Source organism: Erythrolamprus reginae, chromosome 1 (genome assembly GCF_031021105.1).
Source record: "Erythrolamprus reginae isolate rEryReg1 chromosome 1, rEryReg1.hap1, whole genome shotgun sequence".
NCBI lineage: Eukaryota > Metazoa > Chordata > Lepidosauria > Squamata > Dipsadidae > Erythrolamprus > Erythrolamprus reginae.
In genome coordinates, this window is record NC_091950.1 from 121,850,081 (window position 1) to 121,911,028 (window position 60,948).

At 39.8% G+C, this 60,948-nt stretch overlaps 1 protein-coding gene across 1 annotated transcript; it reads right to left on the bottom strand.

Moving 5' to 3' along the window:
- Nucleotides 1-10,681: 10,681 nt before the first annotated feature.
- Nucleotides 10,682-60,211, bottom strand: SWAP70 (switching B cell complex subunit SWAP70). The gene is made up of 12 exons (XM_070763331.1): nucleotides 59,848-60,211; nucleotides 40,460-40,600; nucleotides 33,861-34,034; nucleotides 32,286-32,513; nucleotides 24,247-24,393; nucleotides 23,434-23,542; nucleotides 22,420-22,601; nucleotides 19,469-19,576; nucleotides 19,132-19,298; nucleotides 15,938-16,136; nucleotides 14,360-14,456; nucleotides 10,682-12,856 (listed from the first exon to the last, which is right to left on the bottom strand). The coding sequence occupies exons 1-12, from the start codon at nucleotides 59,944-59,946 to the stop codon at nucleotides 12,747-12,749; spliced, it is 1,761 nt and encodes a 586-aa protein (XP_070619432.1). The 5' UTR covers nucleotides 59,947-60,211; the 3' UTR covers nucleotides 10,682-12,746.
- Between the last annotated feature and the right edge of the window lie 737 nt (nucleotides 60,212-60,948).

The window sequence follows — 60,948 nt, forward strand, 5'->3', positions numbered from 1 at the left end:
GCGCGCACAGGAAATGTTGGGAGGCAAACCGGTGGCGAAGGTAAGTAGAACCAGGGGTGGCCTACTGCCCGGATGGGAGGAACACAGTGGGGTAGCGAAAATGGAGCTCCACCCCAGATCACCCAATTAGCACTGAAAGATGTTGAGAAAAAATGCAGGGCGTCCTGCATAAGCCACGCCCACAGTGTGGTAGTAAAAATTTTAGTAGCCCTTCACTGAGTGGAACCTACCCCTGCTTTTATTTATTTATTACAATGTGTATCCCAACTGGCTCTTGACAGCATGGAGAAAGGGGTGAAAAGATTCAGGAAAATGAGTCGCTTCGAGAAGGGCAGCATAGAAGTCTAAGTAATTATAATTAATAATAATAAAGTGTTGAAGGTAAGTGTGGTGCCTAAGCAAAAAGCAAGTAAGCTGAATTAGAGTATTTCTCTCTCCGTTCCAATTGAGACCATGTGCTATAATTGTGTGGTATACTTTTTTTTTTTTTGCAGGCCTGAAGACGGTATACAATCTTTGCAGGGGAGGGAATCCTGTAAGGGATTAGTAAAACAAAAACCAAAAGTGAACTTACTTTTGTTTATTTCATTTAAAGTTAAATGCAATGAATAAGATTACCTACTGAATTGGTTGCCTTTTTTTTCCCCCACACCAAAAATTACAAAGTAGTTTTAACTCTGGAATGGTTTCACGGGCTACACCCAAACTTTACGGAGCCTCAGGTTCTCCGCTCCTATTCTCAAATTCAAAAGCAGAAATGTGCTTCAAAGGCTTCTTTGAAAGGAAAAAAAAATACAGCGTAAACTCAAATCATCACCTTTGCCCTAGTAACCATTCTAGACCCTGCAGCCAGGCAAATGGAACTAGTACAGGCAGATTATAGGTGTTTCCTGCAATTAATGGTCTTGCCATCGCAAAAATTGGCAAGCAGCCCTCATATAATGCAAGCAAAGAATATAAAATATGCTACTTCTTGGCTGAAGTCCTATTACCTTGAAACAGATGGCTAAGATGCTTTGAATAGGAGCTCTATCCAAGCAAGGTACATCAGTTTTAAATGAAATAAACTTCATGTTTGATCTCTGTAATGAACATTCGTGTCCTCACAGGGTTTATGTTAATGAAAGAGGGTTGTTTAAACAGATCTCTCTTACCCTGGGAATCCTCCATATAACAATATGGGGAGGACATACAAAAAAAGCCAAAAATTTTAATGTGTTCTTAGTTACTCCATCATTTTTTCAATGGCAGCAGGAGCTGCTGCTGCCTGCTCTAAGACTGTTTGCTTAGCATATTACAATGGTTATTGTTTACACCATTTACCATATTTTTGGAATATAAGACAAACCTTTTTCCCCCCTGAAAGAGACTGGGAATTTGGGTGTGTCTTATACTCCAAATGTAGCTTTTTCAAAACTTTTGTTTCCAGCCCTAACAAGCTTACAGGATTTTTTCACTGTTATTCCAAAAAGTTTTTTCTAGCCCTAAGTTTTTGCAGGCTTGTTTTCATTGCTATTCCCTCCAAAAATGTTTTTTTTTTCCAGCCCTAACCAGGGAATAAAATAATGTGCTGAAGCTGACCAGACTGAGGACACAAACCAGATGACTACCTGGTAGGTAAATTCCCCCCCACCTATTTTCCTCTCCAAAACTAAGGTGCGTCTTATACTCTGAAAAAAATATGTTAATCTTCACAAGATACACTGAAACACAAACCATCCACAGATAACACTTTAAAATTCAGTAAATGGATTTTCCAAGATGCTTTCAAAATAGGTTTCAAATGCTTTCGGTTTCCAGGAACATATGATAGATACATATTCTGCCAGAGAGAAAATCCCTGAGGATGGGCTCCACCACAAGTCTAAAAGCTCAGAAGACTAAACCTCTGAACCTGGTGTTGACCAACCCAAATTGGATCCTACATATGACAGTTACCTGAGACCTGGCTATTGATCTATCATGTCCTTGGAGGGGGGCGGCATAGAAATCCAATTAATAAATAAATAAAAGCACCTTTCACACCAGTCTTGGGCCATATTGGTAGCTGGGCCCTTAGATATTTTATTTACTTTTATTGATTGATTGATTTTGTCCAATACACAATGAGGGTTTTAGTGGGCAGTAGTAATATAGTAAAATAGTAAAAATACATGATGAAGGTTATAGAGGAGATACTCATAGTAAAATATATCTAAGAAAGAATAGAAGAGAAGTTATAGGAATAGAACATATCAATGAAAGAATAGAAAAAGAGATATAGGAATAGAAGAAAGGTATAGGAGATATAGGAGAGCAATAGGACAGGGGACGGAAGGCACTCTAGTGCACTTGTACTCGCCCCTTACTGACCTCTTAGGAATCTGGATAGGTCAACTGTGGATAATCCAAGGGTAAAGTGTTAGTGCATATGCATGTCTCTGGATTTCTGGCAGTGATGTGGCAACATCAATAAAGTAGGCAGAGATGAAATTTTCAAATAATTTTCCTCCTCAGATTCTGAGGATTGGGTGTCACACATACACAGATACAATCAATATATGATGCCACCAGGTGTGGGCTGCTGCTCGGACGCGGGGAAACGCAGTGGGGTAGTGAAAATGGAGCTCCACCCCAGAGCACCCAATTTGCACTGAAAGATGTTGAAAGAAAATGCAGGGCGTCCTGCACAAGACACGCCCACAGTGTGGTAATAAAAATTTTGATAGCCCTTCAGTGGATGCCACCTACACAAGAGCAATTCTAGCAATTCTGACCCTTCATTCTTGACAAGAAGCTTGCCTGATATTTCCAGGTCTTATTTAAACTAAAGATGATTCACTCTTTAGTCTGGATAATGCCAAAGTTGCAGTCGTGCATGCTACCTTTAACCTTTTGTTCCCTCTTTTTCTCCTTCGAGTCAAACTTGATTCTTAGTGGCTGCTTGGACAAAAGTCCCTGCAACATTTTCAGTCCCTGCAACATTTGGCAACATTTTCAGAAGCATTTTCTTCCCCCTCCATTGTCGCATTGTTAAGAAGTGCCCAAAGTAATCTAGCTGGCTTCATAGCTGAGACCAGCCTAGGTAACTCCCGTTATTTTAATGTAGTGCTTTTAACTGTTATACCAAACTGGTTCTCCTAAATACTTTTAGCTTATTATCCTCAAGTACATGACAGGATGACATTCAGGTGTGACTACTTGTATTACAATTTCCCAGAATTAAACCACTAAAAAACAATTCCATGCAACCCTTACCACATAGCTTGTAATCTTCTTAAAACAAGATTATCTGAAGAATTATGTCAGAACTAGGCTGGCACAAAGTTTCGCCCAGTCCTATGCCAAATTATCACTTGATTGTATATATTTAGTGATGTCATTGTTTAAGTGGACATTCACATAGAACTGTATATTTACTTTTCCCATTTAGAGTTTAACATAAACCTTTAAAATATTTTAGTAAAACTGTCATACATAGATATCCAAACCCTGCTACAGTGCCGCATTGTGGAGCAGGGGATGTTCCTAAGAGGGGTGATGAAAGATGCCAAATGTCTATACTGGTAGTCCTCAATTTACGACCCAGAAATTATTTTGCTGAGAAATTCATTAAGTGAGCTTTGTCCCCTTTACGATTTTTCATACCACATTTGTTAAGTGAATCACTGCAGTCGTTAAATTGGTATCCCAGTTGTTAAGTGAATCTGATTTCCCCATTGACTTTGCTCATCAAGAAGGTTGTAAAAGGTGACCTCATGACCCAGGGACACTGCAAACATCATAAATATGAGTCAGTTGTCATGCATCCGAATGTAAATCACATGACCCTTGGGATGCTGCAATCATCATAAGTCTGAACAATGGAGATAAGTCACTTTTTTCAGTGCCATTCTAACTTCAAGCGGTCACTAAGTAAATGGTTGTAAGTTGAGGACTCCCTGTAATATCTGCAGGGTCATCCATGCACAGAATGCTTTGTGCATGCACAGAGGGTAAAAGAACCAAAATGGTGGCATCCGTGCGGGTGAGCTCAGCCTCGTGCTCCCTTCACAATTGGTTCTTTGATGACTCACAGGCAAGAATGAATTGGGAGCATTTCACCCCTGTCCTCAACTTACAACAATTTACTGTATTTAGTAACTGCTCAAAGTTATAACAGCACTGAAAAAAATGACTTACACTGGTACCTCTATTTAAGAACGTCTCTACTTAAGAACGTTTCTAGATAAGAACCGAGTGCTCAAGATTTTTTTTGCCTGTTCTTAAGAACCATTTTCTACTTAAAAATCCAAGCCTAGAAAAATTTCCCAGAAAATTTGAGAGTGGCATGAAGACCCGGCCAGTTTCCTGCCATTCCCCCTTTAATCCCAGCCATCTTGGGCTTTTCTGAGGAGCCTTTCAGTGGCGCTTAAGGAGGCTTTGGCAACCCAGAGTGAACGGAGCATTTTCCTTTCTCTGGGCGCTTGGAGAGGGAATAAATCACTTCACTGTGGTGACTCCCTCGCGCTGCCTCCCATACACCCGGTGCAAGGTTGCCTCCCGGAGAGTCTGGGTGCGGAAAGGCAAAAGGGGGCACTCACCTCACCTTCTTCCTTCAGCAGTGACTGTCCTCCTCCTCTTCTTCCTCCTCCTCCTCCCACCCAAATTCCAAGCTTTTATTTCTTTCCTAATGGGTTTGCACACATTGTTTGCTTTTACATTGATTCCTATGGGAAAAATTGCTTCTACTTAAGAACCTGGTCACGGAACGAATTAAATTCTTAAGTAGAGGTATCACTGTATGGCCCTTTTTTCACACTTGTAACTATTGCAGCATCCCCATAATCACGCAATCAAAATTCAGATGCTTGACAAGTGACTAATACCTGTGATAGTTGCAACCTTCTGACAAGCAAAGTCAGTGAGGGAAGCCAGATTCACATAACAATATGTTACTAATCTGACAATTGCAGAGATTCACTTAACAATTGTGGCAGGAAATGGGTCAAAATTCAGTTAACAATTCTCTCATTTAGATATCTTAGGCTCAATTGTAGTCATCAGTTGACTACCTATAGTTTTTTCCTCTTACTGATTTTAATTATTTTAACCCAATATTTTTAAAGTTCAACAGACATATGATTTATTTAGAAACTGGTTATGTCTTATGGCACTTCAAGCTTTTAATTGTGTATTATAATTGTACATTTTAAGAGCCAAGGTGGCGCAGTGGTTAGAGTGCAGCACTGCAGGCTACTTCAGCGAACTGATAACTGTAGTTCAGCAGTTCAAATCTCACTACCGGCTCAAAGTTGACTCAGTTTTCCATCCTTACAAGGTGGGTAAAATGTGTCCCCGATTGTTGGGAGCAATATGCCGATTCTGTAAACTGCTTAGAGAGGGCTGCAAAAGCAGTAAATAAGTCTAAATAGTATTGCTAATGCTAATGCTATTGCTATAATATACTGACAGCATATTTTAGATTTGTGGCTTATTTCAGATATTTTGACAATTCATTAAGTCTTTATAGTATCTAAAATTTAAAAGAATAACAAATGGCATAGTACAGTATCTATACCATTTGTTATTCTTTTAATTTTTTTTCTTGTAGTATTCTTATTCCATTTCTTTTAAAAATTGTAATACCGGAAGCAAATGAATAATTATATAAGGATGTCTAGAAATAATCTTTTTTCAACCCCATCTTTTTCACGCTCTGAAAACCGATTCTATGACAAAGATTGATTTCAAGTGATTCCTTCATGTATTCTGAGTAGATTGCATTCCACTGATTTCAATTCTAATAGTTTTGATCAAAGTGTTGGTTATGACCTATAAAGCCCTTCATGGCACCGTGCCAGGTTATTTCCGGGACCGCCTTCTGCTGCACGAATCCCAGCGACCAATTTGGTCCCACAGAGTGGGCCTTTTCCGGGTCCCGTCAACTAAACAATGTCGTTTGGCGGAACCCAGGGGAAGAGCCTTCTCTGTGGCGGCCCCGGCCCTCTGGAACCAACTCCCCCCAGAGATTAGAATAGCCCCCACCCTTCTTGCCTTTCGTAAGCTTCTTAAAACCCACCTCTGTCGTCAGGCATGGGGGAATTAAGATATTCTTTCCCCCTAGGCTTCTACAATTTATGTATGGTACCTTTGTATGTATGATTGGTTTTAAATAAGGGTTTTTAGCTACTTTAGTATTGGATTGTCGCATTTTTGTTTTTACCACTGTTGTTAGCCGCCCCGAGTCTACAGAGAGGGGCGGCATACAAATCCAATAAAATGAAATGAAATTATCTGTGCGGTTCAATTTCGAAAACATCACTAGAGGGCAGTAAAGCCATATATATTTTTTCTACAAAAACCCCAAAACAGAGGACTCAAATTTAGAATGAACTAATTAACATGAACTATGCCTAGCAAGCCATGAGGTCATTTGATGTGACCTTTGTAGAAATGACACACTGAAAGGGCTCACTAAAGAGCCTCGTTCCCTTTATGAGTAAGCCATAATCAAGATGACTCACAATGAGCTCAGCAAGTTTTATCTTATTAAAAAAGTAGGTTAAACTTATTTGTTTTTTATTTGTCTAGTATGTATTTGTAATATACATAGATATAACATTGTTTATATACGTAACATGGCTATTGATAAGAGGGAATAATTGGAGAGGGACTGTAGTCATGCTGGTGTGCTTATGCATTCCTCTTACTGGCCTCTCAGGAATCTGGTGAGGTCAATGGTGGGCAGTCTAAGGGTAAAGTTTTGGGAGGGTTGGTGATAAAACCACAGAATCAGGTAGTGAGTTCCATAAAGTCGTATTTTCTGCAGTGAAGTTTGGGGTGGTTCACTTTGAGTTTGTATCTGTTGTGTGTTCATGTATTGTTGTGGTTGAAGCTGAAGTAGTCATTGACAGGTAGGACGTTGTAGCAGAGAATTTTATGCATTATGCTTAGGTCGTGCCGAAGGCGACGTAGTTCTAAGCTTTCTAAGCTCAGTATAAGGTATTCTGTTGCGAGTAGAGAAGTGGAGGACTCTTCTAGTAAAGTATCTCTAGACATTTTCTAATGTATTTATGTCCGATGTGCCATTTAGGTTCCAGACAGATGAGCTGTATTCAAGGACTGATCTGGCGAATGTTTTGTATGCTCTGGTTAGTAGTGTGATATTACCAGAGAAGAAGCTATGTAAGATTAGGTCAATGTTTCTCAATTATTTTCTGTTATGCCCCCCTCTGGAAGAAATAAACATTTTACACCCACACCCAACTCTCCGCTGGGACGATTGTTTGCAATATTCAGCACATTTTTGCTGAAAAAACTCAAGAGGCTTATTAGAGTAATCGGGGTGTAATGTATTTAAGTGGCTTCATGCTGTCTGCTGCCAACATTTTTAGACACAGTAAACATACCAGTCTTTCCTCGTCTCCCACCATAGTCACAGTGAAGCCAAGCACTACATATGCTCCATCATATTTCCTCGTCTTAGTTTTCGGGAGACTTACATTTGTCTCATTATCTCTGCCTCTCTCCTCCTTTCTTTTCACCCATTTAATATTTTTCCATGGTGTCTCTTAAAGGTTTGTTATATGCACTTCATATCTGCTACTCTGTACTGTGTGCTATTGTTCAATGCAAACCCCCCCTACTTTCTACGGTAAAAAAAAAACCCCGCTCATTCCCCGAAGTCACACTCCCCCCGGCATCGCTCCATGTCCCCACCCAGGGGGCCCCACCTCACTATTTTAAAAACACTGGATTAGGTTGACAACGTTTGAAGCCATTTTGGCAATGTTGTTGCAGTGGGCTTTGGCACTTAGTTCATTTGATATGAGTATTCCAAGATCTTTGACAGAGTGAGGGTCATCTGCAAGGTCTTGTTTATTCAGCTTGTATTTGGTCTTTTTGCCAATGTACAGGACAGAGCATTTGTTGGTTGAGATTTGGAGTTGCTTGATTTTTGACCATTCTGACACAGAGTCAATGTCTTTCTGGAGGGTAGTAGTGTTGTCAGTAGTGTTGAAGAGTTTTACATCATCGGCGATTACATGCAATGTAATGTGTAATGTGATCACAAAGGTCATTTATATAAAGAGTATTGGTCCTAGTATGCTGCCTTGGGGTACACCGCTGTTAATAGGAACAGGATTAGATAGGGTGTTCCCTATTTTGACCACTTGTTGTCTGTTTGACAGGAGTGCAGTTATCCAGTCATATAGGGATCCAGAGATGCCATAGGATTTCAGTTTCAGAAGTAGTTTATCATGAACCACTGAGTCGAAGGCTTTACAGAAATCTATATAAATTTTTTTGTCCTGATCAAGTCTTGAGGTCCATGTTTTTGCATATTGAAGTATAATTTTTTCCTAAAACCAAATTGTTTGTTTGAAAGTAGATTGTTAGTTTCTAGGTGCAGAGTAATGGATTGGTTTATGATTGATTCTATGACTTTGCATGTGACACAGCATAGAGAGATTGGTCTGTTGTTTTCTACTGGACTGGGAACTCCCTTTTTGAAGATGGGGATGACCATGGCTAGTGACCATAGATTTGGTAGGGAACTGGTCCTGTAGAATTATTCAAAGATTACGCTTAGTGGTTCAGCTATGGCTGTGGAGAACGTTTTTAGGGAGTATGCACATAGTCCATCAGGTCCAATTGACAGGTTTTAGGCCACACAATGCTTTCTCAACTTTGTCTTCAGTGAAATCTATTTGAGTTAAATCATTGTATATGTTGTATGTCTAGGGAATTTTGGCACGATCTGTTGTTCTTTACGAAGACTGAGCCAAAGGATGTGTTGAAGATGTTAGCTTTGACTGTTTCGTCATAAATGGAAGAACAAAATTGAAAGCAAGTACAAAATCGAATGGAGCTAAAGGCCCTGTGGAATTTGAAGGGTGAGAGTGTCGAGCCCTATCATAAAATTGGCCTAAAATTAAGTGTGAATTGTACTCTATCCCAGGGTCACCTTCAAACACATGGCATTTTTAACTACAGATCAATTTCCTGAAATCATTTAGCTGACTATCTATCAATTATAAAGAATATGCTCTGTTAATGACCATTTTACTGCTCAGAAGTATTAAGATATTTGACCAAAACTAAGATATTTGCCCATAATAATGGCAAAAATATGTCTCCTCACATAGTTTACATGTGTTCTTCAGCTACCTGATATCATTCTCCACAGAACACCTCTGTGAATTAAGGACTGAGATCATGGGACTCCATATGATGAAGATGGTGGTGCTCAAACTTCTGGCACTGGAGCAGTCGTGTGGAAATTGTGCAACCTGGTGGCCGCTACTGGTGAGCAGTCGCCTACTGCACCGGTGTTGTGATTCCGTCTGAGGCTCCTCAGGGAACGGCTGAACCTCTGCCGGCTCCATGCTCAGAGGGGGAGGAGGAGGAACAGGAGGAGGAGGCCCAGGCAGACGGGGAGGAGGAATATCAGGCCAAGGGAGAGGGAGAACAGCCTGAGTCCCCCGGGGTGGATCTCTCCCCAGCAAGCAGCCTGGAGTCCTTGGATGAAAATGCACAAGCCATCATCGATCTCAGGCAGAGAAGAGCAGCACAACGAAGAGGACAATTAGCCAGGTATTTCCAGCCCTAAATAGGCAACAGCTGGGTTTGGGTGTGGTTCTCCCCAGAAAGGCTGAAAAGGCAGACCCACCCTTCCTGTATTGTGGAGTATTATCTTTGGGAGTCCTGGGACCTGGCTGTGATCTTTGGTGTTTCTGACTCTGGCTTGTGGCCCTGAAGGCTGAAACCTTGGGGGGAAAGACGTGGGTCTTATTCTCTACAGTGGTGTGTGTGCCAGCAAGAAGTCTGCTGTATTGTCTGGCCGTCATGACTATGCTGTGAAGCCTCATAGCCTGTCTGTTGGGAAGAACAGTTTTTTCTCTGTGTTTGTTTTTCCAACTATAAAGTGCCTTTGCTTTTACCAGCGTGTCTGGCTGCTTTTTTCAGTTGGTATTGAAGTCTGGGGGCACCCAGACAGAACAACCGGTAGCAACTCATCCCTGGGTTTAAGCAATAAAGGGAATTGTTAAACTCTATAGTGGCTTAATATGTCATACAACTTACTTTTATCAAAGGCTGTAGAGAAAGGCACCATCAAAAATAAATATTTTCTTACTGAATATTAACATATGCCAGTGATGGTGAACCTTTTTTTCCTCGGTTGCTGAAAGTGCATGTTCTATCGTGCATGCATGAGTGCCCACACCCATAATTCAATGCCTGGGGATGGCAAAAATGACCTCCCCTGCCCCCCTGAAGGCCTGAAACACCCCATTTCCCAACTTCTGGTGGCCCCGGTAGGCCCATTTTTCCCTTCCCCAGTCTCCAGAGACTTCTCTGGAGCCTGGGTAGGGCAAAAATGCCCTCCTCCATCCCCCCAGAGACTCTCCAGAAAGCAAAAATGCCCTCCCAGAACCTCTCGGTGAGCCAAAAATCAACACACACATGCACTTTGGAGCTGAGTTACGGCAATGGCTTGTGTGCCAGCAGATATGGCTCTGCGTGCCATCTGTAGCACCCGTGCCATAGGTTCGCCATCACTGGCCTACGCTGCCAGGCATCCCTATCCTACAAGAATATTAAGTATCATAAAGAAAGAGAAAGTGTGGGTGTAACAGGGAAAGCATCTTTACATTTGCATTTAATCCATTCTATCCAACTCAAAGCCAAACATAAGATGAAATAAATGTGCAAAAACTAAAGTTGTTCTTATTTATTTTAACAAATACTAAAGCAAAAACAAAATGGAACATATAAAAAACTGGCAGTTTCTTAATTTGGTCCAACCATAATTAGCACACATTAACTAATGTAAATTAACAGTAATGATTTAGTAGTTTGATATTATAAATATGTCTCAACTGGTTTCTCAGGATATATCAGAATACAACACTTCCTAGTACAGTATTGTTGGTTCCTATCCAACTAGAATGTTTATATATCAACAGCATAAAAAGTCATGATTACTGTACAGTAACTACACATTTAAGAAAGCTTACAATTAAACTATAACATAAACATGTTGAAGTTATTTTATAAACACTTGTTAGCAAGACACAACAAAATAAAAATGAAGATTTGTGCAAAGCCTCAATTTGATGCTTCACTTTGATGATCTTGAGCGATGCCTCCCTTTGACGTAGCTCCATAAAACAGTCCAAATTCCAGGTGCCAATTCTGATAGGCTACTTTGCATATACAGACATTATTTCCATCAATGTGAGGTGGCCCATTTCCATTCTTTGTGGGTACCCCAAACCTAAGCCCATAGTTTTTCCTTTTGATATGTGGTAATATCATTGCTTCCGTGACTAAAATCAAGGCAGTTCCATGAACGTAGGCCAAAAAAAATTGAAACTACACAAACAAGCTAACACTTTTATAATCCATCAATAGTTGCTCATTTCTTATTTTGAAACTTATTTCATATCTTACTTTTCTAGACACATTTTTTTACAATAAAAACATCAAATCTCATTAAAAAAACCACAACAGTTTTAAAACAAATAATCCAAGATTCCTTCCTTCTGGGGAGATGATAGTTTGAGATAGATTTTGCCTACCGATCTAGCTGCTTCTCTTTAAAAGGCCCAAATTTTGAAGTTTCCAACTCAGTCAACGTTATACATGCTGCACATTTTCCAAATTCATCTCAACTTATAGGAGAGTTCCACAATTTTTAATCAAATGAATGGGCACTTATTTGACAGCATTTGCAGGATTCTCCTAATGACTTCCACAATTGATTTGCTGATCTTTTTCAAAGCATTTTATTTTGGAAATAACTGAACCTAATGATATTATAAACTTCATCATTTTTAAGTCTAATATGTTAATGCTCCATTTACCTGCAAAATAATTTAGCAATTATTAGTTGCATTTGGACTATATTCAAAATCAAGGAAATTTAGTGAACAAGGATAAATTATTAATTTGAATTGGTGGTAATCAATTGGTTGACTCTACGGATAAGCCTATGCATATTTTCACAGAAGAAATATGTTCACATGGCCAAGATTAGACTATAAATTTATGGAACAAGATCCTAACCATCTCTCAACAAAATCAAAAATTATATTCAGCTATCTGTTGTCTTCAGGCTAATAGTGTAATGATTTTAAAAAATCAAAAGGAAGCTGTGAGTTATTCAGTTTTTTGTCTTTTTCTCCCTTTCAAAAAACAGGATTATTAAGATCCCCAAATTACTACTTGAGAATATATTTTTATTATATGGGGAAAGTATTTCAGTAACACAGTAATATATTGTGCTGCTAAATATACTGACGTATTGGTTCAAATTGCTATGTTTCTCCATGTATCTTTGGCCTGGATTTACCAAAGATAACAATCTTCCTACTGTTCAGATAAGCTTTTATTGCCCCAGATATAAAAGTAGGTGGGTATGTTCATAGTTTTCTAATCAACCTAGGTTAACAATATAGGTAAAAAAGCTCACTATATTCCCAATGTATTCTAGTTAATTCAACTTGTCCAATTCCAAATTTTAAAAGAACTCATTTCAATCATTTACATTTTCATAAACTGCACACAGTTATTCAAAGAATTTATGTAAACTTTTATTTAGCTATCTCAGAAATTATATTATAATTTATGTTGTGCGGTAGACCTTGTATTTTGTATTCAAATTCTTTAAGCATCTTGACTTAGCATGCAGTATATGCAATAAATTGGTATAACAATATGTTGTTTAATTAGCAGATTTCTGCTCTGTGAGTCCCCCAATTGTATTTCAGCCACATTTGCTAATCCGAAGTGCTCCTTTTCCCTTTCCAACTCTTCTCTCTTTGCTCAAGTTCAGCTGGAGTGAAGGCTGCTGGTCCCCAGTTAGTGATCAAGTAGGAATTCTTGGAACCTGTAAGACATAATATTTTAGATATAGTAATTTAAACCTAATTTATTACATGTGTCAAAATCTAGTTCTAACTTTGCCTTATTGTCATGTGTGAATATAGCTGGGGAAAATGCACCGAATCAAAAGCATTTAAATATATATTTTCAAAATGCCTTTAATCCTTATGTGTAAAAAGATGGTTTGAAATAAATGAATATATTATAAATAAACCAAATAATATTAATAAAATGGTTCAGTCGAACCTGAATTTTTAAATAAATATATATTGACTTGGTACCAAAAATATCATAATGCCGCTACCAATTGTATTATTATGGAACTTTAAGAATTAAAATTAAAGTACCATCAAAAGAAGTCTCCCTAGCTTGACTCCTCTCTTTCCTTCACTTAATGCAATTTCCTTAATAAAGTTTAACTGAGATGACTTCTTTCTAAAGTTCCTGAGACAGAAGTAGGGACAGGAAAATCTTCATACTTGGAGTTCTATGTCATTTAGGGCTCTGCAAGCAAAACTAACAGCTTCAGTTAGACATTAAATATACCGCATTCTGGCTATACCTTATTTTGCATCAGGATAGAATAATGTATATAGATTTACTTCCTTTTTCTCTTTATGGGAGCTGAACTTCTGAAGAATAGAAGATTTAACTGGCATAGCTAGACATAGATGGATTTAACTGGCATAGCTAGTCTAGCTATGCCAGTTAAATCTCTATTCTTCAAAAGTTCAGTTCCCATAAAGAGAAAAAGAAAGTAAACCTATATACATTACTCTATTCTGTATGCAACATAAATGCATTTCTAATAGAGCACTTATAATTGGACAATAATAAATTACATAATATTATTCATTATTTATTAATAATAAATAATAAATAAACAATTCCCTCCACTGTCAAAGTATTATGTAGGGCTGCATTATTACTTACTATTAGTCTTCCCATCATTCCTATCACCCATCTCCTCCCATTTATGACTGCAGGACTGTAACTTGTTACATGTATCCTTACGATTTATATTAATATTGATTTTTTTCCTGATCGCTTATTTGTACACTATGACAATCATTAAGTGTTGTACCTCATGATTCTTGACAAATGATTTTTTTTTAATGTACACTGAGAACATATGCATCAAAGACAAATTCCTTGTGTGTACAATCACACTTGGGCAATAAAGAAGTCTATTCTATTCTAAAGGCAGAATAATTAAAATAACAAAAGTTGTAAATAAGCCAACAGAGCTTCATGTAATGATGAGACTAATGAGAAATTTAACTTGAAAGCATCTAAAAATCTCAGCTGGCAGTGTTTGCACTGACTTCCTTTGTTATATTTGGAATTTGGTTCAATTATGTTTCTCCAGACAATAGCATACACCAAACAGGAAGTGCAGCCTAGGCTGACTCAGTAATATTCAGACTTCTTGGAAATCATAATGGGTTATTTAAAATAAAAATAACAGCATGAATGCTGATTCACAAAATAAAGGGTTGTTTCCTACCTGGTTCAATTAATCGGATTAATCCCTCATGATGAGCTACTCTATCTTTCCAATTTTTAGTCTTGCTTGCTGCTTCTTCCAATTTCTTCTTTACCTCCTGAAATAGAATTAACACCAACATTATACAGGAACTTCTTTTTTTTTTTTTTTTTGCAACAGAGATTCTCAAAACAGCACAAAAGGAACACCTCTCCACAAGATCACAAAAGGCTGGACTTTAACAGGATGTGAGCAGGGATCAGCCAAGGTCAGCACATGAAGGACTACACAATTGCAAACATTTGTAAAGCATGTACTCACAGTGCTCAAAGCCAATCTTAGCTGCTGCTAAGTTACCCATAGAAACATAGAAACATAGAAGACTGAAAAAGACCCCATGGTCCATCTAGTCTGCCCTTATACTATTTCCTGAATTTTATCTTACAATGGATATATGTTTATCCCAGGCATGTTTAAATTCAGTTACTGTGGATTTACCAACCACATCTGATGGAAGTTTGTTCCAAGGATCTACTACTCTTTCAGTGAAATAATATTTTCTCACGTTGCTTTTGATCTTTCCCCCAACTAACTTCAGATTGTGTACGCATAGGTTACTAGGCATAACTAAACTGTATATTCCAATAGGTATTTCTCAGCTATGATAACTTTTCCAATTTTCATCAACTTCCTAAATCTATCCCTGATGTGGCTTTTAGTCACAATTATCTTTGATCCATCTCTGCTCATTTTATTATTGTACCAAACTGGTACAATACAGTGTTTTATCCTAGTAATAATCAATAGATAATTTTCAGTTCTTGTCTATTATTATGTCTGTGTATACAGTATAAGCATAAATGCCCAATAAGAAATGATTCAACTGTGATGTGATCAGATTTTCCACAATCTAGTGCAGTGATGGCAAACCTTTTTTTTCCTTGGGTGCCAAAAGAGCTTGCGCGTGCACTATCGCATATGCATGAATGCCCACACCCATAATTCAATGCCTGGGGATGGCAAAACCAGCTTTTCCCACCACCCCAAAGGCCCTCTGGAGGCCATAAATGGCCTGTTTCTCAACTTCTGGTGGGCCCAGTAGGTTCGTGTTTTGCCCTCCCCAGGCTCCAAAGGCTTCCCTCGAGCCAGGGGAGGATATAAATGCCTTCCCCCCCTCTTGGAGGCTCTCTCCCAGAGCCTCTGTGTGAGCCAAAAATCAGCTGGCCGGCACACACATGCACACTGGAGCTGAGCTAGGGCAATGGCTTGCATGCCAACAGATACGACTCCGAGTACCACCTGTGGCACCCTTACCATAGATTCATCATCACTGGCCTAGTGTCTTAAAGAAGGTATAAATCAAATGAGTTAGATACATATTACCAACAGTTGGACACATTTAGGTGACTGATAACAAGCTGTTGTGCACACAGCCTTATGGAGATGACTTGGGAAAGCTGTATAGCACCCACACTGAGCTTTCTGAAGAATGCAATTTCCTTCACCCTTCAAGGAAGAACGCTTCAGACATATTAACGTATTTTGCAAAGTGTCCCTTCGTATACATTGTATAATCTTAGAAAGGTTACACTAGCTCACCTCATATTGTTCAAAGGCTTGCTTCCTCTCTAATTCCAATTCTTCCAACTGCTGCATGGCAACCTGTAGAGCATTTTCCTTCATTTTTCTCTGGTTTTCCAACTCTTGTTTTTCTGCCTCAGTCACCTGAATGGCCTGTTGCTGCTCTAAGTGCCACTTTTCCAACTCTGCTCTCTTGGTTGTCTCTTCTTCTAGCAGTCTAGAAAAAAAGGTAAGCAACCAAGGAGGCATATTAATTCAGGACTGACGCAACATGTATGCCTTTCCCATCTGAACTGAATACTTAAGAAAACATAACCTAAAACAATTCCACAGAAATCACTCATTTTCGTGCTTCCAGTCCATCAAGAAATAAAAGCATCGCACACATAAGGTAAGTGATTTTCTTTTACATTATCCCATTTAGCATCTGCAGGTAGTCCTTGACTTATGACCAAAGATGGGACCAGAATTTTGGTTGCTAAACAATGTAGTCATAAACCAAGCCGTTATGCAACTGGACCCAACTTTATGAGGTTGGCCATGGTAATTAAACAAATCATGTGGTTAACTGAATCATATGGCGGTTAACTGAATTCAGCTTCCCCAATTGACTTTGCTTGTCAGAAGTCATCTGGAAAGCTCATAAATCATCATTCTGACCATATGATCCTGTGACTGTCATAAAAGCAAGCCAGATGCCAAGCATCTAAATTATGATCACGTGAACATGCAGGAGGTAATATGGTCATAACTTCGAGGATAGATGGTGTTGAGTTCTGGGACTGAAGAGGTTTGAGACAGGTTTCAAGACAGTAGTTCATTATTGCAACTCAGTACAAGATCCAGCAAAGAGCCAGTCTGACAGACAGCCCTTTTATAGGGAGCTGTCAGGTGGCTCAACCATTCAGCATTCTCCATTTTCCCACCTGAATGGAGGACCTGGTTGTAACCAAGACAGTCTAGAGATCTAACAGGTGGTAAGTCCTTTTCCAAAGCTGTTGTAACTTTGAACCATGGTTAAATGAACAGTCATAAGTCAAGAACTATCAATACTTCAGTTAAATGCTTCATACATTTGTTTCAACTTACTTGTTTGGTCTAAAACAACTCCATGTGATATATTTTATTTACATCTCTGTGGTACTGTAATATACTGAGAAGCAGAAAGAGGGAAACAATCCTTCAGAATGATTGAAGGATAGAGAACTCTTTTTAAATGTAAGGATGATATTTAGGGGTGAAGGTTTGTTCTCCAAGCTTGTGGGTTGGTCTGCAAACATTGCCAAATAAAAGCAACCCACAAGTTGAGAAAACAAAACTTCACCTTCATTCTACACCCGAGCTACAGATATTCACCACTATTGCAATGATATTCAGTCTACAGCTGTGATGGCAAACCTATGGCATGTGTGCCCAAAGTGGCACTCAGAGCCATGTGGCAGCACCCATTCCTCTTCCGGGTTTCTGATGCGCATGTGATGATCAGCTGGACTTTACATGTGTAGCAGTGCCAGAAATCAGAAGAGCTGGTCTTCTGTTTTCTGACATGAGCATATGCGCTGGCCAGCTGATCGGTGCATGCCCATGTGTGGCAATAACCCGAAGACTTTCTGGCTGGTGCGCATGAATATTCTGGAAATCGGAAGTTCATTTTCCAGTATGCGCACGCTCCCATGGGCAGCTCCTCTTCCTGGTCGGTGTTGTGAGGGCTCCTTGTCCACCTCAGGTCATGTCTGATTCTGAAGAGGAAGAGCCAGGCCCCTCTGAGTACCCTGGGCCAGGGGGGCTGCCAGAGGAAGCTGAAAGTGAGAATGAGTCAGAAAGTGAACTAGGGAGAGTCTGAGGGGGCTGATATGACATTGGGAGAATGGTCTCAGTCAGACAATGAGGAAGACATGTTAGTGGAAAACAATTGTATAAATCCTGGCTATAGAAGAATGGCCAGAAGGCAAGAGGAGATCCAGAATAAAAGATATTAATTCACAGCCTTAGCTCTTTGAGGGGTGATGTCATTTCCAGGTAATATAAAGAAATAGAATTGCGGGAAATGGGGTGTGGAATCTCAACGTTGTTTGATGGAAGAGACGAGAAATGGGAATGTTTTTGAAAAAAGTTTTAAAATCATGATTTCTGCCTCAAAAAGGCAATGTGTGCTGGATGCTTTGGCTAAGAAAAGTTTTCGGTGAGCTAAGGCATGTTTTGAGTAAATGAGTGGGTGCTATCTAAGGAATTAGTTTAGTTTGGTTTATTTAGGTTTGTATGCCGCCCCTCTCCGAAGACTCGGGGCGGCTAGCAACAATAAAAAACAATGTAACAAATCTAATATTAAAAAGTAATCTAAAAAACCCCAATTTAAGAGACCAATCATACCAACAAACATACCATGTATAAATTCTATAAGCCTAGGGGGAAGGGAGAAAAAATTTTCAATTCCCCCATGCCTGACGACAGAGATGGGTTTAAGGAGCTTGCGAAAGGCAAGGAGGGTGGGGGCAACTCTGATATCTGGGGGGAGCTGGTTCCAGAGGGTCGGGACCACCACAGAGAAGGCTCTTCTCCTGGGGTCCGCCAAATGACATTGTTTAGTCGACGGGACCCAGAGAAGGCCAACTCTGTGGGACCTAACCGGTCGCTGGGATTCGTGCGGCAGAAGGCGGTCCCGGAGATATTCTGGTCCGGTGCCATGAAGGGCTTTATAGGTCATAACCAACACTTTGAATTGTGACTGGAAACTGATCGGAAACCAATGCAGACTGCGGAGTGTTGGTGTAAGTAACATGGGCATACCTTGGGAAGCCCATGATTGCTCTCGCAGCTGCATTCTGCATGATCTGAAGTTTCCGAACACTTTTCAAAGGTAGCCCCAATTGTAGATATGCAGATAAAAACTGAGTTTGGCACGCTTCCCGGGCCCAAAATCAAAGCTGGCTCTAAATGAGATAGAATCTGCTCCTATGCTACTGTTAACCCTGCGTTTGCATTCGTGTATTTGCTAGAGTTTGAATTAAAGTGAGTTTTATTAATAAAAAAGTGATTTTCCTGAGATTGGAATTTATCGGAAGCCCACAAAACAGAACAGTCACAGCCCAGATGAGTGCACACACTCAGTCTCCATCACTGGTCTACAGTTTCTATAGTCTCTGCTATCCTTCCTTTCGGAACATAAATGACTGCCAGCCTTAGCCTCCAATTCTATCACATTACACGCTGACCTGCCCTGAAGCCTCCTGACAGTTTCCTCATCTTGACGGGCTTGTTTCTCATCCTCCAAAGCTTCCTGCAGCTGATTATACATTTCTTCAAGTTCTTTGACTCTCAGCAAGTACTGCTCGAGCTCAGATGATTTCTGAGCAACCTGTTCTTCCATTTTCTGTCTTACCTAGAAAACAAGAAATGAATGAATGCTTCAGAACAAACAGTGCTGCCTATTTCTGTGAGAGAGAAGAAAAAAGTTTGCAGCTTTTCCTTTTTGTCCAAACATGCTCATGCTGTAAATATATCATTAAAGAAACCACGTCAGAGTTAGCCTATTGTTTTGCTGACATGTACCATTTTTTCTCTCTCCAGTTCAAGACTGAATCGATCTTGTAATTCCATGTGAGTCTGCAGACGTTTTGTCTCTTCTTCTGACGCTCGACTGGCTGCCTCTTCTAGTTGCTGGGACAAAGAAAGAAAACAATTAGCATTTGTTTCCAGATTATGTACACATGAAGGTACAGATCGACTATTCAGTATGTACCCATAAACATACTTCTTACTTTTTTTCATAAAAGCAAAAATTTTATGAAAGTTGTGTGATGCATGTGTGTGTGTGTATTCAAAATTAAAAAGAAAAGAATAATGTGCAGCAAGAAGGGGTAAAGTAAGGAAGGAAGGGCCTCCAAGTCTCCACTGAGGCTTATTATTATTATTATTATTATTATTATTATTATTATTATTATTATTAATTAGATTTGTATGCCGCCCCTCTCCGTAGACTCAGGGCGGCTCACAGCAATGAGAAAAACAACATACAATGACAAATCTAATAGTTAGAATCTAAAATAACAATAATACATTTAAAAAGTCTAAAAAACAAGAAACCCCAATATATAAAAAACATGCATACAGTCATATCATACACACAAAAAACTACATAGGCTTCATGTAAAACATTTTGAAAAGATCAATTGCTATCAGCTCTCAAATGGTGCATAAACAATAAAAAGTTGGTGAAAGATTAAACTCTACATAGCTTTCTGTAAAGCTGGAGATAAGATAAGCATTTCCAAAAATAGCACAGTCAATGCTCAAAACTCATGCAAAACCTGTTCCTTCTAGCTCAAATTTACTCTGTCAAAATAAACAAATTACAGTATTTTGTTGCACAAGAAATATGAGAAATTTGGCAACTGAATTTCTCTAGTAAAGTAACCTCCATGTATTTTGAGGCACGCCTAATTAGAAGTTTCTGAATGGTTTGGTTAAATGAAAACAAGGAAGTAGCATAAAGGAGCACTTGTGCAACATAAAATGCTTATAGTAGCACCACTAGTGGTTCCTAATTTTTTCAATCTGCTGTTAGGAAGGCACATTTCAATGACTCAGGTAATTTGGCTTGGCTGAACTGTCATTTCTTTCTATCAACAGTTAAACTTTAGGTTTGAATTAAGACACTGAGTCAACAAGCTTGAATTAATTCTTGTTTTTGTTAGGTTGCTATGCTGCTTAAAAAATATATAGTAAGTCACCATCAGTATCAAATAGCCAAATTCTGCATCTATGACATAATGTTTTTCTAGAACTTCAGAATGAGATGATACTCCTGCCTCATTTCATAAGTTCTGTGTTCTTGGATTCATTTCTTGACTAAAGCTGGAACTATTCCCTGAGAATCTGTCTGAAATAAATAAAGAATAGCTTTTACGTGCCATGTTCTGCTCTTGAATATTTATTCTTTGCTTGAATGCTTATTTCATTGAAAGTGTTCAGATGTAAAAATATATCTCATTCTACAATCACCATTAAAGATATTTTAGATGTGTCAAATTTTAGTTGCGAAATATCATAACCATTCTGCAATGATCAAAGCTGCCAATGAAGATCCAGCATTTTAGTTATTATTTAAATACAGTTATGCTTGCATAGGCATAAAATACTCTAGTGTATGAAAGCATTAGGAGAAAAAAATGCAGACATTCTTATCATTTCCTTGGTCTGCAAAATTATTTCAAGCTGAACCGAGTGCCTGGCGTCACCCAAGAAATCTCTCCTTGACTGTAAAACAACTAAGATAAACAAAGTGCAAATTACTTGGAAAAACACTTCTGTATTATCCCAAATGAGAACTTTTGTGGTTTCAATACACAGCATTTTTCTTCCAACAAGTCTTTCTTTAAATCCAGTAAAACATCTATATTCACTCCAATCTTTGTGGGGACTAACAAATTCTCCTGCCCTCTCAGTTTTCCATAACGTAACATTTTCAGGAACATTTAAGAAAAATGATGCAAGTTTACCAATTCCCTATGGCAATGCTGTAATCTTAAGAAATCTTAAGAAGGAACTTCACCAACCTGTCCTTCTTTCTGGATGCCCTGAAGACTTAATTTTAGACAATAACATCCAGGGCACTTTCCTAGGACAGTACATTATATTATTTCCATATGTTAATACATACATTGCTATAGTCAGGAACCACAGTGGAGTAGTTAAGCTACTGGACAAGAAATGGGTAGACTGGTTCTAGTTTTCCCTTAGCTATAGAAGCCAGCGATGAGGCATTGGGCCAGTCAATCCCTCAGTCCTAATTAATGTCAGATTCTGCAGTGAGCAACCTGAAGCATAGCCTCCTCACGGCATCATACATTGTCAGTTCTGTCATGTGAATTAAGTAAGCCTGCAATGAAATCAGAAGACCCTACTATTTAGCAGGACAAATTTTAAGAACAATGACTTCTACAATCTCCTCAAATCCGTGGCCTCAGAAATACAGCTTACAACTAAAGTATTAATCCTACATTCTAAAACAGTGATGGAGAACCTTTTTTTTCCCCTTGGGGGTCAAAAGAGCGTGGGCTATCATGTATGCACGAGTGCCCACACCCATAATTCAATGCCTGGGTAGGGCGAAAACCGCTTCCTCTGCCCCCTGGAGGCCCTCTGGAGGCCGGAAATGGCCTGTTTCCCAACTTCTGGTGGGACCAGTGGGCTCGTGTTTTGCCCTTCCCAAGCCCAAAGGCTTCCCTTTGCCCTCTCTAGAATCCAAACGCTTCCCTAGACCCAGGAGAAGGTAAAAATGCCCTTCCCCATCTCCCCCAGAGGTTCTCTGGAAGCCAAAAACGCCCTCCCAAAGCCTCTGTGCGAGCCAAAAATCAGCTGCCTGGCACACACATGCACGTTGGAGCAGAGCTAGGGCAACTGCTCTTGTGCCAGTAGATATGGCTTCGTGTGCCATCTGTGGCACCCATGCCAAAGGTTCACCATCACTGTTCTAAACTGTTTCAAAATCTCAGATTTACCTTTCGGACGGTTTCCAGTTCCTTCTGCTTATTTTCATTTGCTATTTGGAGCTCTTTCATTTGCCTTTCCAGTTCTGCTTGCTCTGCCTGAACCTTTTGGCGCAATTCTTTCCGTTTCTGGCGTGCCTCTTTATGAGGTGGAGGGCTTTTTAATTTCAGCAGATTTACCGTTGTCTGAATGGCTAGAAAATGATAATAGCCACAATAATATTTTTAGTTTAAGCCCATAAATACGCTGGAGGTCCAGCAACTACGAATCTGAGCAAATACTCCTAAGAGCCTTTGTTAGGTCTTATTTAGTGGTGATACAGGTGGCAAAATGTTCACATTTTTCCGCACTTTTTGCTGACTCACGCCCAGCCGCCATTTTTAGGGTGACTTGTGGGATGAATTTGAGCCCGCGACACCTGAGAAAGTGGACAAGGCTATGGGAGCGATGAGTTCCTCCACTTGTATGTTAGACACGTATCCCTCCTGGATGCTGGATCCCGTCAGCTAAACAGTGTCGGCTGACAGGTTCGCGAGGGAGAGCCTTCTTTGTGGTTGCCCTGGCTCTTTGGAATCAGCTACCTCCTGAGATCAATACTACTCCCACCTTATTGGCCTTACGGAAAGCTGTAAAGGCCTGGCTTTTCCAACAGGCATAGGGCCATTGACCTTGGGGGAATGACTAGCCAGGTCGGCCCATGTCTTCCCACTGGGACCATTCCCCCATTGTCGTATCAGCCACCTCTAGTGGTTCCTTGGGTTCACTCAGGTCACTTTCCCCCTCACTCTCACTCTCTGCATCAGCTGACAACCCCCCTGGCCCAGGGTATCCAGTGGGGTCTGGCTCATCCTCCTCAGAATCTGACATGACCTGAGGTGGATAAGGAGCACTCACAACAGTATTTAGATTTACAAGTGACTTCACAACAGGCACACGAACACGAGGGTCCATTAAGCAGTGAATAGAAAAACAGAATTTACAAGCTTCCCAGCTGGCTTCTATCAAGCAAAACAATAAAAGTTTACCTTGGATCCACTCCTGTTTCTTCTTCTTATCAGAGGCACTAATGTCAAAACATTTCTCTAAATTATTTATAAGAAAGAGACATTTTTTGCCATCTTTGTCGGGCAAGGCCTAATAAAAGAAAATGAGATTTAGTTTTCTATGAAGCATAACAAATATGACATTGAACTGATTTTCACAATATTGTTTGTTAGTTCAGAGCCTCCGAACATATGAAATATCCCGAAAATAATATCCCTATGCACAAAAGTTAAACATGAATAAATATTATATAGCCCCCCACCCTTAAAACAAGCTAGCAAAGCATCTTTGGGGCAATTCAGATTTTCTCCCAGGTTATGGAGCAAAATGTACCATAGATTTATAGAAAATATTGGAGCAATCAGCATTTTTAGAACACCCATACTATAAAGAGGAAAATTGTGTTGAAAGTATTTTATTCTGAATCATATTTGCAAGACATGTCCACTTATAATGTAGCCTTTGCAGGAAAAGGAATAAATTAAAATTAAAAAAAAAATCTTAAATTTTTTTAGGCATGTCAGAGAGAGAAAAAAACCCAGCTCTATAGTCTATATAGAATACTACTCCTTTTCACTGATTAACAAAAAAATCCATAGATTAAGAAAGAATCCTAAATGGACGGTTTAAAAAATAAAGATCCTTTCTTCTTTTCATAAATACGATTGTTAGCAGTCTTGTAAAAGTAAAAATTCCAGAATTTATCCAACAAGTTGAATCAAATATAAGTAAGTTATGTTATTTTCATATTCATCATTTAGAAAAGTATTACTTTTCAAATTGTTCATTTTTACCTCTACAGTACAGTTGCCATCCAGTGCAATCGCTCCTCTTTTGTCTTTTAAATCTTCACTAACATAGTACAATATAACATTTGGCTTTAAAACAAACCAACGTTCTGTCCAGTTTTTCCTTTTGTGACCTTTCTTCCACATATAACCCTATACAAACAATGAAGTAATTAGTTTATTACATTATTTTAACTTGGAATAGCAAACAAGTAAATAGTAAACAGGAATGAATGGGGGAAAGACGCAAAAGGTATAATGCTTGTAAAATAATGTAAAGCTATAACTAATATGTGGGAAGACAGATATATAGGAATAAGAGATAGTGGGACAATAAAGATAAATATATTTAAAGAAGATCGGGAGGGGGATGTAAATAATAGAATACTACCAATACGAAATTGCTGTAAAAAGGGAATATAAGTTGCATGTTGGTGTTTATCGTGTTTTGTTGTTTTAAAACTAAAAAATAATTTAAAAAAAACAACAATGAAGTAATTACTTGATGTTGTAGCCTGTCCACGTCCCGCTCAGCTCATCAAGGATTCTGAGGATCGAGAGATGGGTGTGGGTTGGTAACCTAGGCCAGTGTAATTGGCACTTGAGTCTGATAGCAAGGAGGTCAGAGAGGGTGTGGGGTCAGAGGCTGAAAGCCAACCAGGGCCTGTTGCAACTCCAGAGGTGCCCATGGAGAAAAGAAAGAGCCTATTCTCGATGCAAGAGTGCGCAGGAGTGTCAGCAGATAGGAATAGCTGAACAGGAAAAAGTCTATGCGTGAATAGCTCTCTAGAACAATTAGCTACACTTTCTGGCTATATAAGGATGAGTCTCGTGACAAGTGATTGAGGAAGTCAACGTTCAATATGAGAGCTGGACGATCGGATCATGCTCGTGGTCTATTTCTGTGATTTACAAATTAAGAAACTGAAAACTGTCTTCAGACTGCCTGCTAAATCAGCATGAGACATGTTAATTAGAGAATGAATCAAAGAAAACTATTTGGGGAGTTCTTGGCTTTCTGCCTGAGACTTTAATTAACAGCCGCTACATCAACGGACTGATTCTTGCTTTTGCTGAGATATTTTATACAAATACTTTTTGCTAGTAAACTATTAGAAATTATATGCTTAAAACTTGTCAACTCTGTGTGTGCGGGACAGAACTCTTGATTACATTATTTTAACTTGGAATGTTTAAATTCTTCAAGAGATAGTAATCAAATTTTTCAATCCAATCACTGTAGGCATTTAAACATAATTTTTAGCAAGCACAAGTATGAAAAACCATCAGAGTAACTCAACTTTTTATGTTCAGTGAGAAAAAAATGTGAATCTTTAGAGGGGGGGGGAATCACCACCCTGATGCTTATTGGATGGAGAAGAAGTCCCCTCTGCCAGTAAGCACAGCCTCTACTCCCGACCCCTGGTCCATGGACTGACACTTGTCCACAGCATGCCAGAAACCAGGCTGTGCAAACAAGCAAAGCCACATTCACGGGATGCAGGCAGCTTGAGAAACCATGCCTACTTCCGTGCATGGAAAACCCTCTCTCATGGGACCAGTCCCTGGTACCCAAAGGGCTGGATTACATGATGTAAACAAAATTGGTCTTTGAAAGGCACAAATTATCATTGTCTATCATTCAGTATCAAATACTTTCAAAAGATAGGAGTACATACCTGTTAGAAATTATCCACTTTGTAAACTATTTAAATGGTGTGAGATAGAAAGAAATTCACATTTAAAGAAAGATCATTCTATTATTTAACATGAAATAATTTACTAGACACTAAAGATTCTGAATGTGCTATGAATCATCCCTTGGATCTTTGGTTGCCCATAAATTTTATTAGGCTAAATACCCACCATGTTATTATTCTTTTTTTTAAACATTACAATATGAAAGAGAACTCACATTAGAATCACAGATTTGGAAATAGCTGCTTAAGCATCAAACCCAATAGCCTAATTATGAAGGAATCCAAATTTAAGCATCCCAGAAAAATGCCCAAGCAGCCTCCACCTGTTACTGTTAAGAGGCTTTTTCCTTCCCTAACATTCAAGCAGAATCACCTTCCAGTAACTTAAATTCATTTTTCATGTCCTATATTCTGGAACAGATGTCTTCTATTTGACATTCTTTCACATATCCAAAGAAAGACAGCTAAACTATCCCACAACTTTCAATAGCTATTTATAGGTTACAGTTTTTAGTCTCATGATCATCTTCATTGCCCTTTTCTAAATATGTGCCACTTTCTTTTTAAATCCTCCTTAAATGTGGTGATCAGAACTGGACATTGTACTCAAGATGAAGTATAAATAGAATAGGGTGGAAAGATTATTTCCTGAGTTTCAAAATTATACTACAATTGATGTACTGTAGTCTGAAATTGTATTTTCTTGTTTTTAGCCACTTTACACAGTTGATTCCTACTCAGTTTGCAATCCATTGTAGGTAGGTAGGTAGGTAGGTAGGTAGGTAGGTAGGTATTTATTTATTTATTTATTTATTTATTTATTTATTAGATTTGTATGCCGCCCCTCTCCACAGACTCGGGGTGGCTCACAGCAAAATACAACAATTCATGACAAATCCAAATATAATTTAAAATTTAAAAAGAACCCCATTTTACTAACAAACACACACACAAACATACCATGCATAAATTGTACATGCCCAGGGGAGGTGTTTCAGTTCCCCCATGCCTGACGACAAAGGTGGGTTTTAAGGAGTTTACGGAAGGCAGGGAGAGTAGGGGCAGTTCTAATCTCTGGGGGGAGTTGGTTCCAGAGAGTCTTGGCCGCCACAGAGAAGGCTCTTCCCCTGGGGCCCGCCAACCGACATTGTTTAGTTGACGGGACCCGGAGAAGGCCCACTCTGTGGGACCTAATCGGTCGCTGGGATTCATGCGGCAGAAGGAGGTCTCGGAGATATTCTGGTCCAGTGCCGTGAAGGGCTTTAAAGGTCATAACCAACACTTTGAATTGTGACCGGAAATTGATTGGCAGCCAGTGCAGACTGCGGAGTGATGATGAAACATGGGCATATCTAGGTAAGCCCATGACTGCTCTCGCAGCTGCATTCTGCACGATCTGAAGTTTCCGAACACTTTTCAAAGGTAGCCCCATGTAGAGAGCATTACAGTAGTCAAACCTCGAGGTGATGAGGGCATGAGTGATTGTGAGCAATGAGTCCCGGTCCAGATAGGGCCGCAACTGGTGCACCAGGCGAACCTGGGCAAACGCCCCCCTCGCCACAGCTGAAAGATGGTTCTTTAATGTGAGCTGTGGATCGAGGAGGACACCCAAGTTGCGGATCCTCTCCGAGGGGGTCAATAATTCCCCCCCCCAGGGTAATGGACAAACAGATGGGATTGTCCTTGGGAGGCAAAACCCACAGCCACTCCGTCTTATCCGGGTTGAGTTTGAGTCTGGTGACACCCATCCAGGCCCCAACAGCCTCCAGGCACCGGCACATCACTTCCACTGCTCCGTTGACTGGACATGGGGTGGAGATGTAAAGCTGGGTATCATCAGCATACTGATGATACCTCACCCCATGCCCTTGGATGATCTCACCCAGCGGTTTCATGTAGATATTAAATAGCAGAGGGGAGAGGACCGACCCCTAAGGCACCCCACAAGGGAGAGACCTCGGAGTCGACCTCTGACCCCCCACTAACACCAACTGCGACCGACCGGAGAGGTAGGAGCAGAACCCAACTGAGGCCAGCAAATCCATCACTAAATACTGTGGTCACTTACTGGAAAACTATGTGACCGTGACACTTATAATGTCATTTCTCATGTGCTTATTATGTGAATCACTGCAGTTGTTAAGCAAGACACCATACAATTGCAACTTGAAATTTTACTTCCTCATTCTCCATTAATTCTGTTTATCAGAATTTATTTTGGGCAGTACAAAAATAGTGATCGCTTTACAACAAGGTGCTATGACACTCATAAATGCCAGAAGAGGTGGCAAAGCTGTTGTTTTTATACCACTGTAACTTTGAACAGACATTAAACAAGACATTTTGTAATGAGGACTATTTAAACTACTCCAAGATACTTTTCACACATCTCATGTTCTACAGTACATGCATGCATGTGATTTTTGTATCCTAATAGAGCCTTGCATGCTAAATCAATAAAATAGCAATACTGTACTGGTTAAACATAAGGAAAAATAAAGGAACATTGTATGCATACAGCAAAACTAAATAAACAGACAACCACCACACTAAATAACCTCATCAATTAAGGGGGCCTAATGTCTGAGTGGGGAACCAGATACCGTCTGCTAACTCTTAGTTTTTCTCCTTACTGAAGTTGGAAACACTGCTTCCTATCTTCCAAGCCCCCGGCAATTCACAAATCGCTCAGGATGCTTCAGTGATACAGCATAAGAGCTTGGTTAGCTTAATTCCTTTAGTATCCTAGGATGTCATTTATCTGGTCCTGGATATTTACATTCATTTCTATCAGTCTCAAGCTCCTTTAGTTCTGATCTTCACAATGTCCTGACACATCACAAAGAGTTTTGTTGAAGAAGACCCAATAAAAGCAAGAGTTGAGAGGCTGTGCCTATTCATTATTATGGTTCATCACAGCCAGCCAGATATTCTATCCTACTTGCCTTTCAGAAAGTTATTGACATTGATTCCTATGGGAAACATTGTTTCATCTTACAAACTTTTCATCTTACGAACCTCATCCCAAAACCAATTAAGTTCATAAGATCAGGTATTACTGTACTACCAATCTGCCTTCTATTGAGGACCTGTATACTGCACAAGTCAAAAAGAGGGCTGGGAAAATATTTACAGATACCTCACATCCTGGAAACCAACTTCTTCAACTCCTACCCTCAAAACGACGCTATAGAGCACTGCACACCAGAACAACTAGACACAAGAATGCCATCACTCTGCTAAACAAATAATTCCCTCAACACTGTCAAACTACTGCCTAAGTCTGCACTACTATTAATCTTCCTATCCTTCCCATCACCCATCTTCTCCCACAAATGATTGTATGACTGTAACTTTGTTGCTTGTATCCTTACAATTTGTATTGACTGGTTCCTTGTATGATTTGATTGCTTATTTGTACTCAGACTACCATTAAGTGTTGTACCATATGATTCTTGACAAACTTATCTTTTCTTTTATGTACACTGAGAACATGTGACCAAGGCAAATTCCTTGTGTGTCCAATCACACTTGGCCAATAAAATTCTACTCTATTCCGTGTGGCAACCTTTCTAAAAAAGGGCAATGTGGCATTAAAAAAATGCTTTAGCATAAAATATCAGAGTTTCAAGCAGCAATGTAATTTGGTTGTAGGCAGTGTTGTGATTTTATGAGTGATCAGAAGCCTTTGTGCTCTGCTCAAAAGACATTTAATCACAAAGAAAAATTTAATTTTAGGGAATATTAGTGAATCACCTGACGGAACTGGGTCAAATGTTGTTGCTGTTGTTGTTGTTGTTGTTGTTATTATTATTATTATTCTTATTATTATTATTATTTATTAAATCTGTATGCTGCACTTCTCTGGAGACTCGGGGCGGCTCACAAGATACAATATAAACAATGCAACAGCAAATCTAATGAATTAAAAATTTCAACTAAAATCCCAATCAGTCAACATCAGTCAACCAATTCATTCACAACCGCACATCACATTTAGTAAACGGGGGGGGGGGGGGGACACACGCTTGATCTAATTGCAAGCAATCCTTAGGGGCCTTGATTGCATTAAAACTAAACCTCAATTGACATGTGATTTACAGAAACCTTTCCCACCCTTCCCCCTCCCTAGTCATGCACCTGGACTTCTGAGATTTACGCTTCCTCTTTATGCCCTCATATGCTCCATGTTTCATGTCATATTCAAATTTGAGACACCACAGGCAACTGCAAAATAAATGTATGCAGTTTTGAAGCATTTAAGTCCTAAAAAACTTTGCTCTCTTTGCTTTTAAGATGAATATCACCACATTACCACTAGATTGTGGCAAACAGAAAATTGATAACCACACATTTGCTCATAAGGTCAAACTTTGACCAAGGTGGTGGTAGATTGCCGAGCCCAGCTTCCCTCCTCAACTACCTCCTCAAGCTGCTTCAGGCAAGGGATAGGGCTCGCAACTTGGGTGTCCACCTAGATCCACAGCTGAGGCTCAGCTGTAGCTAGGGGGGCTTTCACATGTCTTGTCTACCAGTTGCGGCCCTACCATGACCAAGAGGCACTCCGCACAGTCACTCACACCCTCATCACCTCCCATTTTGACTATTGCAATGCGCTCTACATGAGGTTACCCTTGAAGAGTTTTCGGAGACTTCAGGTGGTGTAGAATGCAGCAGCATGTGCAATAACAGGTGTACTAAGGTACACCCGTATTGCTCCAACTTTATGGACACTGCATTGGTTGCCAGTCGGTCTACGAACGCAATTCAAGGTGTTGATTATTATCTTTAAAGCCTTAAGTGGCTCAGGGCCAGACTATTTACAGGACCGCCTCCTCCTTCATATCTCGCTGCGGCCAGTAAGGGCCAACAGAGTTGGCCTTCTCCAGGTCCCGTCTGCCAAACAATGTTGGTTGGCAGGACCTCAGGGAAGAGCCTTCTTTGTCGTGGCCCTGACCCTTTAGAACCAACTGCCTCCAGAGATCTGCATTATCTCCACCCTACGGGTCTTTCGGAAAGCTGTTACAACCTGGCTTTTCCAGAAGGTCTGGAATTAGCTGATCGTAAGTATGTATGCTTTTAATATTATTGTTATTATTGATTTTTATTATTAGATTTTAACTGTTTTGTAGTTGTGGTTGTATTTATTCCGATTGTGGTTGTATTTATTCCGATTGTTAGCCACTCAGAGTCCGTTTGGAGTGAGCGGTATATAAAAAAAAAAATAAAATAAAATAAAATAAAATAAAATAAAATAAAATAAAATAAAATAAAATAAAATAAAATAAAATATAAGGGGCAAGTACTGTACAGGAGCAGAAAACTGCTTTGTTTCCTTGTCCTCCTATGGAAATTACCTAACTAAAGGAGAACACGGCAACTGGAGCGGGACCTGGCTCGGCTTCTTCTCTGTCCGCTGTGGTATACTTATCTCACCCGGCCGCTCTGTTTAGGGTGACCTGCTCCCTTCTCAACCAGGGGGGAGTTGGGGAGCCTTTGCAGAGTAGTGCCAAGGATTTTAACACATTTTTCGCTCATAAAGTCGCTCAGATCCAGGCGGACCTCGACTCCAATTGGATATCAGAGTTGACTGACAATGAGTCAGTCAAGGTGACCGGGGCCCGTACTTGTCCACCTGTCTGGGAAGAGTTTGATCTGGTAACAGCTGATCAAGTGGACAAGGCCATTGGAGCTGTGAGTTCCGCCACCTGCTTACTGGATCCATGTCCCTCTTGGCTGGTTTCGGCCAGCAGGGAGGTGACACGGAGCTGAGTACAGGAGATTGTCAACGCTTTTTTAAAAATGTTAATAGGTTTAAAAAAATGTTTACCTCCCACAAACCATATTTGATAGTGTGCAAACTGTTGATGTTTTAGTCAGAAATGGTGCATTGAATTACTGGTGTAATTACTGGTGTACGAGTTTTATGATGCATTTTGTACATATAAACTAATATAGAGAACTTTCTCTACATCATGTAAAGTTGGTGGGGGGGGGGAAATTCTTTAAAAAGTTCTTTTAAAAAAAGAAAACAGCAGAAGTTTCTAGTTTAGAGTTCCTAACTTCTTATGAATTGCAGAAACTGATTAAAATAATGAAAATTTATTTGTTCATCTAATATAGCTGCTCATCTCATAAGGAAGTGACTTCTTGGGATACAAACAAAATATTTTCAAACTACATTTATTTCAATTATTTTTATACAGAAAATGTTAGCTTTCCTTCTATAAACCGTATTCACCAAACAGCTTTCCTAAGTGAAAAACGTAATTTCCATATAATTTTATGAGGCAAAATTATGCTACATAATTCATTCAAGTTCATTTGTGTGTAGGCTGAGCTTACCTGTTTTAATACATCCAATATAAGTTCGCTGAAGATTTCATTAATGCCCATTGACACTGTTGGTCCATCCATCCCTTTGCTAAACCGGCCACTTCCAATGAGCTCAATCAGTTCCCAAGCAGAAAGACCTTCCCAATCGGCATCCAAACCGATCTTGTAATGTTCAAACTGTTCTTGATGCCAACCTAGTCCCATTGCTTCTGTCAGCTTCTTCAGTAAATATTCTATCTGTACAGAAAGAGGTATACAACAGCTGAACGAATGTAACAAATTTGTGGGGAAAACTATTGCTCTAGAATCTCTTACACTGCACAACTGCACTTTTTGTGTGTTTGTTCCTTCAAGTCAGTGTTGATTCCTGGCAATTGCCTGAACATATCCTCACATTTGGGGGGGGCAACATTTTTGAAAATGGTTTGCCACCGCTTCTTTCTGAGGGCTGAGAGAGACTAACTACCCCAAAGTCACCCCTCTGGCATCGGGCCAGAATATCTCCGGGACCGCCTTCTACCGCACAAATCCCAGCGACCGATTAGGTCCCACAGAGTTGGCCTTCTCTGGGTCCCGTCAACTAAACAATGTCGTTTAGCGGGACCCAGGGGAAGAGCCTTCTCTGTGGCAGCCCCGACTCTCTGGAACCAGCTCCCCCCAGAGATTAGAACTGCCCCCACCCTCCTCGCCTTTCGCAAAACCCACCTTTGCCGTCAGGCATGGGGGAATTGAAACATCTCCCCCGGGCCTATACAGTTTATGTATGGTATGCTTGTGTGTATGTTTGCTTTTAATAATGGGACTTTTAGTGTTTCTTTTAAATTATTAGATTTATTATACAGTATATTGTTTATTATTGCTGTGAGCCGCCCCGAGTCTACGGAGAGGGGCGGCATACAAATCTAATAAATATAATAAAATAAATAATAAATCTGGCCGGATGCCTCAGAACTAGAACTCAGAGTTTCCTGTTTTCTAGTCCAGTGCCTCAAACACTAAATACAACTGACTCTTTTGGACCACTCATATGACCAAAATATCAGCCAGAATAAGAAAAAGTGGACACCAAAGAACTATATGCTGAACTACATACTGAGCTAACTTTGGAAGTTACTGGTTCATTAAAATATATTTTTAAAGGTAGTTTTCAAGCTAATAAATAATTGCATTTCTGAATAGTTCAGAGTGTTCAGAAACAAAGTCTCTCTATCTTCAGCTATGTTTCCTCAATAGCCATCCAGCGCTTATAAGAGATCCATTAGTGGGATATGAAAAGTCACTGGGCTTAGAAATAATGTACCCATCATGATTGGTTGCCACTGATTCTTTGTTCTCCTTTTAAAACTCATTTGAGGTACTGCTGTCATCAGCCTGACCCTGATTCTTAAGAAAAAAATAGCCGTTTCAGTGATGTGTATAGTTGCATTGACCAACATACACAGAATTGTTGGATCATTTCTTTTTCTGTTAAAAACCAGTGGAGAGAAATTATTTTTAAATGTAAAAAAAAATAACTGTAAAAAGCCATCTTTTCTACTTAGCTCAAAGAAAAAAATTAGGATGCTTGAAATAACTCTTTCATACCTCTTCTGCCACGATGATTAATGGATATTTGTCTTCAGATAGAAAGTTGAAGATGACCCACACTTTAAAAGCATCATCATCGGTAATGAGTAAGGTATTTTTTGTGAGATTTTTTCTGGCACACAGAGTCCAGCACATTTTATAGAATTCAACTTTGTCAAAGTTGTCTTGAACCTAAATAAAAATTATATATACATAATTTAAGTTAATTTAATTTGACTTCTGTGCCGCCCAATCCCATGGGTCTCAGGGCAGCTTACAACAATAAATAGTACAGTACAGTGATACAAAAGTATCACATATACATATCTAAATATGATACAAAACTCAGCAATAAACTCAGGATGACAACAGCAATAGTGGGAAGATGTGGTGAATTCCACTCCTAAACCAACAGCAAAGGAGCATTTTCTCAGACAACTAAAGCTAAACAAAATACCTATTGTGTAGACTTTTTAAAAAACCATCTCTCCAGCTATTAGAGAGAACCGCCTGCTACCGCACGAATCCCAGCGACCGATAAGGTCCCACAGAGTTGGCCTTCTCCAGGTCCCGTCGACTAAACAATGTTGTTTGGTGGGCCCCAGGGGAAGAGCCTTCTCTGTGGTGGCCCCGGCCCTCTGGAATCAGCTCCCCCGGAGATTAGAACTGCCCCCACCCTCCCTGTCTTTCGTAAACTACTCAAGACTCACTTATACCGCCAGGCATGGGGGAGTTGAGACACCTTTCCCCCAGGCTCTTTTATATTTTGTTTTATGTTTGGTATGAATATGTTGTTTGGTTTTTTAAAATATGATAGGGTTTTATATGTTTTTTTAATATTAGATTTGTTCTACTATAATATTGTTTTTATTATTGTTGTGAGCCATCCCGAGTCTTCGGAGAGGGGCGGCATACAAATCTAATAAATTATTGTTATTAATTATTATTAAACATTGCACTTCACCTGCTTCCTTGATTTACACTGGAGGGTGTTTTTTTTCCTTTTACGACCATGTAATCTTTTAATTTGGGATAGGGACTCAGGGCGACTGAATAAAACTGAGCATTTACTGACCGGATGCCCTTTCCGATGCCTAGGTGGCGTTTGAAGCAGATATTTTCTTTTTGCGCCCTGAGAGAGAAACATCTGCTACTTAATCATTCGAATAAAGGCGAGCATCTCCACCACTAAATCATCACACCACACTTGATTACACTGAAAATGCTAGCAAAAAAATGTCTTTGGTTCAGTCTTTATATGCTACTCATTTTTACAGCAATCACTGATTTTGCTTCCTATTTTACCCTCAAACTACATTATACTCAAGTGTAGATATTCTTTAAAAAGGAATTATTTAAAAACCATGAACTTCTTTGATATTTGTTGCTATGACATAACTTGTTCTTAATTAGAAGTTTCAGATTCAAAATCTAGATGGTAATAATAATTTTAAAAGAACTGTACTGTCCTTTGCTTCTTTTTGCTAAACTGCCAGTCTGGGCATTTCTCCACTTCCCTCTCAGTTCAACAATACACACTTTGTTGAAGGCTGAATCTCACCCACTGAGCTAGATAATTAATTCATTTGCCATCAAGAGCACAAGAGAAAGTATTCTGTAAATCTAATTGGTATGGTCTAGGTGTTTTGCAAGGAGACATGTGAAACAGGAAAAAGAATTTCATGTTAAACCAAGGGTTTATTGCTTTTCTTGTAAAGATTGTCACAGGAAAATTATCTTGAATAATCTGTGTATAGATGGCACAGAACCAGTTCTCTTAATACAGCTAAATAAACTTTCTAGATTTTAGTCAAAGCAAGCAAAAAGTAAGGGAAATATATGTGTGTGTGTCTGAAATTTGTACCTGTGCATTTTTGGGAGGATTCTACCAGAGAGCCCGACAGAACAATATATATGATAATTGGTAAAATATACTCTTTCCATGAAATATCACTGCCTAAGAAACCGTATTTATATTAGCACAATATAGTATACGTGGAATGTATACGCAGAAAACTCTGTATTCTTAAAACACCGATATGCAAGCAATCACTTTAACCAAAAAAGGTCCTTCAATCAATAACCAATACATCCAGGTTGATCTATGTAGCAAGAAGCTACAAAGTACATACTATAGAGCAGTGATGGCAAACTTTTTTTGGCTCGGATGCGAAAAATGTGCACGCATGATAGCGCACACATGGATGCCCGCACCCATAATGCAATGCCCATTCCCTGTGCATGCGCACAACCCCCATACTGCCCCCCCCTTGCACATGTGCACAGGCCTCACTGAAGCCTCCAGATTTCCAGTAGGCCCGTTGGGCTGTTTTCACCATTTCCGTTTTCAGGAAAACCTCCTGAACCCCGGAGAGAGGAAAAATGGCTGAAAAGAAGTCCAAAAAACAGCTGAACAGCGAGAACATACATGCTGGAGCTGACATTGGGCAACACCTCGCATGCCCTCAGATATGGCTCCACATGCCACCTGTGGCACCCAGGCCATAGGTTCGCCTTCACTGCTATAGAGGAGTGTTTCCCAACCTTGGCAACTTGAAGATATTTGGACTTCAACTCCCAGAATTCCCCAGCCAGCAAATGCTGGCTGGGGAATTCTAGGACTTGAAGTCCAAATATCTCCAAGTTGCCAAGGTTGGGAAACACTGCTATAGAGCATGGTAAAAGGCAAACCATATTTACTATATTACATTAATATAAATACATTAATATGGGAGGAAATAGGGCTGTCGCTTCTCCCCCCCCTTTGTCCCCAATGTGACTCAGATCATCAGGCATGGCATTTGCAGTGAAAACAACTTTACCCTGAAATCAATGAAAACCTTTCCTCTTACACAAACTGCGTGGGATCTAGTCTTGTTTGGGACCAAAGTTAATTTTTGTTCCGTGCTAAATTTCCAATAACCTACCACTATCTTTGCTTAAGAAGGAGGAGCTTGCACATTTGCCTATTACATTGAAATATGTAGAACACATATGCCTAACGTGTTGGTAATTCAAAACTGCTTCTTTGCTTATTTGAATCGCTGATTGAAAATTATCTTCTACTAGAGAAAATAGCCTATATTTAGGAAAGAAAGAATCCTGCAGAGAGGCTGAAATAGTGCTACACAGAAAATCTTACCTGTTCAGTGTGTGTTTGTGTGTGTGTGTGTGTGTGTGTGTGTGTTCAAGTCATTGCTGATTGCTGGCAACTGCTTGGACAGGTCCATGCAATGTTTTTGGCAGGATTTTTCCTAGGGCATTGCCAAACAAAGACAAAGTGACTAGCCCTCAGTCATCCAGCTGACTTTGACTTAAACAGGGCTAGAACTCACAATCCCCTCCCCCCTGTCTAGGCTGGTGATTTATTCCACTACATCAAACTGCTTTTCAACTGGCTTCCCAGAAATCATTAATTTAAAGCTTTCAGCAGTTCTGAGAAGCAATAATGTCTTAGGACTTTGTATATTTCTCACCTCCACCAATGTCAAAGACACAGATAGAGCTTCTTGGGCATTCAGAAACCCTTATTCCAAGCGTTACCAAGTACCAAGATAATTCCTCTCCAGAAACCAATTGCTTTCCAGAAGAAATCAATCCTATGCAGAGGCATCATCTGGCCTTTGGGGAAGAAGTAACCCAGTCCTCAGTCTAATTCCCCCTCTCCACTTTGGATCAATCTCTCAATTTAATATGAAGGGAGATTCTTAAAATCAACCACTTTTGTGCATAAAAGAAAAGCCACTCACTTTGCACAATCTGATAGATATTCAGAGAAGTGTGAAATGATTCTACAGCTTCCTCATACCTGAAATCAGATTCCTGTGGTATTTATTACCAACTTCCAAGTTGATTGTATTCACCCAATCACTGAGTTTCAGTAAAATGATGAAATAACATTGCAAAAATAAAGCTTAGGGGATTTTATTTGTAATTAGAAGTGCAGAACAAGGAAGTTTACCTTTTGGACTTTCCACATTTTAAAAATACATCGCCTTCAATCAGTAAAAATGTTTGGCTTTATTAAATATTAAGTGATTTAATTTAATAAGTTAAAGATTTACATCTTAGCCTATTTCCACATTTTTAAAGGGGCAAAAGCAAGGTTCTTCAAAGTGTTATATATCCGATAATTTTTTTTAATTATCACATTAATAATGATGGCAAACTATAATACCATAGCAGTCAAGATGGTTCTAACATTTGCACCATTATTGTCACCAAATTTAATGACTACACTCAACTTTGGGCATATAATTATTAACTTTGGGCATATAATTATTATGCCCAAATGCTGCTTTAATTATAAGACTAAAGCAGCACAGAGGTATTCCTTGATTTAGACCAGTCACTTGTTTAAAATAATGACAATTCTCCCCAGGAAAATTTATAGTCCAGTTCCAAAGTTATGGTGGCCGTCCCTCCAACCTCCCCCTCAATGTTCCCCAGGATTTTGAAAATATGAAAAATGTGCCGCGACTCCAAAAAGGTTGGGAAACACTGCTCTAGAAGATAGGTTTAAGATACAGAAGGATCTTGACAGACTTGAGCAATGGGCACTATTGAACAAAATTAAATTTAATGGTGAAAAAAATAAGGTTCTACATTTAGGCAAAAAAAATCAAAGTGCAAAGGTACAGTATATGTGTACCTTGTTCAATAGTGATGACTTTGAGAGGGATCTTGGAGTCCTAGTGAACAATCACTTTAAAAAGAGCCAGCAATGTGCTGCAGCTGCCAAAAAAGCCAACACAGTTCTAGGCTGCATAAATAGAGGAATAGAATCAAGACCATGTGAAGCGCTAATGCCACTTTATAATGCCTTGATAAGGCTACACTTGGAATATTGCAATTTTTGCCACCACAATGTAAAAATGATGTTGAGAGGCTAGAAAAAGTGCAGAGAAGAGCAACAAAGATGATTAGGGGACTTGAGGATAAAACATATAAAGAACAATTGCTGGCACTGGATATGTCTAGTCTTATGAAAAGAAGGACCAGGGTGACATGATAGCAGTATTCCAATATCCACAAAGAAGAGTTTGCTTCTTTTAGTGAAGGGGGGCAGGGTTGCGATATGTCACTGCCATAAAGACGCAAGTTTGTCACCCCTGATCTAGACTCTATAATCATCGAAAACCATCCAATGACTTATCATCATAAATCTGGTTCTCTTAAATCTGTTATTTAGCTTTGTTAGGAAAAAATGATGCATAAGTTTAATTTAGATTATTATATAGTTAAGAAAGCCTTCAATCAATGCAGACAAAAGACAACTAGACCCAACTGCGTTTCTCAAGTCTCTCAAGGACACATTCATATATATAGATATATATATTGTCTTTTTAGAATGGGCATCAGAATTTCATTTTTAACGTATGCCAGTGCATGCACAGAACAAGTGACAATAAATGTTATCTTATTTTATCCTATCTGTACAATGGAGCTTTTTGATATACATCAATTTTGCTCTGTATCCTTTGTTTCTGAGTTATCTATCTATCTATCTATCTATCTATCTATCTATCTATCTATCTATCTATCCATCCCACCTATAAGAGTTCAGCAAGTGCTCCACATTTCATGTTATACAATTTTCTAATTCAATCAAATCCTTAAACATTCTGCTTTGTTTCTGTAATTCCCTTAGGACAATACTACTTATTTGAGATTACTATAACCAGTTAATGATTCTGACAACTTTCAGACAGAAAAGCTCATAGAATTTTGTCTTACTGACAATTAAATCTTGCAATCTTTACAATTTCTTATTTTTTCAACATTCTCTTTCCATTTTTATCTTCATGAAAACACATGATTAATAACAAACCAATGTGATAAACCTGAGCAAATTCTTTTTCTACACTCTTTTAACTCACTGCTTATTGATTGTTATATACTCTAAAAGTGTTGATTTTATATAAATACTTTGGAAATCCTGCTCTCTCAACTAGTCTCCTGGCTAACTTAAATAGCTGGCTTGACAATACAATTTGAATTGTCAAGCTTTCCTTTTTTTTGAATCTTGTAAGATCTTAAATTTAATTTCCCTCTTTTATCAAACTATATAAAGGTAATTATTTGTCTCTTCTACTCATTAATATCCTATTTTTAATAATTATTGAAATAATTTGAAACAGAAAGTTAAGTCTTGGCAGAATGTGATTATATCTCTTCGAAGCATATCTAGGCTGATCAGGATATAATAAATCAGTTAGGGTTTATTCTCTCTGCAAGTATTGCTGTAAAAAAAACCTCTATATTCGATAAAGGAACGCTGCAAAGTCCCTGTTCTCAGTCAAATGATGAGAGGGAAGAGGGAGACAGTTGGTAAATTCTGAGTCAACTTTTTCCCTAAAGGGAAGCAATGAGGGATTTTTAGTATTATTATTATTCATTTGGAACTTTTTCTCTACAGCTCTTGGTTAGATCCTTCCCATCCATCCATCTATGTATTGGGATATCTCTGTCCTACTATGTTCATTCTTTGGAAAGTTATCCTGGTGATTAGAAGAGTTTCAAAGCAAAGACCTTTACATGTTTCCAATATTTTGTTGGGTTGGAAAGAGCTTTAAATGAAAACTAACCACACGTGTTAGGAATAGAGACGCACATACCTTTTCCAAGATGAACTTATTTAAATAAGGCATATATCCCTGATTAGAAACAGGTCCTTCATCATCATCCCTAAAATGCTCCTCTAAGGCCACTGGATCATGAGGAACATTCAACAATGTGCAGAGGTTGTGAGAAAGGACCTAAAAACAGAGGAAAAACAAATCAATTAAGATGATTTCGTTGTTATTTCCCATACCTGTTTTTATAGATTTCTGGACAACAATGCAGGTATAGTTTGCTATTATTATTTTTTTCTAGGATGCTATATAATTTCTGATGCTATTAAATACTGAAGGAGAGGGGAAACACCTGAAATATTATTTTTGAGAAAATAAATTATTTTTGGAATTAATAAGATATAGGAATGACAAAAGAAAAGATCATTCGAGGACAGAAGGAAAAGGGGGGACATGATCGAAACATTTAAATATATTAAAGGGTTAAATAAGGTCCAGGAGGGAAGTGTTTTTAATAGGAAAGTGAACACAAGAACAAGGGGACACAATCTGAAGTTAGTTGGGGGAAAGATCAAAAGCAACATGAGAAAATATTATTTTACTGAAAGAGTAGTAGATCCTTGGAACAAACTTCAAGCAGACGTGGTAGATAAATCCACAGTAACTGAATTTAAACATGCCTGGGATAAACATATATCCATCCTAAGATAAAATACAGAAAATAGTATAAGGGCAGACTAGATGGACCATGAGGTCTTTTTCTGCCGTCAGACTTCTATGTTTCTATATTTCTATGACCATATCCGCACTACAAAGTGTAGGAGTTCATACAGGAAATACACCAAAATTTTATACTGGCTTGAGAATGAGCATTTACAGTAGTCCCTCACCTATCGCTGGTGTTACATTCCAGACCTGGCCGCGATAGGTGAAATCCGCGATAGGGAATTTATCGACTAATAGTACTTATTTAAATATTTATATTGTAATTGTTTGGTAAGTTTTCATTGTTTTAAGTGTTTATAAACCCTTCCCACACAGTATTTATTTTAGATACAGTATTTAAATACAGTATTTACAATTTTAGATTTTTTTATTTATTTTTTTTAAACCTGCCGATCGAGTTCGGCAGGCTGTTTAAATCTGCCGATCGACTTCCTCAGAAACCCGCAATGAAGTGAAGCCGCAGTAGGTGAAGCGCGGTATAGCGAGGGACTACTGTAAACCTATTTCAACTCTAGGCTTGAAATATGAAGGAAGGAAAATGCTGTTCCACAAGAGAATGGTCATAATCTTTATTCCTTTATTCAAGAACTAGAAATTGATGCTCACTTTTTTCCCTGCCAATACTTAATAGAGACATACACACAAAAGTACTTAATCTTTGTCAATGAAGGAAGGATTTATAGAGGACAGTTCTTTTAGAAGCCGGTGATTTGTATATTTACAGCCAACACAATCAGCAAATGTATTAAAAGCAACCAAGAGCAAAAGGGACCCCTTCAGTACTGAAAGCCTGGAAACTGTTCCAGAACGTCATTCCCATAGCTGATATTGTTATTTTTTTAGAACCAAAAGTGAGGAAAACATGGCTTCTAAAATTCTTTCTAAACTCTTATCTACATATACAGTAATACCTTATTTTACGAACCTAATTGGTTCCCGGGGGAGGTTCGTAAGACGAAAAGTTCGTAAGACTAAACATTGTTTTCCATAGGAAACAATGTAAAATCAATTAATCCGTGCAACGGAAAAAAAAACCCGCAAAAAAACGCCGCCGCCCGGCTGTCACCTTTTGAAACTTCCGGGTTCGGCGTTCGGGAGGCCGCCGAGAAGCCCCCCGGCTGTTTTAAAAGACAACAGCCGGGCGGCGGGGCTTCTCAGCGGCCTCCCGAACCCGAACTTTTGCCAAACTTCCGGGTTCAAGGTTCGGGAGGCCGCTGAGAAGCCCCGCCGCCCGGCTGTCAACTTTTAAAACAGCTGGGGGGCTTCTCGGTGGCCTCCCGAATGCCAAACCCAGAAGTTCGGGTTTGGCATTCGGTTTCAGGAGGACGCTGAGAAGCCCATTGGCTGTTTCCAAAAGCGACAGCCGGGCGGCGGGGCTTTGTGGCGGCGGCGGCGGCAGCGGGTTCGTAAGAAGAAAAAGGTTCGTAAGAAGAGGCAAAAAATTTCTGAACCCCGGGTTCGTATCTCGGGTTGTTCGTTATAAGTCGCCCTGAGTCCCATTAGGATTGGGCGGCATAGAAGTCAAACTAAATGAAATGAAAAATTATTTGGAGGTTCTGCACTTATGCATTTTTTTCCTCATGTTGTGCATGTGGATGTTTATGCCTGCCCTGAAAATCATAGAGGAGGCTGCATAATCTCCACTGTAGGTCACATAACCAGAAGGGAGGATGAAAAGAAGAAAAGGTCTTGGAATGGAGCATAGAGCAGCCTTCTGAACATCTGTGTGTTTTTCTCTAATACGACTCATAGGAAGAATATGCAGGGAATTTTTTTGGCCCATTTTCAAACTCAATCCATGTCCAACAACTGAGGGAGGGACAACTTGGAAAGGTGCAAATATCAGCATGTGCACAATGATGTAATCACAAAATGCCATGACTCATATACTTGCATCATATTATTAGTAAGATGAATGTCACTGAGCACTTGTCACTTTGCAATTATCAAAGATTTCAACTAATGCTGAATTAATATTATTTTGAAGGCTTCTGTCCCCAAAATCAAACTTAGTTCTATTTAATTAAAGATTTGTAGAATAATCCTAATGAATAATAAGTGACAAACAAAAGATTCTGTTTTGTCACTTATCATTCATTAGGATTAGTCTCAAGATTCTTTTTTATTCCAACATAAAAAATAGCTTAGATTTGAACTATGGAGACCTAATGCTCTGAGAGTTTGGTTGTGTGTGTGCAAATATTTAGTCTCCTGGCTAGGTAGCCTCACACCGATAAATGTTACCTTGCTAAGTAATGAAACATTTGCAAGCAAACAACCAAGTTCAGAAAACATCAGGGACTCTGAAAGCTTATTGTTCACTATACAATTCCTCTCATTGGGTTTTTTTGGGTATCACACAAGCAGCACTGACATTGAATTCAAGGAAAATATGCTAAATGTGTGGCAGATCGGTACTAAAAATATATGGCAAATAAATAACTATGATTGGAGGACTTTCTATCAGTCAATTACTCAACCTCAAAATTAAAAACTTTAAAAAGGCCCTATTCAAAGGAATGTAAAAAAAAACCCAACAGGGCTTGTAGAGCAAAAGAACAGCACATAGTTACAGGTAATCCCCAAATTAAGCCTTTCTTTGACTCAAATTTGTGTGTAAGTCAGAATCATCAGTTACTCTGATGGTATGGGAAAACAAAATTTTGGTCACCACAATGTAAAAAAGATGTTGAGACTCAAGAAAGAGTACAGAGAAGAGCAACAAAGATGATTAGGGGACTGAAGGCTAAAACATATAAATAACAGTTGCTGGAATTTGGTATGTCTAGTTTAATGAAAAGAAGGACTAGGGGTGACATTATAGCAGTGTTCTAATATCTCAGGGGCTGCCACATAGAAGAGGGAGTCAGGCTATCCTCCAAAGCACCTGAGGGTAGAACACTGCACTGGCTGCTGATCAATTTCCGGTCACAATTCAAAGTGCTGGTAATGACCTTTAAAGCCCTATATGGCATTGGACCAGAATACCTCTGGAACCGCCTTCTACCGCATGAATCCCAGCGGCCGATAAGGTCCCACAGAGTTGGCCTTCTCCAGGTCCCGTCGACTAAACAATGTTGTCTGGCAGGCCCCAGGGGAAGAGCCTTCTCTGTGATGGCCCCGACCCTCTGGAATCAACTCCCCCGGAAGATCAGAACGGCCCCCACCCTCCTTGTCTTTCGCAAATTATTCAAGACCCACCTATATCACCAGGCATGGGGGAACTGAGACACCTCCCCCAGGCTCTTATATTTTATGATTGGTATGTATGTGTTGTATACTGGCCCAGCCACCAGTATGTCTTTTACTATTGTTGTGAGCTGCCCCGAATCTTCGGAGAGGGGCGGCATTCAAATCAAATAAAATCAAATCAGATCAGATCAGATCAGATCAGATCAAATCAAATCAAATCAAATCAAATCAAATCAAATCAAATCAAAATAAATAAACAGAAGAAGAAGAAGAAGAAGAAGAAGAAGAAGAGGAGGAGGAGGAGGAGGAGGAGGAAGAAGAAGAAGAAGCAGCAATGGGGGAAAACTAATCACAAAGAGAAGCAACTTAGAACTAAGGAGAAATTTCCTGACAGTTAGAACAATTAATCAAAGGAACAACTTGCCTTCAGAAGTTGTGAATGCTCCAACACTGGAAGTTTTTAAGATCATGTTGGATGTATCTTCTTTGTCTGAAATAGTATAGGGCTTCCTGCATAAGCAGGGAGTTGGATTAGAAGACCTTCCAACTCTGCTATTCTAATCATATTAATCAAAATCTGTGTTCATATGTGTGTAGTTGTGTAAACAATTTAAACAGGGAAAAAGGGAAAAAGATCACAGTACTTTCATTTCAGCTTGTTTTGCATACAGGAAGGGAAGGAAGGAAGGCATATGTCTTGTATATCAGGAAGAGCATTAATATCTATTCTTAGCAATAGCAATAGCATTTAGACTTATATACCGCTTCATAGTGCTTTTACAGCCCTCTCTAAGCGGTTTACAGAATCAGCATTTTGCTGCCTACAATCTGGGTCCTCATTTTACCCACCTCAGAAGGATGAAAGGCTGAGTCAATCTTGAGCCGGTGGTGAGATTTGAACTACTGAACTACAGCTAGCAGTTAGCTATAGTAGCCTGCGGCGCTGCACTCTAACCACTACGCCAGCCCAGTTCTATCATATCAGAAGGGATATGATTTACATAATGGGAATATTTGCAAGGTAAAGTAGTCAACAAACCGCTGCTGCTGCTCGATGTTTTCATTAACCCCTGAAAACAGGCTGTACAATAGATTGAAAATGCGCATATTACTTTGTGACACTGACATTATACAATTTTGGCGGATCATCAACTAAGGAGGGGGGGGCACCATTTGCCATTTTGAGTCAGTAGACTGCTCATAACTAAGGGTTGTTTGTAAGACGGATGTTCTTAACCTGGCGACTATCTATAGCATGGCATTCATTATTGAAGATCCTAAACTCAATCTGCAACAGTTAAAACTGGTTTGAATAACGACCTCCAGAAGAGTCCTGTGCTTTACTGAAACATAAGAATACTGTATTAAGTCCAGAGCAGTCCAAACAATGTTTTGGACCAAGTTCAAAGGACAAAGGAAAGAATTGGCGACATCAACCAGGCAACTTTTGCAATAATCTTGGCATGACATCAAAGCACAAACCAACAATGTTACATTTTCCTCCGTCAGAAACCCTCAAAACCTACAAATATTCTAATGCTCACCCAACCCTGATAAACTGAACTGACTTCCTTCTATGCCTGCTACCTTTAAGTTCCAAAGTATCCTACAATATCATTCATGAATGTTCTGTGTTCTTTACAATTCGACAGAACAATGTTAATAATGCAAAATATTCAGTATTCTATATGCTTGTCCAATTCTAAGGATAGTACCTTTTGTGAGACATAACAAATACAAAAGTCATCAAGACTGCCTTTGCAGATGGTCCAGGAGTTTCAGTTAATTCAAAAGTAAAATACAGTATATGGTTATCAACGCATACAATGTTGCCTCTGTAACAAGTTCCCACCTAATTCTGTGCTTAGCAGTTTAAAATAGCTTTGGTCCTGATAACTTGTTGAGTAAAATTAGCTTTCCTGTCATGAAGGCTTACCTGTTCCAAGATATGAATCATGCAAGCCAAACTATTTTTATGACACTTTTAAGGAAAGGAAAGATGGACTTTGAATAAGGACCAAGAAGGCTTTAAAACATGGCTTTTCTTTTCCTGGGCCATATTAAGTGAAGAGGAATTGTCTTGGGCTGCATATAAAATACATAACACATAGTGAATAGAAATAAACTTCATGTTAAAAGTTTACAATGTTGTGGGGCCAGATAATTAGCTGTCCAAGATTGTGGCCCGTAGGCAGTGAAGGGCTACCAAAATTTTTACTACCACACTGTGGGCGTGGCTTATGCAGGGCGCCCTGCATTTTCTTTCAACATCTTTCAGTGCAAATTGGGTGCTCTGGGGTGGAGCTCCATTTTTGCTACCCCACTGCGTTCCTCCCCATCCGGGCAGTAGCCCACCCCTGCCTGCAGGCCATGGATTGAACACACCTGATTTAAAAAGATGGATGATTATTTTTACATGAATCAATGAACATTTTTATTTTAAAGACTGCGTTTTTATACATAATCTTAAAAGTCACTCAAGAGCAGGTGACTAGAGTACAGTGGTCCCTTGACTTTTGCAGGTCTGAGTTTTGCAGAAAGGCTATAACACAGGTTTTCAAAAAAATATTAATTAAAAAATCGTGGTTTTTTTGAACACCACGAGTTTTATTGCAGCCACCCGATGTACCATACTGTGCATTTTAACTCTCCTCCTCTCCCCCTACCCCAGCCATCATGCTTCTTTAAATAAGAGTTCCCTTCTGCCCCTGCCTTTCGATCCCTCCCCTTTAATTCTCAGAGCGTTGGTATGCTCCACTTGAAGCCGAGCCTTACTGCCACCTGCCGCCACTTCCTCTTCTTCCCCCACCCACCTAAGCCGTCTCCCTTAGTGGTAGCATCTGACCTCTCAGATGACCGGCCTGGAATCCCAGCTTTGAGTCCTGGCCTGCTCTTGCCTTGAGCTTCTCCTTCCCCTGCCCTGACTCTGAGCACTGGTGCTGCCGCCACCGCCGCCACGGGAGACACTGGCAGCGAGCACATCAAAGCCCCCAGCTTGCCGCCTCGTTGCCCCTGCGGGTTTTGGGGGTAAGTAAAACCAGGAATGAATGGAGGAAGGAGGGGGGGAGGAAGGAAGGTAGCATCTCCACTTCACAGAAATTTGACTTTCACGGGAGGTCTTGGAATGCATCCCTCGCAAAAGTGAAGGGACCATTGTAACCACAACACATTCTGGGAATGCAAACAGCAGAAACCACAAGATTCAGAGGAACAGGGTAAATGGAAAATAGTTAGAAGTTATGGGCGCTCCAACGCTGGAGGTTTTTAAGAAGAGATTGGACAACCATTTGTCTGAAATGGTATAGGACAGTGTTGGCGAACCTTTTCAGCACTGAGTGCCAAAATAGGAGCAGGTATGCACACATGTGGGAGCGCTGAAAACCAGAGGAGCCATTTCCTGGTGCGCATTTCTGGCACACACATACATACCAGTCATCTGATCTCCTGGTTTTTTGCATGCATGCACACACAAAGACCAATTGGCCAGTGTGCATACGCACACTAGAAAGTGGAAGAGCCACAGGCAATGGCTGGCATACCCGGAGAGATGGCTCTGCGTGCCACCTCCGGCCCACATGCCATAGGTTCGCCATCACAGGTATAGGGTTTCTTGCTTGAGCAGGGGGTTGGACTAGAAAATCTCCATGGTCTCTTCCAACTCTATTATTCATCCCTTCAATCATTTGTGTAATATGCAGTAAACTACTATTAAAAGGAAAAAACCTTGTAAATTACTAACACATACAGGTTGATAATTCTGATGTCCTGTCTAAACCAGAGTTCCCCAACTTTTTCAGCTTTGCGGAATGAAAGAGGGGTGGGGAAAGTAATGGTTCTACACCAATAGCGGGCAAGCGCATGTGCAACTCTATCTGCATAAGCGGCAGATACAAGCACTGCCCAATCGCACAGATGTGCACATGCTCGCATTCGCCCACTGCTCACAGGAAGTGGAGCCATGCCCACACTCACCTGCCACTTCCATGGCCCAGTTCTGAATACTGGGCGATGGCCTGGAGGTTGGGGATCCCTGGTCTAAACCATGCTCTATTACCAACGATTGGAGCAAAGATATTCTGTCTTTGCAGTTTTGATTTAATGTATCAGCATAGATCAGCAAAAAAAATTCGGTCAAAGGAGTGCAAAGTTCCCCCCTCTCACCTGTCTGGGTTTCTCTCTCTGATGCAGTGTATGGCAGGCAGCCTTGCACCAGTGTATGGGAGGTGTGTGCTCCTCCTCACCGCCTCCCTCTTTTTTTTAAAAGCCTTAAAGTTTTGGATTTTTTTTAATTCCCCTCACCTCACCTTCTTCCTTTGGCGGTGACTGTCCTCTTCCTCTTCTTCCTCCTCCTCCCCCCACCCAAATTCTGAGCTTTTATTTTTTTCCCTAATGGTTTTGCATGCATTATTTGCTTTTACATTGATTCCTATGGAAAAAATTGCTTCCACTTACAAACCTTTCTAAATAAGTACCTGCTCACAGAATGAATTAAGTTCTTAAGTAGAGGTACCACTGTACTTGGATTAACCCACGCTATAGAAGAATGGCTAGAAGGCGAGAGGAGATCCAGAGTAAAAGGTATTAATTCTTAGTTCTTTCAGGTGTGATTTCACTTCCGGGCAATATAAAGGAAGGGTTGAAGAAAATGGGGGCGTGGACTTTCAACGTTGTTCCATGGAAGAGCCGAGAAACTGTGGTGTGCTTGAAAAGCATGTCTAAAATCTCTGTCTCCAAAGACATTCTGCGCTAGATTCCTGTGATAGGAAAAGTATTCCGGTGAGCTATTGCCTTTGTTTTGATTAATGAGATGGGAGTTATCTAAAGGAATGTGATGGGGATTGAGTTTGGCGCGCTTCCCAGACCCAGAGTCGAAGCTGGTTTCTTAATGAGATAGAATTCTGCTTCATATGCTACTTAAAATATGCATTGCATTTATGTATTCTGCTTGAGTGAAATAAAGAGTGAGTTTTATTACTAAGAAGTGATTTTCCAGGAATTGAAATTTATTGAAAGCCCGCGAGCAGAACAGTAACCATCCTTTTTCACGTTGTTATTAAAGGGGGAAATCCTTTGTTTTATCATAAAAGGGCAAATTTCACAATCCACCTTCATGACAGAACTACGATTCAATCTACATTTATACATTAATGTTTGGAGCATTGTTGACTGTAAATCGCAGACTATTTTTAAAAGGAGAAGCTGTGAAGGGTACAGCAGTGAATTATCAAATAAACCAAAGGACCTTCTCTAGCCCCACATACTCCCAAATGCTGAGTATATCTGTTAAAGAGTAGCCAGATAAAAATTCCATGAAATAATATGAAAGACCCACAAAACACCTTCTCAAACATAGAAAATTACAAATACAGCAGCCTTGAACTGCCAGCATTATTGCACTATACCTGAGTTCTTCTCACCAAGCAAACCACCTGCACAGATTTCACACTTGTACACAATTTGAGGGAATCTATTTGTAAAAGTTAACTAATTAAAAAACACGATTCCAGCACTGGGAAAGATTTTTCTAAGTAGATTTTACTTAGAGCTATCCTCCTTGGGGAAATTTAGTTTTCAGTTTAAAAAAAAACTGTAATAGGTGTATCATTCATTCCAAGTAATTAAGAATATCTTGAACAATATTATCTTAACAGAGATTGATACAGCTATGTTCCAAACATTACTTTCCAGTAGCTTTTCGTTGTAGCACTTCCTCCTCTATGCTACAATGCCTTGCTTCACTGGCTCTAATACTTACACCATTTCCTCTTTGAACAAAATAGAAATGTTAACCTTATGAATTGCCTTTAAACTGTTGAGGCTGCCTACCTTGCAGCCTTTTTTGCAGTATTAAAATATCTAGTTATAGGATAAAATATGGGCCAGGAGGGAAGTCTTCCCAAAAGACTTCCCAATAAATTTAGCAATAAACCTGAATTACAATGTTACTGTTTCTTATTTTTAAAAAATACAGCCAAATTCTTTACGGTATTTATTTGGTGGGGTGTTCTAGTGCAAGAGAGAGAAGAAATACAATTTTTGAAGAATCTATCTCTTAACAAAAAGATAATTTAGACTCTGTTGAATTGGCAATGAACCCTGCAGAATGGATAGGCTAATTTACAACAAGGGATAAAGTCTCGGCTCACTCCTTCACAAAAGTTTGGTCACTAATATGAATACAGTAGTGCAATATTTTGTGGGTTTTAAAAATGCAAGACATAATAGATTTGGTTTGTAGTGTCTAAATCTTTTCTAATATTATCTCCACTTCCTTCATGCCAGAAAGCAGTCTATCAGGTTTTGAACCTGCCACATTTACAATATCTTTTACATGAAAAAACCTATATATATTTAGATTCAAGATATCTATCAAGATAGTACCCAAAATATTTTTTTTAAAGTAACGTTTAAAAAAGAGCAGGGGAATAACACAGTTTCAAAAATTAATTACACTTCATGATGCAACTATTTTAGAGTACAGTGCTGTAAAAACAAATATGCTACAATCTTATATAAAATGCTCATAACCCTTTGGATTACTCAGACTGCTATGGTAATTGTCAATGCAGTTAATAAATTTTCACTGCAGCTTCACACAGAAAATTGACCCAGCACCTACTCTGCTAGCGTTATTCAATGTAATGCAGAAACAAAATGCTAAATTCTTCCTGTTCCTTATTTTTCTCTACGATATCCAAACTAATGTTTTCCTTTGTAGTAAGCAGTGTGTTCATATGAGGATACGATAGCTTCCACAGCATCACTGTGGTGTGGAAACACAAGGTATTTGCTTTAATCTTGGCCATCTACTCTCAAATTTGAAAACAATAATTTAATCTATCTTTTAATTTAGAATTACCTCCCATAGTCTCAGTTTAAGTTTTTTAAAAAGGTGACGTTTGAAGAACTGTGTAATATTCTCAGCAATGTTCATAAAAATTCCACAGACAACTTTCAGAACACTTATAAATGCAGAAAAGAATTCTGGGGTTTCATTCAGTCCTGCCTAATTCTCTTAAATCTGCCATGAATTATTAACAGAATTCACAGTTGCCAGCACAGAATCCAGCCAAACTAGTGATGCTACAATGATCTACTATCGGAGGCATTCCACAGGTGTAGAAGCCTTTTCAAAACATTCTTAGTATTGGCTTACCCACAGGAAATGAGAGCCAAGGGAGCCTGCTGGAATATGCCCAGATTTACAGATCAAAGATCTACAAACTGTGTAAAAGTGCTGTGGTGAATGCACTCAAAGAGTGTGTAGCAAGAATGGGGCTCTTGACTACTTGTCCTATTTCATCTCCAGTACAGAATATCTCCCTTTGGCAAGCTCCACACGGAACTGAAACAAAAGCCAGTTCTTTCATTTGGGTGTCTGAATGTTGCAGCCCAATGGAGTAGAAAGAGCAACAACTAATTTTTATGTGTTGCAGCATTAAATGTGAAATGCAACGATAGAATAATTCTTATAATGAGAATTGCTTTGTTCCAACTGTGCCTGGCAGTCCAACCATGGCCTAAAATAGCTAAGATTATATGTTCTTCATTTTCTCAGAACACTGTTCTTCAGCGGTTCTCCTCCTACCTCTCTGGTCGGTCACAGTTGGTGTTAGTAGGGGGTCAGAGGTCGACCTCTAGGTTGCTCCCTTGTGGGGTGCCTCAGGAGTCGGTCCTCTCCCCCCTGCTATTTAATATCTACATGAAACCGCTGGGTGAGATCATCCAAGGGCATGGGGTGAGGTATCATCAGTACGCTGATGATACTCAGCTGTACAACTCCACCCCTTGTCCAGTCAGCGAAGCAGTGGAAGTGATGTGCTGGTGCCTAGAGGCTATTGGGGTCTGGATGGGTGTCAACAGACTCAAACTCAACCCTGATAAGATGGAATGGCTGTGGGTTTTGCCTCCCAAGGACAATTCCATCTGTCTGTCCATCACCCTGGGGGGGGGGAAATTATTGACCCCCTCAGAGAGGGTTCGCAACTTGGGTGTCCTCCTCGATCTACAGTTAACACTAGAAAACCATTTTGCAGCTGTGGTGAGGGGGGCGTTTGCCCAGGTTCGCCTGGTGCACTAGTTGCAGCCCTATTTGGACTGGGAGTCACTGCACACAGTCACTCATGCCCTCATCACCTCGAGGTTCGACTACTGTAAAGCTCTCTACATGGGGCTACCTTTGAAGACTGTTTGGAAACTTCAGATCGTGCAAAATGCAGCTGCGAGAGCAATCCGGTCTGCATTGGTTGCCAAACAGTTTCCGGTCACAATTCAAAGTGTTGGTCATGACCTACAAAGCCCTTCATGGCATCGGGCCAAAATATCTCAGAGACCACCTTCTGCCGCACGAATCCCAGCGACCAGTTAGGTCCCACAGAGTTGGCCTTCTCCGGGTTCCATCGATTAAACAACGTCATCTGGCGGGACCCAAGGGAAGAGCCTTCTCTGTGGCGGCCCCGACCCTCTGGAATCAGCTCCCCTCGAAGATTAGAATTGCCCCCATCCTCCTTGTCTTTCGTAAACATCTTAAAACCCACCTCTGCCACCAGGCATGGGGGAACTGAGACATCTCCCCAAGGCCTATACAGTTTATGCCTGGTATGTTTGTGTGTATGTTTTCTTTTAATAAGGGATTTTTAGTTACTTTTAATTATTAGATTTATTATATATTGTATTATTATTGTTGTGAGCCGCCCCCAGTCTACGGAGAGGGGCGGCATACAAATCTAATAAGTAATATAATAATAATAATAATAATAATAATAATAATAATAATAATAATAATAATAATAATATTTTAAAAATCTACAGTAATGAGCAATTAAAATTTGTCAGTATTTGAATGGACAGTGAAACAAAAATGGCAATTTTCTAAGCCAAATGTAATCTTTAGCTCAATAGTTATGTGTGCCAGATATCACTTTGCTTAAATCACTTTTTTTTTTAAAACGGGAGATTCACATTCCAAACTAAGGATGGAATTATGTCTTTGTTTCAGCATGTCAAACAATTTTTTTGTGTTCTATTATTTGAAATACTGAAGAAGGGGCCATACGTCAGTGCTAGAATTTTGTGGCAGATCTGGGTTCCATCCCCCACAATTAAAATGTATCTAATAACAAGTGATGGGAAAGTCTTATCAAAAACCCTTTTAGGATAAGGTAGGTTTTATAGGTTTGTCTGGAGACGTTTTTATAATCAGAGCAGACAAAACTAGATATGGTAAAACAGAAAGTGGCCCCTCAAGAATACAGTACATTTTTAAAAGTCATATACAGTTGTCCTTGACTTACAACCAGTTACCTAGTGATTGTTCCAGAATTCCAATGGCTCTTCAAAATCACACATGGTCCCATGATTGCATTTCAGGCAATCAGCTCTCTTTTATATCCTGGTGTAGCATTCAGTGGTCACAAAGTTCGGTTTCCAACAAAAAAACACTAATAGGATTACTTTGGTTCACTTACTGACTATTACAAAACAAATACTGTACTGTAATAAAATCGGGTCCCATCACATGGTTGTCTCAATTTATAACTGTCTTGACTTATGATGAAAACTTCATTATGATTGTAAATTGAGGATTACCTACTTGGATTTTCTCTACCATTCATTTTCTTAAAACCACTAAGCTTAATTCACTTTACAATAAACCAGTGGCAACTAAGAAAGGGATCAAGAAAAAACAGGAAAAGTTCATTGCTTCTCTAGATTTTTTACTTTTTACCCAAGAACTAGAAAATATTTTTATGTAAGGCAGCTTTATATTTTTTTAAACTGTTCCCAAAATTCAAGCTACATTGTATTAGTTAGAATATATCAATTAGAGAGAACTGTAGAATAAGAACAATTATTTGATCTATGATGCCTGGGTTAAAAAGCTAAACTGGTTGGTTATTGATTGTTTCTTCATTGCTTATTTCACCCCATGACAATCATTAAGTGTTGTACCACATGATTCTTGACAAATGTATCTTTTTATTTTATGTACACTGAGAGCATATGATCACATTTGGCCAATAAAAAATTCTATTCTACTCTATCAATACTTGAATTGTGACAATAAGGGAGAGCCAGCTTGATCTAATGGTTAATGCATGAAGTTAGAAATCAGGAAATTGCTAGTCTTATCAGCTGGTTGACTTTGGACCAGTTACTCTCTCTCAGCCTAATACCGTGTTTCCCCGAAAGTAAGACAGTGTCTTACTTTCTTTTTATCCCCAAAAGCCCCACTATGTCTTACTTTCGGGGTATGTCTTATATTGGGGGAAAAATTGTCAAATTTTTTGTTTTAACCATAAAATTAACATTTATTAACAACCTGAACAGTATTGTATTCACCACAAAACAGCAGATGATACCCCAGTATGCCAGTGTGTATGTTTTACTGATGTATGATTAATACTGTGTGCATTACCGTATTTTAAGCAGGAGGCGGCAGTGACAAGTGCAGGGGATGGCGTGGTGACGTATGGAGAGGGGGACGGCGCGGTGACGTATGGAGAGGGGGGCGGCGCGGAAGTGGGCAAGAGGCAGCGCTCATTAAGATCAGAGGGAGGTGGCAGACGCGGCGACGTATGGAGAGGGGGACGGTGCGGACGTGGGCAGGAGGCGGCGCGCAGCTAGATGAGAGGGAGGCGGCAATACCCCCGTGTTTCCCCGAAAGTAAGACATATGTCTTACTTTCGGGGTACGGCTTATATTAGCCGACCCCCCCTGAAACCCCTGATACGTCTTACAATCGGGGGTGTCTTACTATCGGGGAAACAGGGTACAACTAACAGGGTGGTGGTGGTTGTGGGGAAAATAGAAGAAGGTAGCAATATTAAGTATGTTTGCTGCCTAGAGTTACTGATAAAAATAATAAAAGTGGATAAAAATATAAAGTACCATAAATAAATACGAAACCTGTAACTGGGAAACTGAAAAACATGACAGAAGAAGAAAGCGACTATAGCAAAATCATTTCAGTTCTTTTGCCAAGAAAACTGCACGTTATTTTCCATGTCATTGTGGTTGTGTCACCAAGAAGCTAAACTCGACTCAAGGCTAACTTTATCTTATTTGATTCAGTTTCATGTATCTATACCCACAACAAGTAGTATTAGGGAATATTCTTAGACACAGCCAAAATATTTTGATAGGCTTGAGGTAAGCAACACCACAAAGCTGCAAAAAAATTAGAAAACAGCAGAAATTGCTTTACTACACATCAAGACATTAATCTAGCTAAAGCAGTCTTGTCTAGCTTACTGGCTCTTCGTGAGAGGGGAATTTCCAAGTTTTATGTGGAACTATGAAAGATTGAACCTTATTTTTTCCGTGTAAATTAGCAGTCTAGCCCAGATTCTTCCCTTACACAAATGAAATAAGACCAATCACTAATAGTGTCTTGTCCTCATACAAGTTTGTCTCATTTGACCATTTAAGATAAACCATTGCCTAATAGTATAACATTGTCTCTGAATAGTCTATCCACAAGATCAAACATGCTGAAAATATGGATGTAATTTCTAATCTGCACCGAAGCACCTGCATAATGCTTACATTTTGATACGTAAGCTGTTTTAAGATTTAACTCCCACCTTGGACGCACATTTAGCTATTTCAGCATTTATAGAACTCTAGCATATCTATAATTAAATGGACAATGAACTCATCCCAAATTACAAAATGAGCTCAAGGCAAAATTAGTTAGCCAAACATCATCACATTTACTTGAAGTGTAGCATAGCTGATATCCAAGTGGCCCCCAAAATAATCTACATTGAAAATATACATAAATGCCACAGTTGTTTCTTATATTATTTTATAATTGTTTTAAATTAGTTAAAACAAAAGAATACCTAAGTTACTATGTAATATCCTTATTCAATTATCAAGAGGGGAAGGAGTTTTTTTCTTTTTATATTTCCTCTAGATTTCTTGATAAGGATGGGCTGATAATTTGAAACCTGCTGCCCTTGTCTTGTGCAGAAAACTACAGAAACAATAAAATTGCCATCCAAAGAAAAAAGCATTTCTAGCCTCCCAACTTGCAGAAACAAAAAAGTGGGCTTGTTGGAGGCAGAGGCAACTATTACTATAAGTGTCTCAGAAGCCTACCTTGAAAGGGCATACTTTTATTTCTGGGTTTTCTCAAACGGAGCCCAAGTGTACTCTGATCAAGCGTTATCAACTCCAGACACTGCCTGGGTTAAAATATCCAACTCAGCAGTTGGCCGGTTCATTTGGTTTTGGCTTCAACTCTAATCTGGGCCCAATATCTGGAACTCTAATACTTGCTTTATGGTAAGCATGTTGTGTGAACCCATACAATTGTCTTTCTCACCTGCACAAAGTTTGACTCAAACTTTCATCCTTCCGAGTTCGGTAAAATGAAGACCCAGATTGTCAAAGGCAATATGCTTACTCTGTAAACGGCTTAGAGACAGCTGTAAAGTACTATGAAGTGGTATATAAGTCTGAATGCCATTGCTACTTAATAAAGTTTGATAAACCAACCAGTGGCTTAATGTGAACAAAATTCTTAAGCAAGGTCCTGTAAAGAAGTACACTCAAAATGAAGTCTCTCTGCAAATACAGGTGGTCCTTGACTTACAACAGTTCACTTAATGACTGTTCAAAGTTACAACACTGAACACAGGGACTTATCACTGGTTTTCACACTTAGGACCAGCAGTGGGTTGCTACCAGTACGGTAGAGGATGGTGCACCAGTACTGAACAGTGCACTGCACACAGAGCTTCAGTTCTATTGCATGCGCGCGTACGTGTCCCAGTGCATTTTTGCTTTGTGCGCATGCGCAGAAGCCAAATCTTGCAAGGGGACGTGCGTGCATGTGAGATTTTGGCAATTTTTTGCTTCTGCGTATGCGTGGAAGCAAAAAAATCACCAAAATCTCATGCGCACATGCATCCCCTTGTATGATTTTAGCATTTTTGCTTCCTGCGCAGGTACACTCCAAGACCAGAGAGGTAATAATACCACTCTATAAGGCGCTGGTCAGACCGCACCTGGAGTACTGCATCCAGTTCTGGTCACCACACTTCAAAAGAGATATAGAGACTCTGGAAAGGATGCAGAAAAGAGCAACTAAAATGATAAGGGGACAAGAGACCAGGCCATACAAGGAGAGGTTGCTGGAACTGGACATGGATAGTCTAGTAAAAAGAAGGACTAGAGGGGACATGATAGCTGTATACAGGTATTTAAGGGTTTGCCACGGAGAGGAGTGGGTCACACTATTTTCCAGGGCACCAGAGGGCCGGACGAGGAACAACGGCTGGAAGCTGACCAATGAGAGATTCAACCTGGAGATAAGGAAGAACTTCCTGATGGTCAGAGCGATCAATCAGTGGAACGGCCTGCCAACGGAGGGTGTGAACACCCCAACTTTGGACATTTTCAAGAAGAGATTGGACTGTCATTTGGCTGGGGTGCTGTAGGATTTCCTGCTTAAGCGGGGGGTTGGACTTGATGACCTGTAAGGTCCCTTTCAACTCTAATAATTAATTAATTAATTAATTAATTAATTAATTAATTAATAGAAAGAAAGAAAGAAAGAAAGAAAGAAAGAAAGAAAGAAAGAAAGAAAGAAAGAAAGAAAGAAAATCTAAGGGGAAGCCAGATTTATTTAACAACTGTGTTCACTAACTCAACAAATGCAGCAATTTCCTTAATAATCGCAGCAAGAAAAAAATTGTAAAATGGGGCAACTCACTTAAACAAATGTTTCACTTAGCAACATCAATTTTGGGGTCATCCATAATTGTAGCTTAAGGACTCAGGAAGTTCAAACTACCCAAGGAGCTGCTGATACAATTCTGCAGAAGAATCAATGAGTCTGTCATCTGCACCTCTATAACTGTCTGGTTGGGTTCTGCAACCCAACAAAACCGACAAAGACTTCAGAGTATAATCATAACTGCAGAAAAAAGAATTACAACCTGGTTTCCATTGAGGACCTGGATACTTCAGGAGTCAAAAAGAGGGCTATGAAAATATTTACTGACCCCTCGCATCCTGGACACAAACTGTTTCAACTCCTACTACAGAGCACTGCACACCAAGACAACTAGACACAAGAACAGTTTTCCCCCCCAAACGCCAATACTCTGCTAAACAAATAATTCCTTCAACACTCTCAAACTTTTTGCTAAGTCTTCACTTCTCTTCCTACTAGTTTTTTCTCAACATTCCTATCACCCTTTTCCTCCCACTTAGGACTGTATGACTGTAATTTAGAAACATAGAAACATAGAAGACTGACGGCAGAAAAAGACCTCATGATCCATCTAGTCTGCCCTTATACTATTTTCTGTATTTTATCTTAGGATGGATATATGTTTATCCCAGGTATGTTTAAATTCAGTTACTGTGGATTTACCAACCACGTCTGCTGGAAATTTGTTCCAAGGATCTACTACTCTTTCAGTAAAATAATATTTTCTAATGTTGCTTTTGATCTTTCCCCCAACTAACTTCAGATTGTGTCCCCTTGCAAGTTCACTTTCCTATTAAAAACACTTCCCTCCTGAACCTTATTTAACCCTTTAACATATTTAAATGTTTCGATCATGTCCCCCCTTTTCCTTCTGTCCTCCAGACTATACAGGTTGAATTCATTAAATCTTTCCTGATAAGTTTTATGCTTAAGACCTTCCACCATACTTGTAGCCCGTCTTTGGACTCGTTCAATTTTATCAATATCTTTTTGTAGGTGAGGTTTCCAGAACTGAACACAGTATTCCAAATGTGGTCTCACCAGCGCTCTATATAGCGGGATCACAATCTCCCTCTTCCTGCTTGTTATACCTCTAGCTATGCAGCCAAGCATCCTACTTGCTTTTCCTACCGCCTGACCACACTGCTCACCCATTTTGAGACTGTCAGAAATCACTACCCCTAAATCCTTCTCTTCTGAAGTTGCTTGTATACTAAGATTTTTATTAATATTGCTTCCTCATTGCTTTATTTGACCCCTATGTTTATTATTAAGTATCTCATGATTCTGGACAAATGTATCTTTTCCTTTATGTACCCTGAGAGCATATGCACCAAAGACAAATTCCTTGTGTGTCCAATCACACTTGGCCAATAAATATATTTATCCTACTCTATTCTATCTTTATCCCTCCATCTAAGGGGCCTCGGTTCTCTATCTCAGCTCTGAGACCAAAAAGACAAAATTGCTCAGGAAATTGCCACTCACTGTGTGAAGAGCAAAAGAAAAACTGTCCAGGTGGAGGAGAGTTTAGGGCTTAGCAATGGAAGCGGTCCTCCCCCATTCCCCTTTCCCTGCCGTTCTGACCCGTGCCTAGTTAGAAGGCTCCCCGCGTCCGCCAAAAAAAGGGGGAAGTGCCTCGGGCGGGCAGGCGCCGCCGTGAGGGGGAGAGGGCAGCAAAAGGGCTTCCCTTCGAGGGCTCCCCAGAAACCGCCCCAGCCGCCCCATCCCCTCGCCTGGGTGGAGGAGCTCTCGAGGCGCTCTCCCATCTCCCACCTGGACTTGCCTTAAGCTGCGACTTGGAGACTTTACCGCTCCGGTCCAAGTCGAGGGCGGTGAAAGCGTGCCAGATGGGCTTCAGGAGCTCTTCCCTCAGGCTGCCCATGGCTCCCCTTTCTTGGTTGAAAGCGCGCCTCACCGCCGCTCGACCTTCGCGCCTCCCCGGCTGCCTCCGGCAGTTCTCCGGCAGGCGGCCCGGCTAAGGAAGAGAGCGGCCTACGCGCCGCGAGGTTGACGAAAACGTCGTGCGGCTGTGCTTCCGTCTCAGGCAGGCAGGACCCCAGCCTGGAACGGCGCCGAGAGAGAGCGAGCGAGCGGACCTAAGCGGAGGGGACGGGCGCCTTCCTCCCAGACTAGGCTCTGACTTCATCTGCGGCGAAGGGCGGGACTAAAGTGCAAAGCCTTTCCCGACCAAAAAAATGCAGAGAAAATTCAGACAGGTCTTCCTCAAATCCGTCTGAGCTCTTGATTGTTTTGTATGTTATATATAGCATTGACCTTCGCCGCAGCCTCGCCTAGATCTCGGGTTTGCTTCCTTTGGGGGTGTATAATTGCAGCCTTCACGGGACGCCGATCTCAAAAAAGCTTTTCTTCATCTTCATCTTCCTTTCGCTTTACAAAGAAAGGACAGGAACAAGATTTTTAAAAGATTTTAAATTGGAAAAGAAAAAAAATACAATACATTGTTCTCTACCTGGTGAAAATTTAATGAAAAGTTTAATGCAAAGAAGGACCAAGGGAGATGTGATAGCAGTGTTCCAATATCTCAGGGGTTGCCACAAAGAAGAGGGAGTCAGACTATTCTCCAAAGCATCTGAGGGAAGGACAAGAAACAATGGGTGGAAACTAATCAAGGAGAGAAGCAACTTAAGAATTAAGGAGAAATTTCTGGCAGTTAGATTCATCAGTGGAACAGCTTGCCTCCAGAAATTGTGAATGCTCCAACACTGGAAGTTTTTAAGAAGATGTTGGATTGAGGGTTGGACTAGAAGACCTCCAAGGTCCCTTCCAACTCTGTTGTTATTGTTGTTGTTGTTGTTCTCATTGTTGTAGTTGTTGTTGTTGAAGGAACATAATACATGACTTCATTTGCTAGGTGTATATCACT

Bases quoted from the DNA above. Each gene is read 5' to 3' on its own strand.
- SWAP70 (XM_070763331.1), bottom strand. From the start codon at position 59,946: ATGGGCAGCCTGAGGGAAGAGCTCCTGAAGCCCATCTGGCACGCTTTC. The intron at 32,514-33,860 runs GTATGAAAGAGT...CTTTCTGTACAG, and splicing joins TAATCATCGTGGCAGAAGAG to ATAGAATATTTACTGAAGAA. The intron at 19,577-22,419 runs GTAAATCTGAGA...TCTTTGTCCCAG, and splicing joins AACTGGAAACCGTCCGAAAG to CAACTAGAAGAGGCAGCCAG.